We start from the raw sequence: 72,089 nt of genomic DNA, 5'->3' as shown, positions 1-72,089 counted from the left end.
TATTTGAAGTGAGGCTTGACTGGGTTCTGGACAACCTGATGTAGTTGAAGATGTCCCTGCTTGCTGCTGAAGGGGTCGGACTAGATGACCTTCAGAGGTCCCTTCCAACCCAGACCTTTCTATGATTCTATGACAAGCTTTATGCTCTTAATTTACTTGAATTAATATAACATTTCAGATAAAATAGCAGGAGAACCTAATCTGTTAATGGGAAAACTTCTTGTATTGGGGATAGAAACATTAGTATTTTTTAGAGGCATAGGTTTCATTATTTTTTGTAATTTTCCCCAAGCACTGATTTTATTCTAATTCTACTCAATCAACAACAGATTTACTTTAGAATGAAGATCATAGGCATTGAAGTTGTGTTTTAGTTGTTACTGCATTGAAGACAAAGATCCTGGTATCCTGAGGAAATGGTTTGTCTACAATAATGTGTACCTGGAGAGATACTTTAGAGCAAATTTTTTAAAAAGTGTTTGTTTTCCCAGTTTGCCAAAGCACAGCTTGGTGCACTACTATCAGATGATTCCATGGAAGCCTCCTTCAGTACATTTGAATAAAATATAGATATTTTTTCTATTAATAAAAAAAAAATAAATAAAACAATGTATTTGGGAAAATAATTACTCAAAAGCAGAAAGCGGGTGTAAGAGAAAAACAACACAGAAACTAATAGAATAGCATAGCGTAGAGTAGGGTAGAGTAGAGTAGAAGAATAGAATAAACCAGGTTGGAAGAGACCTTCAAGATCATTGTGTCCAACCTATCATCCAACCCACCTAATCAACTAAACCATGCAACCAAGCACCCCATCAAGTCTCCTCCTGAACACCTCCAATGATGGTGACTCCACCACTTCCCTGGGCAGCCCATTCCAATGGGCAGTCACTCTCTCTGTGTAGAACTTCCTCTTAACCTCCAGCCTAAGCTTCCCTGGTGCAGCCTGAGACTGTGTCCTCTTGTTCTGGTACTGGTTGCCTGGGAGAAGAGACCAACCTCTGCCTCACTACAAGCCCCCTTCAGGTAGTTGTAGAGAGCAATAAGGTCACCCCTGAGTCTCCTCTTCTCCAGGCTAAGCAACCCCAGCTCCCTCAGCCTCTCCTCATAGGGCTTGTGTTCCAAGCCCCTCACCAACTTTGTTGCCCTTCTCTGGACACATTTCAGCAAGTCAACATCCTTCCTAAACTGAAGGGCCCAGAACTGGACAGAGTACTCAAGGTGTGGCCTAACCAGTGCTGATTACTGGGGCAGTATGACCTCCCTGCTCCTGCTGGCCACACTGTTCCTGATACAGGACAGGATACCATTGGCCTTCTTGGTCTCCTGGGCACACTGCTGGCTCATGTTCAGTCTACTACCAACCAGTATCTCCCGGTCCCTTTCTGCCTGGCTGCTCTCCAGCCACTCCGACCCCAGGCTGTAGCTCAAGTTCAGTCTTTTCAGAATGGACACATTACCTCCATCAGATTCAAACATAATTACAGAATCACACAGAATCAAGCAGGTTGGAAGAGACTTCCAAGTTCATCAAGTCCAACCAATCACTCAACCCTAACTAATCTACTAGACCATGGTACCAAGTGCCTCATCCAGGATTTTCTTAAACAGGTTTGTTGAACCCACCAATTCCCATCTCAGAAATTGGGAGGAATTTGATAGTTAAGATAGACTGGCTTGGCAGACATGCATTTTTCTTCTCTGTTGTGATGTCATAGAGACAGAAGTGTAATTTCACCTGCTTGTTTTCCCAGGAAGAAGAATATTTTCCTTTGACAACCATGCCTACCAAATTAAAGTTTTAAAGCAGCACTCCTAAAACAACAGAACTTTTACAGTGACTAAGTTGTATCCATTTTTAAATTTTTTGGGGGGGGGTTATTACATCAACTTATCCTTGGTAATTTCAGAATGCAGTGGATAGGGAGGTTGTTTAAAACGATGATAGTACAGGAACTTCCGGGTGAAGTGGTTTGTTTTGGAGTGGTTTGAGTTTTTAGCTTTGGATATTTGGTAAGTTTTGGTTATTGGTATTTCTTAGATATTAGGACAGTGCCTCAAAATATTACAGTCTGCTAGAGTCAGCCATGCAATTTCTTACAGGTAATGGCAGTAGGCACCAGCCAAGCAAGAATTCAATTTGTAAAAGGCTTCACTTTATCACACCACTCTAGAAGGATGATCTATGTAGTAACTACATAAGCCATTCACAATAAATGATCCCAAGGGAACAGTGATTAATCATATTTGCAGTTGATAGTTTAGCAAGGTGAAACACATTCCAGTGGAAGAAGAATCCCTTACTGACACATAGTTAGAAACCCAAATTCAGTGGCCAAAGATGAGCATTAAATCTAGAGCTATGCAATTTATTTCAAGAATAGTTTTTGTTAAAGGTAGGCTGTAGAGATTTCTTTTTAAAACACAATTAAATGAGCATGGGAAAAGAATGATCTCTTCTGGCACATACATGGACTGGTCATATGGTTGATATATGCAACAAGCATAGGATTATGCTAAACAGATGGCACACAAAACACTTCCTTTTTTGCTCTGCTTCCCAAAGGAGAAAACAATTGACACACAAGATACGCCATGACATATTGTCACAGTCTGCTCTGCATTTAGCAGTAACATTTTGTAATACTGTTGTCTTGAAATGGGATGCTATAAACAGTCTTGTTCTCAAAGGTCTCACCACCAAAGTTTCTTTGATTTCTGTTTGTTTTCTGTTGTCTTATAACAATTTAGTAATTTTGGCAAACATTTTTCCATCAGGTCAGCATTGTAATTATGCTTTCTCAGTAGCTTTTTTGCAGTGGTTCATCACCACTCATCTCATGCAGTGGAAGCACATGAGGCACAAATCTGCTACTGTATTTAACTCTAAGTAATTAGTGAGACATACAAGATGTCTGTGGCCAGCCCCTTCCACTATATACAGTCACTGGAACTATTCAGAATGAGATCTCAGTTGTAGAATGGTTTGGATTGAAAGGGACCTTAAAGATCATCTAGTTCCAACCCATCTGCCATGAGCAGGGTCACCTCCTACTAGAGAAGGTTGCTCAATGCCCTCTCCAGCCTGACTTTAAACACTTCAGGGGCTGCAGTCTCCACAGTTTCTCTGAGCAACCTGTTTCAGTGCCTCACCACCCCATAGGAGCACTGTGATAGTCAACCTGTGCTATCAGTCGGAACTGGATTTCCATCTGGTATTTCTGGAAATATCCTATACGTTATTATATAGAGTGAGTGATTGAGGGGAAAGAGTATTGATTTTGTTTCTAATCTAGCATAAGCACCATGAATGGTTAAGTAATATTCATGAGCTCCAATAGTCCATGATAATTTAAGCATTACAGCAAATGTGTTTAATCTTCTGGTGAGATAAGTTTTTGCCAAGGTTCTCATAAGCTTCTAAGAGAAAAACATGCTGATTCTTTTTCCTTTCCAGGGCTATGGAATATCATATAAATTGCCTGACTGTATTAGATAATATACTGAACATTTTCTAGTTATCAAACAGATTTTTTAAAAGCATCCCACAAGCATTTTAGACAATCTAATTGTTCCTCTACTCTCTTTAACAAATGAACAATTTATACAGGTTTACCAAGATGAAAATATGATGACCCTCCAAATCTGTATTTCCTTAAAACTGAACATTTCTGCCTGTGCTAGTTCTGTCCTGGATTCCTATATGCTAAGGCACTGCATTTTGCTGTCCCTTATTGAATAACTCCATCTATGTTCCCAACTCAATGGAACTTTATGTGTTTGTTATTTATAGCTTATGCTTGTTTTACTGCATTATGATATCATCGTTGTTGGTATTAAACCCTTCATCATGTAGCAGGAATATGTGATACATGAAAGTCTTCTGTTACCAGTCTGTAATTGTTACTCCCTAAAGTGCTTCCTTTTGCCACTGATAAAAATGATGCATTAAATTGTATTCCAGTAAGATCTTTTAAACCATTAGTTTGATTAAAGAGTGCTGCAAATTGCCACTGAGATATACTTTTTTTTTCAGTCCCAGTCATCAATCCCTTATCTTTAAGTAGGCAGCTTTTCCATTTTCATTTTAGATGCATTTAAAGTGTTACAAATATACAAGATGAGAACTGACTGGATTCTGTTTTATTTTTCCTTCTTGTTAAAGAATGTGAAATGAGATTATCTGTTAAATTTCTAGCTTTGGAATTTCAGTGGAAGGATGACAATAATAGTAGGAGAATTTCAAGTCACTACCTACATGACTTTAGTCATAGTATTTATTTTCCCTCTCAGGTATTTTCAGGTTTTTTTCCAATTAAAAATGGAGAGCAAAATGGATTTGCTTTTTTTTACCCCAGATTTTGCCTTATTGTTCTCTTTAGGCTAGAAGGTCTTTGTGATTAGGAGCTCATTGTTGCATCTAGATACTTTAGGTGTCTTATCTCTGCTGGGATACTTACAAATCATCTTGACATAAATATATATACATATATATATGGTATTAATAATACAAAATCAAATAGAAAAATGCATCATAGCTTAAAATATAGCACACAACAGTGAAATTGAAGCAGTTCTATCATTATCTGGCTGGTGTCTGTAGAAACTGATGATTAAAGCCAATTAATAGAAATGGTAATCTTCAGTGCCTTTCATGCCATCAAAATAAAATCAGCATAAATAAAGAATAAATTTTAATAATTTTGCAAATAATACATATGAAAGTCATTTGAAATAGCATGAAGACATGGCTAAACAGCATCAAACCAGCTATTTAAACATTATGTTTAGTCTTGCCTTTCTTTTCAAGGTCCTGTAGAATATATTCAGCTTATTACAGAGAAGGCTCAATGTGACCTGATTACTTTGTTGAAGTATATTGATAATAACACCTGTTTTGGGGAAGTTCTGCTGGACAAATGCCTAACAAAACTGAGGTATTTTACCCCCACAAAGTGAAGTTCTGGGAAGTGAGAGAGTTAAAATATTGAATATTTATCCAAGATAATTTGAGACAGAAGCCTCACCTTTTTCTTTTTTTTTCCCCTACAAAAAAAGTAAAGGCAAATGTTGCACCCATCTTTTAAAAAGGTTTCAAAAAACAATGTGGGAAACCACAAACTGGTCAGCCTCAGCCCAGACCCTGGGTAAACCATGGAGGTGAGTCCTTCTGGAATACATTGCTGTGCATGTGAGGGAAGAGGTGATCAGGACCAGTCAGCAAAGAATTGCCAGAGATAACACACAGCTGACCCAATTACTGCCTTCTATGACAAAAAGGGGAGGATTTCTGGATGAGAAGACAATGCTGGTTGTCATTTACTTTTTCTTCATCAACGCTTATAGCCCTATCTTCTTCTTTGGAAACCTTCCAGTCTGTTTCTGAGCACCCTAGTGTGAATTAAGGAATGACCATGCTTTGAAGCAGAGATTGCACTACAGACCTCATGAGCTCCCTTCCAGCCTGAACTATCCCATGATCCTCAGAAAGATTCTATTCCACCAAAGGACAGTGACATAACGGGGTGAACCATCCTTCTTCAGTGCCTGTAAAGACAGTTTCAATTTAAGGGAGGACAATGTGCCTAAAATGATGTGAGAGGTAAATTGAAGCACTGTGTATAGCATTATCTGGAGTCCCTAGGAATGGGTCAGTATGTTATGCTTTTCTCCAGCTACTAGTAAATTTTCTGTATTTACAAGGAGTGAAGCTCAAACTAAACTGTGATGAGTCCTAATGCTGAATTTTGTAATTATAACCACTTTTGTGCATGTCTATGTATGGACCAGCATTTCTTAGTTCTTTTTAAGGCACTGATGCTACTCACAGGGAGGAGAATGACCACAAGAGAAGACTTAAAAATAATCCAGTGAACACCACCAAACCAAACCAAACCCAAAACTAAAAAAAACAACAAAACCAACCCAACCAATCAATCAAATCTTTCCCAGATTTAATTCCATATTAGAGGTATAACACTATGTACTAAACAATTTTAAGTAAAGATAAAATATAACTGATTATTACTGAGATAATATTTTCTGATATGTTATTGTTTTTTTAAACATGAAAGAACATCAGAGTAAAAACACACCAAAATCTTGTAATCAAAATGTCCTGCAGGTGTGTAATTTCCGTTTATCTTTGTTCTTTCATAACACAGGACAATCATATCAGATTAAGATTTGTCATCACAAACACTGTATGAGTTGTACCACAATTACCTTGTTACACAAACATCACAAGGCTTGGTGGTGCCTTAGGCTATGTCATCATGCCTTATCATAAATTATACTCATTAACAGTCTATGACTAATGGTGGCTTGCAGTGATGACAAAAAGACACAGATAATTTAATGTTTCATTTAAAAACTTATTTTGTGGAAACCTATGTCCTGATGGACATTCAAAGTTCTACTGAATCATATTAATTGGTTTATATTTCATTTTGTAGGTGTTTCCAATTCTGATGCCTTCTTTGCAAATAATTCCTTAATGTACTAGAGGGGTAAGTCATGAAACATTATGGTCACACAACTGAAATTAAGGATGCATGGAAGGTAACAGTAGCTGGATCTAGGACTCGGGAGTCTATCTTATCAATCTCAGATAAGTAATTTTATTTTTGTGTTCTCCTTGGTCCTCCCTTCTGGTGAAAAATTAATGAGATATTGGGATCCTAAATTCAGGTAGGAATTCTGAAATGAATATTATGTATGCCTGATTTATAGTTTCCTAGAAAACAAACTTTTTAGGGGGAAATAATGAAAAAGAAAAGAAAAAACTAACCAAATAAACATTCCCCCATCCTCCCCCCTAAAAAAAACCCACCCCACCCAAACAACAAAACCCCCCAAACAAACAAAAAACACAAACCACCTGCTCTGGCATCATTTTAAGTGCTTGTGGAGAGATTGAAGAATTGGGATAATGCACTGTTGCAGATTTCTCTAAATTATGCAGGATGTAGCCAAGGTTAAGAGAGGTGATCTGTGGCATGTAACTTTGGATGCCTTCCTAATCAGGTCCTAGGTGCTGTTCAGCTAGATAGCACAATTAAGCTTTAATGTCCTGACACAATCACCACTTAAACTTTTTATACTCTGGCATTGGCAACATTTTATTTTCTTTCGTAAAGTCATTTGTAAGCGGTTTTCCAGGAGAACAGCTTCCTCATATAAAGGTAACACAGCTACACTAGAACCTGATACCTGCCTATAAAGCAGAGGTGAAGACCATGTAGGCTGGAGAGGCAGAAACCAAGCTAATAAGACTGTGTTATTCACTGCTTGATCTGATTTTTGGTCAGTAGTACGATTTACCCAAAATGAACCGTGACATTTCCTACAGCTGCCTGCTGAGCATATAGAATAAGACTCTGCTAACCTGGGGCTGCCATCAGGGAAGAGGCTTGCCAGCGCAAGCTCTGTATACAATGTAGGGAAAAGAACAAAAACAAACAAAAAACCAGCATTCAACTAGGTGATACAATTCAACCATAATGATTCCCTTTCAGGAAAACAGAATGAACAATACATTTAAAAACGCATGGTGAGGACCCATTCTTATCATTTAATGAATCAATATAAACATAATCCTTTCTCAATATGATTTTAAGATTGCAGTCTTATTTTGTACAGGTGCTGAACTTAATAGAAAAAAAGGTTAAAGCCAATATCTTCCTGATGACATTTATGTATGTGTTTTAATAGGGCCACCTGTGTTACCTTCATATTCACTTTAGTTTGTTTTTAACATGCATGTTATTGTATTCCTTTAACTCAGTACCTGGCTTCATCAATAATTTCACTAGTAAAACAGCCATAAAAAGATAAACAAAACAATATAAATTTCAACTAAAGATGCTCCCTAATTGAGGCAATTTTACAGAAGCAGAGCTATGATTTTTGTATAGTGTGTTGCACCTGTTTTGTCTCTGACATTCATTTATTATGAAAAATATGTTTCACAGCAAAGTCACATAACACCATTTTATGCAAATATTTTGTCAAGAATCGATAGGAAAGATGATTTCTTCACTTCTCTCCTTACATAATATGTTAAATTCTTTTGAATTAACATCTTGTGATGACAGATACCTCAAGTGATAGGTGCAAGAACAGCTTAAAATAACTGATTTTGTACTCTGGTATGGTAGCATGCAGAATTGCAGATCAAACTGCAGAAACAACTTGGTGAATTCCTATGTGCTTTCTCATTTATTCCTAATTATTTCATTTCCTAGGCTTAACAAAAAATCTTTCTGTCAAATAATAACAACCTGGCAGTCCGTATTTTAGTTTCCCATTACATCACCATATGACAAGCCAGAACAAAATCAATATAATACCAAATTGCTAAAATCCTCAGTGGATACAGTAGTAATAATTTCAATATACAGTAAAACATACATTAAAACCTGCAAATTTTGTGTCAACGTTTAAAAAATAATAACCCAGCTACCACTTCTGTGGACAGAAATCTTTTCTTTGAGTTGGCTAGAAGAAAACCTGCTCCTGAAAAACACTCTGACACCTCAACAGCATCTCTGAAAAACATCGGATTTGGAATTCTGTGTATGTGCCGTAGCACTGACACCACATATATTTCTGCCAGTACAGAATATGAGTTTCAGGAATGACAGATGAACTGCACTGCTGAGAGAAGTTATGCAGCCTCATTTCCAACAAGTTCAGAGACACGTTCCATTGATCTAAACCAGAGGTATGTTGCAAAAGAAGGTAAAATCTAAAACATCTCCCTGTAGTGTAGACATCAGTTTTCAAGGGCAAAGATTTGCTTCTGCATGTTAATACTGATTTTACAATGGCATGAATTGATTCTTGAATTAAATTGAATATCATGATGGTATTAAAAGAACAATCCAAGAAAACCATTCAGACATAACAAGTTGAAAATATGAAACTATAATATCTTAAAACAAAAGAACTTACCGATCTGTCAGTAATGTTTTAATGCCAGTGTTCTTAACAGCGATTGGAATCTGGAGGGAAAAAACAAAAAGAAGCAAAAAAGATTTATCTCAGTTGCTTTATGCAATAAGGTAGAAGTCCATTCAGTCAGATACCTCGTATCAGTGAAGTTACCTCTGGCACATCAATTCAGCTTCCTGAGACCTCTGTGATGACACAGAGTTACATCAGAAGGGTATCCAAGAGCAGGTATTAGCGCAGATAATAAATATTTGCACAATCTTATCTTTTTGACAAATGTCTTCATGATATTATTATAAAATTAAACTACATTTTAAAAACTAGAATTATTATGTTTCTATGGGATAGTATAAAAATAGTTGCTTAATTTCCTATAATCATAGTACACATAGAAACAAATCAGGTATCTTAATTCAAGTTCTGTTGTTTGCCTTTTGTTTGTCAAACTGTGGTGAAGGCACATTTTGCGCAGATATTGAAACTTGTCCCTGCATGTGGACAAATTCCCTCTCTTTCATGAGGGAAACAAAGGCCAAGGCATTAGCCAGGTGGCACAGACCTATCACATGGGATGCTTGTGCTAATACCAAAAATGGGCATAATTCTAGCTTCACACTTTCTATAGGCTGAAGCCTGTTGCTTATGAGAGTGCCCACTGGTCAAATCTATAAGGAAACCTATAAGGATTACCTGAGTTTGTAAAGACGTTGCCCCCTCTTTCACTTTGTTCTGTTTGTTTGCCTGTGCCTAAGCTCGTGCCTTAGCCTCTGCCATTGAGCTCATTGCTATTAAGTCTTCTCTCTCATATATGCAAGCAAACTAGTAGCCTCTGCACGGCAAGGAGAAGCCAGCATCTAGGCAGGCCTGTTGAGCCTCAGCCCTGAGAGTATCTCCAGAGGAGGGACCTGCGCTGAGCCTGAGAAGCTCCAGCGTCGCATTGCCAGTTTCACTGTTTGGAAGAGCCCACTGGGTCTCACGAGGACTGGACCCCCGAGGGTAAGATCTGCCCAGTTTGCCGGGGAAAGGGACTTGGCCAAGTCTGCCGGGCTGCGTCTGCGTTAGCCTTAAGCAGCAGACAGACGAGCGGGCGCAACCCTGTGTGTGTCAGATTGGAAAGCAGAATCATCACTAAATTGAACACCTGTGTAACCCTGCTATCACGGGAGAAGAGTCACTACTTCTGCCTCTTCGTGCCCTGTGAACCTCAGGGAAACCTAGAGCACTGTCTGTACCTGTGCTCCAAAGCCAGGACTGCTCTGAGAGGGTCCCGCCGCTCCTTCGAGCCAAATAAAGGGGAAGCCGCCGCTCCTTCGAGCCAAGTAAAGGGGAAGCCGCCGCTCCTTCGAGCCAAGTGAAGGGGAAGCCGCCGCTCCGCGCAGCTCCGCTTCGTCCCTGTCGCCGTCCATGCCAGCCCTGAATCCCGTCGCAGCAGGGCCAACCCCGTCGGGTCCAGCCCCGCCTGCAATTGCGCGAGATCGGAAACCTTCGAGTCCGCCTACCGGGAGCCCTTGCCCCGCCCTACCATGCAGGCCGATTCTGTGAGGTCCAACCCCCGTCCCGGGACCAGCCCTACTGGCCCTGCTGGGCCAACCTTGCAGGAATGCGCCCTGTCTTCTGGAGCGAACTGCATGAGGTCTGCGAAAGGCACCTGCCTACCAGTTAGCCTAGGTTCCATCTCCTCCCCACTGCTGTGGAGAGAGGATTGCCACCCACCATCACCAAGTGGACCAGCCTAGGAATCAGCCCGGTGACAATAGTCTGCTGGAGCCCAACCTCGCTACAAACAAAGGACACAGTGTATCTTCCACGTGCTTTCCACTCACTAGCATTCAGTTCAAAGCACCCGAGTATACCAGCATAATCTTTCCAGTCCAATCCTCTGATACACATTGTAATAGCTCAGTATATAGTTAAGCGATTCCCCCAGCATCCTGTTGAGTCGCCATCTGGTAGACAAACAGCAGAATTTCACCCTTCGTTATATAAATAGAAAGTAATTTTGTAAATATTTCAGTTGAGTCCTAATTATAAATGCTAAACCACTTATGGGATGTATTTCACAATCATGCACTAGAACATGCATATAAAGTAGTGATTCATCAGATATTAATAATTTTAATAATATTTACATAATTCATATTTCATATTAATTAATAACCTCTTCCTTACACAAACAAATTTACCATAAACTTGGTAACTCTTACAGTCTTGGTCAGTATCAACTTGTTCATCAGCACTACCATGAACATAAAGACCACTTGAATTTGTCCCTTGATGCCATACAATAAAACAAACTGGCATGTAAAGAGAGAAATTCATATAAATCACATATATATATGCATCCATATATACTCACATATGTATTTGTTTATATATAGATGTAAATGTACTTTACCCAATATGAAGTGTTAGCCTTAAAAAGCACATTACAAAGATTCAAATTCTGACTTGAAGCTTAATTTCTGTGTTTGAAAACATACTGAGAACACACCATCAGAGTAGAAGAAACATTTCAGTATATCTTGCAGCTTTAAACTTGTAAGCGAATTGCAAAACAATAAGTCAACTCACATGGTGCCAAATAAAAGTCAACAAATTGATACAAAAATTTAATTTGAAAAAAAAATCCCACTGTCTTCAAGAGTTGAAGACCCAAGTCCTGGTTTTAGGATCAATAAACAATATTTAAACTGCAGGCATTTTAGGGAGAAAAAAAAAAAATATTTTTACTCAAGGCAGAATTTTGTCATATGTAATGAGTCAGAATATTTCCACAAATGTCACACTGTATCCAGTATTGTAGATATTTCAATCTTCTCTGAAATGTGGCCTATTTGGTCATGATTAAATTCTGACCAAAAATAACATGTGTTAGTAGTAACTGAGTGAGACATTCCTGGCCTATAGGATATATGCAAAGCTATTGGGTTTAATCTCTCATTCTCATTTCTATAGGCTTCATCCCACTTTCCAAAAAGCTATTAAGAGTCTGGTAATAGTCTCTGTTGGAAAATAATAATAATAATAATAATAATAATAATAATAATAATAATAATAATAATAATAATAATAATAATAATAATAATAATAATAATAATAATAATAATAATAATTTAATATTATAGATAATATTATAGATAATATTATATATATTATATAATATATATAATATAATTATATATAACATATATAATTATATTATTATAATATTTATTATTATAATTATATTATTATATTATGTTTTATTTCATTACTATTATTATATTATTATAATATATAATAATATTTTATATAATATTTTATATAATATTTTATATAATATTATATATATTATATAATGTATAATATTCTTATATATAACATTTATTATTATTATTATTATTATTATTATTATTATTATTATTATTATTATTATTATTATTATTGTTGTTGTTGTTGTTGTTGTTGTTATTGTTGTTATTATTGTTGTTGTTGTTGTTATTATTGTTAATAATAATAATAATAATAATAATAATAATAATAACAACTATTCCAAGATGTTGGGAGGTGTTAGTGCATTAGTAGTGCATAGACATTCCAGAGAGAATCGAACTGTTTCTCTGTTTTCTCAGAAGAATTTCTATTCAGGAACTGATCAGCTTAATCAAAATTGATGTGTCAAATAAGAAACCACAGCTACACTCAAAATGGCTTCAGGCTGCACTGAAATACTTAACTAAAACAAAATTAATGATGCCATCAAAGATTCATTTGTAAATGCTATGGTCAAAAACCTTCAAACCCATTCTTTCAGAATATAATAAAAGCTGTTATCACCAAATCACAGATATGTCAGGGTTGGAAGGAACCTCAAGAATCATCTAGTTAAAATCCCCCTGCCATGGGCAGGGATACCGTCCACTGGATCAGGCTGCCTAGAGCCATATTCAGCCTGACCTTAAAAACATCCAGGGATGGGGTTTCCACCACCTCCCTGGGCAATCTGTTCCAGTGTCTCAGCACCCTTGTGGTGAAGAACTTCTTCCTAATGTCTAATCTAAATCTACCTGATTTAGATTAGACATCTAATCTATATGAGAAGATGAAATTTTCTATATGTGGGAGATTAAGCAACTGCCATCAAAATCTTTATGATACTTTAAATAGTGACAAAGGTAAAAAATGGCACTCCACAAAGTGTAGTATCAGCTCTGTTTTCCTTTAATACCACTCACTGCATAAGGCCTGTATTCTGTGTAGAGAGGCTTAATACTTTATCTGAAGAAATCCCACTCACTCTCCTTCATAAGCAGATAATGACAGGAAATATCTCTAACAGCATTAGTCATTCACAAACACTGGTTAAGTACTATGGGATTTTATTCCAACATCATTTTATGCTTCTATGGTTCAGAACTTTAATGAATTACATTGCATTTCTAGTAGGAGACACTATGGGTTAAGAATGTCAAATATCTGCTTAAATTCTATGTTTTCAAGCTTTTTACAATTTCCTTCAAACAAGCTGTTCACATCATAAAAACAGATAGATAAACATAACAGTTTAATGTAAATAATATCTGGATACTTACCAACATAAGAGCTAAACTTTGATTAATTATTGCTGTGATGGTGTATTCTAATTAGGATTAGAGACACCAAATTCAAGGACATCAGTCTGAGGAGATTTTTTGTTTGATGTTTGGTTTATTCCTACTCTCCATTATATTTTGATATTAAAACTTATTCTGAAGCTGCATTGGCTTACAAGATGATTATAGATGTATGTTGTTACTAGTCTGAATGTCTCTGCAGCTCACACCAAGAAAATCTGTTTTTTACCCACACTACAATTACTTACAAAGAAAAATGCTTCATATTTTCAGCATGGCTAACCACACAATGAAACTAATGGTTTAAGAGTAGCATCAAACAGAGGGAAGAACCATCAAGTATAACAGAACAGATACAAATGGAAGCAAGAGAGGCAGAAAGAGAGAATTTAACAAGAATTAAGTAAACAGCACTGATGCACAGCTGATTTAATTTACTGTCTTTTTCCTAGAAGGCAGCTGACCAGCCACATGGAGCTTTTGAAAATAGTGCAGAAAAAACAATATAAGCTTTTATGGAACAGCCTCGTTCCCCAGAAAGTAGCCTGAATGTCCAAATGTCAAAAATATTTTATGAAGAAGGTCCAATAGAGGATGTGAATTTGTCACTTTGCAATGATGGCGAAACAAACAGCTGTTTGGAGTGAGCACACTTAAGATTAATAAATCACAAAGGACATTTTAGGAGAGTTTCTCTGAAGAAATTCAAATCCCACCTGGATGCGTTCCTGTGTGATTTGGTATAGGTGATCCTGCTGTGGCAGGGGGGTTGGACTAGATCATCTTTTGAGGTCCCTTCCAGCCCCTAATACTGATTCTGAGATTGCCATGTACAAGAGCATGTTGAAAAGGCAGGACTGCAACACTGACTCCAAGTGCTGCATCAGAGTTATGCAGCAATACTGGTATTGCTTCAAAAGCTGTATTGTTGTATCAGCAGCATCACAGCTTCTGTTAATTAGCCACACATAATAAACATTCAAATTGAGATAGTGTGGATTTAGAATAGAATAAAATAGAATAGAATAGAATGGAATAGTATAGAATAAACCAGGTTGAAAGAGACCTTCAAGATCATCGTGTCCAACCTATCATCCCACACCACCTAATCAACTAAACCATGCAACCAAGCACCCTATCAAGTCTTCTCCTGAACACCTCCACTGATGGCGACTCCACCACTTCCTTGGGCAGCCCATTCCAATGGGCAATCACTCTCTCTCTGTAGAACTTTCTCCTAACCTCCAGCCTAAACCTCCCCTGGTGCAGCCTGAGACTGTGTCCTCTTGTTCTGCTGCTGATTGCCTGGGAGAAGAGACCAACCTCTGCCTGTCTACAACCTCCCTTCAGGTAGTTGTAGAGAGCAATAAAGTCTCCTCTGAGCCTCCTCTTCTCCAGGCTAAGCAGCCCCAGTTCCTTCAGTCTGTCCTCATAGGGCTTGGGCTCCAAACCCCTCACCAACTTTGTTGCCCTTCTCTGGACATGCTCCAGCAAGTCAACATCCTTCCTAAACTGAGGGGCCCAGAACTGGACACAGTACTTGAGGTGCAGCCTAACCAGTGCAGTGTACAGGGGCAGAATGACCTCCCTGCTCCTGCTAGCCACACTGTTCCTGATGCAGGCAAGGATGCCATTGGCTCTCCTGGCTGCCTGGGCACACTGCAGGCTCATGTTCAGCCTACCATCAACCAGTACCCCAGTTAGTATTTGGTATATTTCTGTTTGCCAATGCAATCTTGAATAAGTCTCCTTGTGTATACATCTTGCAAAAGTTACACTACCTGAACCTCATTCTGTTCACAGAATAGAACAACAAAGGTAAAGAATTGTCCTGGTTTTGCTGGGACAGAATCTTAGGCCAGTCATGGGCTGCAGTTGGATTCAGCCTAAACAGAATACTTGAGTTGACTGTGGGTGTATACCAGATCATAAATGCCATGCAGAGCGCATTCTGATTCTGCACCTTCTCCTTCTGTTCCTTCCGTTCCTTCTGCTCCTTCTGAGAACTGCTTTCCTATTTTGCAGACTGACATGTATTTTCTGGGATAAATTTAGCTTTGTATACTTTATATTGGCATTGGCACTAGTTTGGATGTTCCATTAAACCTGTTTCATTTCAACCCATGAGTCTTCTTTTCCTGATCCCCTTTCTTGTCTAGGGTGATGTCATCAGGTGATAGAGTAGCTACCATAGTTTAGCTCCAGGTATGAGCTAAGCATAGAAAAGAAGTGCAATTACTTTTGTGCAAGTAGTTTTTTTCTGCCCAAACTAGTTCTTGATGTTTTCAGAACACACTCCAGTCTGCTTTGCAGACACAAGAGTACATGATCTGTTTGCTTATTCCGAAATTCCAAGAAATTTTGGTGCTGGCAGAAATGCTCTATGTAGTAACTCACTTAAACTGTTGTAATTATTAGTTTATGAATATGAAAATATGAAATATGACAATTAATTTTAATTAATATTTTAAAATAACAACCATATACCAATATTTATATGCAGATTCTAGTGCATGGTTGTAAGAATACTGTCCATAAACTGGCACAGTAACAATCTGAACCCAATTAGAAAATTTTGGAAATAGTTACTCAATTAAGAACTCAGCAGTGCAATTCTGCCACTTGTCCACCAGATGGTGACTCAAAAAGGTGCTTGGTGGCTGCTAGTAGCTAGAAGACACAAAATGTCAGGTCAATGCAACTTAAAGGAATCTTTCAGAGACTTAATCAATTAAGATCACAAGTAAGGACTCCGGGCATTGCCAGGGAACTGCTTATAAGGCTTAATTGTAGCAGTTTGGGCCAGGTGCCCCCTGTTGTGCCCACATGAGAAACATCTCCCATGTCGCGAAGGGGTCCATCCCAGTGAGTGGACACAGGAAGATAGGTATTTCATCCCATAATATCCTGCTCCCTACAAAAGCCACATGTGGGGTCTGGCACTTCCTCTTTCTTCCCTCACCACTACCTGGGAATGGGGGAAGCTGTCTCCCAGCCTCTTGGGTCTGGCTAGGCCCAAGGCCAGGGGGAAGGGCAGTCTCAGATCTGGCCAGCTGAGATTAGCGTAACAGTGGATGGGAGGAGGGGGGAAAGAAAGAGCCCTGGGGGTTTTGGGTGTACCCTCAGGTGGGGATGGGATGTTTCTGGGTGTGTTTTGGGATCTCTTTTGTCACTGTGCTTGTGGTTCTGTGTAAAACACTCACTGCTTTCCATTTAAACTTTCCACCACTTTTTTTGCAATCTGTTTGTCCCAGTTTCATTTTTGCCCGTGGTGGGGGAGGAGTTGGGCTCAACCCATCACATTAATTCACACCACCACCTGAGCTAAGGTGTTGAACATGTGCAACTGAAAAGATACACTGTATCGCTTACTAGCTAGTTGCTAGTTTCCTAGGCTACACAAGCTGGCTGCCCAGCTGGCTCGGTCAGGGCACTGGCTGGGTCTGTTGTGGCTGGTCACTGCCTAGACTCAGAGGCTTGCAGGGCTGGCACTGGCTCCTGGGGCGGTCCCTCTGGATGGCGGCAGTGGGGGCAGCCTTCTTCTCCCACAACTGAAGGAAGGATGAGATGTAAACTTCTGCTGGTAGGCAGGTCCCCTTTGGCAGGGCTCGGGTGGCTCCCTCGATGCGGCAGTCCCTCCTGGAGCTGCTAGTGAGCGGGGTGGTGAGGGGGGGTAGGGGTGTCATGAACTGGCTTTACCCTGGCTTAGCTAAAAATGAGCAAGCAGACAATCCTTCTCAGCAGGGACTGATTCTAAGGTTACAGGGCAGTCCTTTATATGGGACAATCACAGTATGATGAGTTACGCGCATCCTGAAAGCAGAGGGGGAGGGCTTGTGAGAGCATTGCCCTCCCTGGAGGAGACTTTCCCCCTGTGAAACTGAGTTAGTCTGTTCCACTCCCCCTCCCTGTTCAGCAAGCCTATAGAAAGGAGGAGACTGCAGCCATTTCTGTCTTGTCCCCTGCCTTTGCCTGGACAAGAGGACTGCTGCTGGCTCCCTGCTTCTCTGCCATGTGGTCAGGCCCGATCCTTCTCCCAGCTACATCCACCTCTTCAAAGAGACTGGATTTGTATTCTTATTGTATTCTTCCCCATCCATCCTTGTTCCTTACCCTTGTGAACTCCTCCTGTTATTTTTTTTTTATATGTATACATATATATGAATTTTTTTTTACCTCTCTACTTCCAGACTGACTCCAAATTATTTCTCTGTGGTTTTGCCCCCTTCCCTTTTTTTCTGTCTATTGGGAAAGAGGAGGGAATGGAGGAGGGATTCTCCGCCTTGCCCCCATCTGAGCCCTTAGATCCCAGTTAAGGCTCAAACCACCACACACAGGTAGTCCTGGCACTGAATCACGGGCATGGATGATGCTCTGAATTTCCTTGCCACACCCAGGGCTGCAGAGCAGGCATGAGCAGGTGGCTTCTCTTCTCCTGTGACTGCGGGGTCAGGCAGTATGTGGCCGATTGCAGTTCCTGTTTTGTGAGCTAGTACACAAAGGATTGTGGCTTGCCAGTCTGAAGCTCATAGCTGTAACAGACATTTGGACTTGCTGAGATTCAAGCAAGTCCTCCCCCCTCCTGGGCAAACTTATCCTTGGGGGTTCGGTCCCCTTTGAGACACAGTGTCTGTTTTCCAACTGGTGGTACTGGCATATTAAGGGGCTGGGCTGGGGTGAAGCAAAGCAAAGGACTCTTTGCAGGCTCACAGGTAAACTGAGGCATGGTGGCTTTTCCCAGGTTGCTTCTCTCTGGGCTGCACAGGTTGTTAGTATGCCTGCGAGTGAGCGGAGCTTAGTAGGTGGAATAGCAGGGAGCTTAGTAGCAAGGAGCAACAGCACTTAGGCAAAGAGCTCAGGCAAAGCACTTGGTAGCACAAAGAAAAGAGTAACTTGTTTACAATTCAGGGTGTACTTATGCATTACTCAAGCCATGAATTTGGACCAATAGTCAACTTTACAAGACCTTTTTAGTCTATGACCTAGAATTGTGCTAGATGGGCCAGACTTGTGCCCAAACTTGGAATGAGCACAGACTAAGCATGAGTATCCCATATGGTGGGTGCGTGATGTTATTTACCCCAAAGAAGGCAGGTTGGGTTGTTTGCTGAGGCTGATTGGTGCCCTGGTCTTTTGTCTTCCCAGCTCTGTGTTAAGCACCCACTCTAGAAAGGAGGGGAAAGGGAGGGGTGTGAACCAAAACATGTTTGGACAAGTTTGGCAATATCTGGGGCATAATTCTGGGCATAGGATGCCTTCACAACAACTATGTCATCTAGAGATTATCCATTTACAACTTGAAGACCACAGGAGTGTGAATCATTTCACTACCCTTACCCACCTAAAATTTAGGCTTGTAGTATAAATCAGGCTTCTAATTTCTGTCTATAAGCAATGAATAAAAACAACCACTACCAGATTCATTCAGTCCTGAAACAGAAAACTAAGATAAATGAAGGACTGTCTGAACAATCCTGTCTCACTTAACTGGTGTCATGAGTGGCTTAGACATTTATATGGTTAATAAGACATGATTGATTCTACTTCAAAATACACAGATCTCAGTTTCTTTCCATGTTCTACCATGTGTTTGCAAAGGAGCATTAAGTGTCCCGATGAAAATAAATTGCAGGCATTTCTATAAGCATAGTGCAATAGATGTGCTCATAAAACCATGCAGGAAAAGTGAGGAAGTCCTGGTCCATCTGTCAGTGACATAGCTGTTCTGCTATAGCAGTTATTTGGTGTTAGCATTAAGAGAGAGTAATCATATATGCTGAATGGAATATATAAAAATTACTAATCAGACAGTCAATGATCCTTATGTAAGCCTATTGTAGGTGCTCAGCAATATAGCAGCACACATATGTAAAGCTAAAATGTCACTATATCAATTCATAATAAATAAAATAAGGCTTTCTGCATATAAATGATAATATACATAAGTAATTGGCAGTCCATTACTAACTAATTAGGAATAATGATTAACAAAAACAAACCTCATATTTCAGAGAGGGGAAAAAAAAGGTCTAGATGTGAATTTTGCTAAAATCTTCGTTTATTGCCAAAGATACAGATCAAAAATAATGCAGATTAAATCAGCCTGCTTATGTATAACCTCAGTCATATGCCACTAAACTGCTTCACTGACACTGGAATTGACAGCTGTGGCTGTGCCACCATCCAGTAGCCCTCAAGAGAGACCAGTATAGCTGTAGGGACAGGCCTCTAACATGTTGTCACATTCCAGAAGGTAACACATACACCTTCAGCATGAAGTTTTTGACAAAACTGCACTAGGGCAAAGCAGAAGCTAAATCTGAGACATCTGAGGTCTATATACTGGCAATATATCAAAGTGGCATTTGAGAAACTTTATAAGGAAAAGTTATGCAGTGTGGGGGTGTATCTGACCAAACCCAGATATTACATTAAATTTATGATATGCCATAGACAGTGGAGGTTTTCAGTCTTTTGTAGTATGTCATAAGATTTGTTGTGAATCATTTCACAGAATCACAGAAGCATTCAAGTTGGAAAAGACCCTCAGGATCAGCAAGTCCAATGTATAACCCTACTCTACAAGCTTCATCCCTAAACCATATCCTCAAGCACCACATTCAAATAACCAATGGTGACTCAAATGCTGGTGACTCAATCACCTCCCTGGGCAGCACATTCCAATGTCTGACAACTCTTACTACGAAAAAAGTTTTCCTAATGTCCAGTCTAAACCTACCCAGTCACAGCTTGAGGCCATTACCTCTTGTTCTATCACTAATTACCTGTGAGAAGAGACCAGCACCAGCCTCTCTACAATGACCTTTCAGGTAGTTGTAGACGGCAATGAGGTCTCACCTCAATATGAGGAAGAACTTCTTTACTGTAAGGGTCACAGAGCACTAGAACAGGCTCTGCAGGAGTGGTTGTGGAATTTCCTTCTCTGGAGACTTTCAAGACAAATCTGGATTCATTCCTGTGTGACCTACACTAGCAGCAGACAGGAAATGATGTGGACTGCCAAAAGGTTCCTACTGTATTTTTTCCCCCCTTAAAATTCCCTTTTGGTTTTACATAGAAACATTGTCAAGGTTTTTTGTAGCTCTTAATTCTGTAATCAACTATGGTCCCGCAGTAGGCACTTTTGTGTTTTTTATGTGACAGTCTTTACAGTAAAAGTAACTCTTAGTATGAAAAAGATTTTTAAAGGACTTGAAATAGAGCTACATATTGAATTTTTATCCTTCTGCTGCTTGTTTCATTAGACTCCTATTTCTTTCATACACTAAATCTGGTTTTGTGCCTTGAAGCGGTGATGTTATCTTGCCAATGGCAGTGTTGCTTACACCTTTTTCCTTCATTGTTTTTTCTGGGTTTTTTTGCAAGCATTCAAGGAAAAGGCAAAAATAGATGAAAAAGAAAGTATTTACTCATCAGTAAGTCCTTGTTCATGGAGTAGGGTTTTATTCTGAGTTAGATTAATTCTCCAGCCTAGGTGTTTCTGAAGGTTGCTTCTGTATAAAATTTTTAACATCCATTTACTGCTGTGATTTTTTTTTTTAAGATTTTTCTATTACCATTTCAATTTTTTAGCTGATGCTTTGGGATATACATCTAATTGATATTTTTATTTGTTTGGGTTTTTTTGTTTGTTTTTCATACAGGCATGTCAGTGCTGCTGGGTGTACTATGTCCTTGTCTCTAGGGGTGGATAACTCATTGAAGGGCTCTGACAACCCCAAGTTTGTCCCACTCTGTAAGTCCTCATTCATCTCTGGAGCCTACCTATTTTGTTGTAAGAAACAGAAAATAATTTGTCCCTTTTGATATTTTCCCCACACCAGGAAATATACATAACCATCTTCTGTCTTTTAGAGGATTATTTATTGTTATTGACCTAACCATCCTTCTCTTCATTATTATCACAGTAGCTGAAGGTGATTGCTGAAATGTGTGTGCATAGCCTGTTTACAGACAGAAGGTAAAAGTAAAAATCTTAGCTTGAATACTCTGAAGTGTTTCTAAGAAAGAGTAGGGCCAGGGAATCAGAGGGGACAGGCGGCATGAGGCATGTTATGGGTGCAGATACAGTGTAGCCTAGGAAGATGAGTGTGCTTTAAACAAGCTGTCTCAGACACCAGAGCAGTGTGGCCACAAGCGCCCAGAGAAGACCCTGTGCTAGGTGTCTCCACTAAGAAGCAAAGCATCAGTTGCTCACTGCATCCTTGGCTCAACTGCTTCCAGTACATGAGCTGGAGACAGGTATGGATGTGCAATATTTCAGCTCTGACCAAGCTTACTGTCAATAGAAAATTGCATATATGTCAGCACAGCAAGGAATAAAACCTAACACTATACCTGCTTCCTTAGTGGCAAATGTTCAAAAAGAACCATCAGGCTGCAGGGATCTGAAGAACAAATTAACTTAGTGTGTTAAATTAATGTTTTTTTTCTTTAGGGCTCTCTAGTACTTGACCCTTCAGTGAGCTCCATGCAGTAGTTCCTTCCTTGCCTTGTTAAAGGACCCAAGTCAAGACAGAGTGTTTCCAGCAGGAAAGGCACAGGTGCATCATGAATTTATACAACAGGTACCCATCTGCCAAGCAGCTGTTTGAAGATGAAAAACCTGGGAGAAAGCCAGGCAGTTTTTGCCAGTCATTAGTGTTGCAGTTTTAAGAATTAGCTAAAAGAGTCTTTGGGCAGCTCTGTAACTACACTCAGCTGATGTTTTTGCTCTAAGCTGCTGCAACTGATAAGCCTCCCTATTATCTTCGGATGTTTTGCTATAACTTCTTGATTAACAAAAAAATGAGTAAAAGAAGAAAAAAGTATATTCTATTTCAAGGTTAAAGTCAATTTAATATGTTTAAGTAGTAAGCTGTGAAATATGTTCAACATCACTGCTTAGCTGTCCTCTCAGAAAATGGCCCCTAACTTATCAGTGCATGACCATAATAATATAGTTCTTTCACACTTGTCTTTCAAGGGAATATTTAAACAATAATTGTCTGTCCTAAAGGATTCATAAATTTTAAGGCTGAAAGAAACCATTAAACCATGACATCTAAATGCCAGTTTCACCCAGTAAGCTTGTGTGTAACCCCATTAATTGTGTTTAAGTAAAACATTATATACAAAAGGCACCCATTTTTGATTCAAAAACAGTCTGACACAGGGAATTTACCACATATCTCAACAATATTTTTTTAGTGTTCTATGGGAAGTCGTTTGTAAATGTGTACAATTTAATTATAATTCTACCTTGTGCAGCATTCATTGTTTTATTTTCTTCTTCATTCAATCTCAAGTGTATTGCATTGCCAGTTAAGCAAACTTTAATGTGAAAACTATAAACAATTTTCCTGTCCCCAGTCTCAAACACAGTAAAAAGGGATGAGAGAAATGTTGATGAGTCTTCTGTGTAACACTTGAAGTTATTCCTAGTTGATTTTTTTGTGTATGGATTTTTGTTTTGTTGTTGTTTTTTTCTCCAAGACTTGTTCAAAATTTCCCCTTTTTCTTTTCCAACTTTCACTTTTCAGAAAGCAAGAGCTGTTGATAGCAGTTCTTATACAAAAGCCAGACAGAGGAAAAGTCTTATGAGATTCCTGAAGCATTATTAACAGAACCAATGGAAAGTCTTTCTTATCTCTCTGAATTCTTATTCAGGCTTAGGAAAACAAAAAGATCTCTTAAACCCAATCTTCTTTACTTATGTAAACTCAACAGCCTATATTCTGATAATGTGAACACATTTTCTCATTGATTATTTACAGTACTCATGAACAGACCCCAGGGGCCACTTTTGAGAACAGTGATACAGTATATTTCATTTACTATCACACATGTCAAGAAGCTTCTCTTGCTAGAGTCTTTATCTAGACGTTCCAGACAAAACTGAAAGAGGTGTGTGTCATCTATTTTTTGGAAAAGTGGACAAGGGGGGAATGAAGTAACTCACCCACTTCACAATGAAGCAGAGCAAGTCACCTTTTTATTGTGCTGTAGCATTTGAGCACTTTACAGTTTTCAGATATGATGATCCATCTACTCAATTCTTGTGCTTGGGGGAGATGTCCAATTGCCTTCCTTTTTACAGAGAAAGAAAAGAACAAGAATAAAAACAAGTGATTGAAATTCTATTTAAGACCAGTTGTCTGAACAAGAAGCTACTATATGAGCTGTGGATTTTTGGCAAGTTTCTATAATGACCCTAAAATACCCCAACCAACTGAAAACAAGCAAGCAAACAAACAAAGAAGTTATGTTGGGCTGCTGCAGGGTATTAGCTATTACTGTATGCAATACACCTCACAAAGCTGGAACAAATGTCTTTTTCATTTTCTTTACATTATACCCACTGTTAGAAATTAGCAGTACTATTGAAAATATTTTTTAGTTTCTTCATTTGTAGCTAAATTCATAAATCTTAGTAAGTATAAGTGTATCTCAAGGTCAGAGTTACTACAATAACCCATTCATTTTGTTTTTCTTTCACTAAATCCATTATCTGAACAAATCATTAGGTGACCTTTTTAGTTACAGCAATTCAATAAAACTTACATTAGATGGAGTTTCAGGAACATTAGTCTAATGTGCTTTAAAAGATCACCTTCTCTGAGCAATATAAGAAGTTTGTGTGAAAAGCATAAAGCATGTAATATGTAATAAAATCTGGCCTTTAATGAACCATCTAGAAAAACTGACTTGTGCTATAATTCAACAGAAGGTCTCCCTTAATGAATGGGTAAGAAGCCAACAGTAGCTGCTGATTGTTAGTTTTTGATTATACATTCAGCTTGTTTTTCTTTTTTAAATATATACTCCTGATTTATGTTGCTTAGGAAAATATGGTTTAAATGACTTTGGTTACAGGAGTAATATGCTATGAAAATCCATACTTACTGCTAATTAAAAGGGCTCTGATTACTAGTTACTACCAATTGCACTGAGATACTGAATAATTTTCCAAAGTGGTGGTCAGTCAGGATAGTAAATTTAATAAACTGTTTTATATGTTTGATGGACATTGATTTTCTTCAACAGATACAAGTCTAGAAAATACCTTGTGGCCAGGCATATAAACAATAAATAAAACATAGCTCCAACTAGCAATCAGGAAAGTTGTATCAGAGGAGATTGCATAGGCTCACTACAATCCATGATTTGCATTAAGAATATAGACATTAATCTGTTTCTCCTTGAATTTAAGGCAAGAATAATCACTTAAAAGCCAGCTGGAATTATCTATCTATTGTAATTCCAGACTGCTGTTGAGAAGAAAGCTAGTTTAAGTTTCATTTCTAATCAGTGTAGAGAGATCTGTATGCAGAAAGAAAATATCTTTTCACAAGTCCAGCATCAGCAATCAGTCATTTCTTCTACAGATACATACACTCAGGAATATGAGCCAACTTGAGTAAAGGTCAGGGCACATCAAAATATCACACTAAGTTAGTTCCTATTGTTACTAGGGTTTATTGAGCAGACTTGCATTCAGTTAGGCTATAGGCATCTCATTTAGCATCATAATATTTTTCCATGTATTTATATGTCTGTGTGGCAGGTACAACTGCCCCTCCACAAGCACCAAGGGCTGAGGCTTGGTAGGAGCTGATAAAGATCGGCTCAATGCCCCCAGATATCATCTGGTGCCTCGGAGCCCAGAAGGCCTTTCATTGCTTTGAGGACTCAGCCTTCAAAGTAAGCAAGAAATTCACCACTGGCAGAGTCAGACAAGGTATAAATGGAGTCCTGCTATGGAGAGAGTTAAGTGCTCTTCCCACAAAAGCAGCCTGGCAGTCACATCTTCTCCCCTTGGAACAGAACCTCATCTAAGGAGTCCTCATCCCCTCTTGGTGAGTATATGTTTCTTTGGGTACCCATGAGGAGATTTTCCTTTTCTGAATGAGCGTGAGTACATTTTGGTTCATCTCTCCCAAACAGTTTAACTAGTTGTGCAGCAGTATATTCCCAATTGACATATGAATCTGTAATTTTATTGTGTTGGAAGAAGAGCAGATTAAATGTAATAAATCCACAGTTTTCAGGTGGCTGGTGCTGTCTGTTTTGTGCGTGCCTCCATCACAGTCTCTTATCCACTGAGCCAACTGGATGACTATAAACCTCTCAGGATTTTTTCTTGATTCCTCACCCACAGAAGAACAGTGCTGATTATTTCCATTTCTCAGTCAATACCTCTGCCACTCACCTAAAACAGATGCTATGAAAATATATGCAGAATTATAGGATATGTTGAAGAATTGGTATGGTGAAGGCACATTATGCCCAGAATTATGTCCCGGATACTGAAACTTGTCCCAGCCTGTGTGGACACACCCCTCTCTTTTCCTGTCTCTTTCCACCTCTTTCAGTAGCCAGTAGATATTAATTAATCTTGGAGGGTTATTTGTTAACATGCAAATATTTAAAATATGTTAAATGATCTGTTAATCTTGCCTTGCTCTTCTGTGTAATTTAAGAGATTTTAAAAATTGATTACTAGAGAACTGCTTAAAATATGTCACACTGCTTGTTGTCAAAGATCAGCCAGTGATGTATTGTTACTTTTCTAGAGTGAAAAATTACCAAGCCACATATTTAATACAAGAAGCATTTGCTTTAACAGATGCTTCCTAACTGTTTTAGCAGATGATAGACAACACAGCATAAGATTTATTCCCAATGTCTTATTATCTAAGCTATCTTTATTTTTCATTAACATCTAAAATATTTATATTCATTAAATTAATTAAAATTAAAACATGATAGTTAAAAATTCTGGATTGGGGCTGATTTTGAGGTGGTTTTGGTTTTGTTTTTTGTTCATTTGTTTGTAGGTTTCTCAGGGGTTTTTGGTTTTTATTGTGGTTTTTTTATTGGTTGGTTTGTTGTGGGGGTTTTTTTGCCTTTTTTTTTTTTTTTCCTTGTTCCTAATAATAGCAATTTAAATTAGAAAAATAATGGTCTCCTCTATTTTCTAAGTCAACTATTTTTCCCTTGCTAGGTATTTTCTTGAAGATTATTAATTTGCACAGACAACAATAATGAAAAGCGGCACCGTTTTAATTATATTTATTCTCCCTACACAACTAGGCAGTTAATTGTTTGAATTACTAAGTTGAAAGGAAATGTTAAGTAACATGAGCACCAGCATTGCCAATGACTTCAGTGGGAGCAGTTCTGAGTTCATAATTGGCTCTTTAATTGCAAAATTCACTCACAGGGCCTGAGGGCTTTTTTAATTTCACTTAAGTCTTTAAGAATGTTTAATGGATCTTATGCATTACACAGGCTTTGAGGTAGCCTTCCATATTTCCCCCACATAAGGTGCATTTGACATGGTTAAAAAAAAAATTAAATGCTGCTTTTGGTGGAAGAGATGTTTTCCTGCTGCATTTCTAAAAGCTGAGAAACACAGTCCAGCATTTGTAAGCACTGCAGTGTGTTACAGAATGGTGATGGTAATAGGATGGGTAGAAGTAACTTTCCAGTCTTCATGTCACTGTGACAGACTGAAATACAACAAAAGCTTTTGTACTCTGCTATCTCATAGAATCATAGAATCAACCAGGTTGGAAAAGACCTCAGAGACCATCAAATCGAACCTATTGCCTAATACTTAACACCTCATGACTAACTAAACCATGGATCAAGTGCCATGTCCAAACCTTTTTTGAATACCTCCAGGGATGGTCACTCCACCACCTCCTCGGGCATCCCGTTCCAATGGGCAATTACTCTTTCTGAAGAATTTTCTCCTCACCTTGAGCCTAAACCTCCCCTGGCACAGCTTGAGACTGTGTCCTCTTGTTCTGGTGCTGGTTGCCTGGGAGAAGAGACCAACCCCCTCCTGGCTACAACCTCCTTTCAGGTAGTTGTAGAGAGCAATAAGGTCTCCCCTGAGCTTCCTCTTCTCCAGGCTAAACAACCCCAGCTCCCTCAGCCTCTCCTCATAGAAATCTCCTCATCTTGTAATATTCGAGGCAACTGCCACACAACAAGGATTCAGTGTCAGTTTTGAAATTATTTATATATATATATATATATTTTAACTCTTCTCCCATATTTTCTCAGAAAACTGGCAATTTCATTTACAGAAATAAATGAAATTTCTTTACTGGTATCATTGAATAATTACTGAGATAATTCACAGTGGTACTTGTTTCCAATTATCATCTGTGTTTGCTTGTCCACAGGTTGGAGTGGCCATTTGATTTAAAAAGCATCACTGCTTTTACACATGGGTCAACCCATGGGTATTTTTCTGTTGAGTGGTTTGTAGGAGCTTGTTGGAAATTCTTTGCTATCAATCCCTCCTTTAGACAACTCTGATTATCAAAATGAACATTTTGCAGCTGCATTTCTATCCTTTTTGGTTTAATATTATTTTTTGAACAGGAATTTTCTCTGAAATTTCTATTAAAGATGAAAGCCAGATAATAATATCCCAGTTTCCCAATAATTTAGTAATAAGAAATAGATTTTACAAACTGGACTTCTGATATCCTAGGCAAGTGTTGTGGACAAGAGGTTGCTGAGAAAGAATTTTTCTTTTTTGTTTTTTCCAGAAAAAGAAGCAATAATAAAGGTTTTAAATGTTTCACTCTGGAACGTAAGAACAATTATAAAATTTCAATGACGATTGCAATAAAAAAATCAGATAATTGAACTTCCATTTCAATTGAAATAGTGTCATAGCTTGACTGAAACGAATCAAGATTAATATAGTATGAATCATCAACAACAACCATGACTTTAGCAACTAACTTTGAGGGTTGTATCTCTTAATATTCTTGTAGGAAACATTCAGATATTTGTTTTTAAGTGCCACCAAACTCCCCAGGAAGAACTGTAATATTTTTCCAATATGAGAAAAACCTGCTAAAAATTTCTAAAATATTTTTCACTCAAACCTCATTTTTGTGATTGGAAGAAGATGAGACACACATATGTTTTTAGGAACACACTGATAATTTGAGTGCTACAAATAGTTGCTTATACCACACAGATGTCAAGGAAGCAAATGTTACGGTCCTCAAAGACTTTGCAATTGTAGATCCAAAATGCAAAAGACTTGGCAACTTAAAGAATGAAGCTGCATTTACTAATTTTCTAGCTGGGAGGTTAAATAGCTAGGAATCAGCTCTGAAACATATGTGAGCAGTCTGGCTTACCTGCTTTTGTAAGTCCCCAAACAGCTGGTGAGGAGAAAACTGTTGTATGTTGCTGAGCCACTGAAGGGGATGAGGAGAAACAAAGTCAGTGATAGTTTTCAAAGACCTCTCTTGTAATGGTAAAAATCAGGCTGTTTTGGGGAAAAATCTCCATGTGGTCTGGCCTTTTACTAGACTCAAGAATGATTAGGATTTTTAACAGATGCCATAGTGACTAAATATCCATATAGGCTGATAGAAAATAATTTCTGAAGTCCATATCAATAAGTGAAAACCCACATCTACAGATATCAAGGAAACAAAAAAGCCTGATGTAATTGGTAGAGAAAAAAATAAGCATGATATGACCATTGTGATGGACATGCAGGGATACTACATAGAATTTAAAGATTTGAAAGAAAACAAGAGCAGCTGGGATTTGATACATATCCCAACTGTATATTTAGAGACATGGACCTGGAAGGAACAGCAGGCATCACAGTGAGGTGATGATCATCTGACTGATCTAGTCAGGGTCAAGCCAGTATCAAAGGATATAGGATTGACAGAGAGGAGGCAGGAGATAAGAATATGCAGTAGAGATACGGTCTTTCTCTATGTAGCAGCATGGAGGTTTACTTTAGAAAAAATAGATCTTATCACATGCTTGTTTAGCTTGTGAGAAACCATTTGTCAAAGATCAGTGCAGAGAAGGCAAGCCCCTGAATGCTTTGAGTCATCTGTGTTTTCACAGATTCACAGAATCATTTTGGTTGGAAAAGGACCTTCAAGATCATCAAACACTATCTTATGCAACCAATTCTGCTGTGAAACCATGTCCCTAATACTACATCTGTGTGTCTTTTAAGCACCTCCATGGAAGGGGACTCGATCGTCAGAGAATCACAGAATGTTAGGGGTTAGAAGGGACTTCAGAAGATCATCTAGTCCAACCCCCGTGCCAAAGCAGGATCATCTATAGCAGATCACACAAGAAAACATCCAGGCAGGTTTTGAATATCTCCAGAGAGGAAAGCTCCACAACTCTTGGGCCAGTGTTCTATCATCCTCACAGTGAAAATTTTTTTTCTCCATGTTTACATATTCATACAGACCATATTCCAGTGTTTGAGAACCCTCTCAGTGAGGAATTTTCTTTTAATACTCAACCTGAACCTCCTCTGGTGCAATTTGCAGTCATATCCACTTATCCTATCACTTAATACTAGGGAGAAGAGGTCAACACTCACCTTATTACAACATCCTTTCAGGTAGTTGTAGAGAACAAGAAGGCCTTACCCTTATCCTCCTTTTCTCTAAAGTAAACAAAACTAGTTCCCTCAGAAGGTCCTCACAAGACCTGTTCTCCAGACTTTCCATCAGCTTTGTTGTCCTTCTCCGGACACACTCCAGCACCTCAACGTCTCTCTTGTAATGAGGGGCCCAAAGCTGAACACAGTACTCAGGGTGTGGCCTCACCAATGCTGAGTAGAGGGGGACAATCACTTCCCTGGTCCTTCTTGTCACAATATTCCTGATACAGGCCAGGATGTTGTTGGCCGCCTTTGCCACCTGAGCATGCTGCTGGCTCCTATCCAGCCAGCTGTCAACCAGCAACCCCAGTTCTTTCTCTGCTGAGCCCTCACACAATTGACCTCAGCCCATCAATACAGCCTGTCCAGTCCCCTCTGTAGAAACTTACTACCATCAAGGTCAACACTCCCTCCCAACACAGCATCATTCTGTAAACTTTCAGAAGGTTCACTTAATCCCCTTGTCCAGACAACTGATAAAGATGTTAAAGAGAACTGGCCTCAATATTGTGCCTCAGGGCTTTTGTTACTCAGTCTAATGAAGAAAAATACAACTATAGTTTATGCACCGACCAATTGCACATATGGTTTGGTTTAGTTTGGTTTGTCTTGGTTTAGTTGTTACTGTTGTGGGAATTCTTTTGTCAAAAAAGACCAAAAAAAAACCACCAAAAAAAAACCCCAACCCAAAACCACAAAAAAAAAAAAAAGCTGCAAAGTAGCAATTTCACTTCTGTGACCTCCATTCCAGACCCTCTGGCTAAAGTTATACCACACAGAACAAAAGTGCAACTCCTGCAATTTGTTTCCCACCTAAATGCTCAGTGCATTCTGCATCATGCAACACTGAAAATATTTTGTTATGTAACACTCTGTTACGTTCAAGCCTCCTTATTTATTTCTGCCAAATGGTACATTCTTCCTTCTTGCTTCTTTCTCTCAAGATATTGCTCTCTACCTTCATGTCTCACAGTTTGCCTTACATGTATGCTTTGATTATGATGATTCCAACATTTTTTTTCCATCTTTTTCACATTAGCTACTGACAACTAGTGCAAGGTCACTAGTGTTACCTCATAATAGGAATATATGTCCAAACCTTGCTGATCTACACCTTCTCTAACTCCTGCAGTTTTCTGAAAACAGAATTAAACAAGAAATACCAGAGTCAAGAAGTTTAGAGGCTATTTTTCCCACTTGAGGTATAATTCATGGCTTTGCTCTTCAATTATCACTATCTAGGGAATCATGTCTTCCCATATTCTATTGCTCAAGTACAAATACCAATAATTCTAAAATGTCAGGGCAAGACAGTTGTTCTATTACTGTCAGCACATAAGCGCTTATGTCTTAGCTTATAGCAATACTTCCACACCAGAGTTTAATACTGATGGCAAACCCAGCAACACAGCCTTTAGTTCACAACTTTCAAAATACCATTTGAACAAAGTGTGTCTGAATTAAGTAGACTTTAGTAAGAAATTATAATGTCAGCTAGTCCAACCTTTGCTCAAATTAAAGCTGACTTCAGCTTTAGAAGGATTTGCTCAAAGCCTTTTCCACATCAGTTCTGAAATATCTGCGGGTAACTTCTCTTTTCTTTTTCCCTTGCTGCCATTTGCACCTCTTGTTTCCTATCCTATCACTGTGTCTTCCTCAGAGACTGTATCTGTTTTATCTCTGACTCTCTATTAGATATCTGAAGACAATGATAAAACTTCCTTACCATCTGTTTTTCAAACTGAACTAACCTGGCTTTCTCAGCCACTCCTTGTACATCAAGTAGTCCAGCCCTCCAGCTAATCTCTCTCTTATGCTGGGAAGTCCCAACATGGACAGTCCTCCAGATGCAGCCTCATAAAGATCAAGAAAAGAAAAATAACAATTTTTCTGCGAACAGCTGGCTATACCTTTGCTAAAAATAAAATTACCAGACCAGCTCAGTTGGAAGAAAATGAAGATGTATTTATAAGCAAAACTACAATAGAAAATTAAATGCAATGAATATGTACAAAACATAAAATATTTACAGGTGTTTGAATTTATAAGCAGCACAAGAACCCACCTGGACAAAAATCAGGGGTCTACTAATAGTTTTCCCTCTCCCTGCTCCCTAGCCCCCCATACAAGATAGAGGAGAGAGTTGTTTGTTAGTACTTAGCCACAACAAAGCAATGCAGCCAAGGTCATCAGAAACCAGCAGAAGCAGCAGCCAGAGCAGTTAGTCTACAGATCTAACTTTTATGTTTGCTATCTGTCCAATGGTATTATTTAGAACTTACCATAATTTTCCTCTTCACATCCAATAGTGATCTGTTTACATTCTACTACTTTCTGTTCAACATGTATGCAAACATTTCAAGGCACAGCTTGAAATTACCACATACATACCACTATGGAGTAAACTTTCACCACCGAGGGCCCATTGTGAGTTGTCCACCAAAGTTCACAGGACCTTTTATCACAACTACTTATTATGCCAGTTGTCCCCCAATTTGTTTTGTTACATGGGCTTAACTCCATGCAAGATACAGAAATTCACATTCACTTTTGTTAAATTTCATGGGGTTTCTGCCAGTCTATTCCTAAAGTTTATCAAGATCTCTCTGAAAAGCAGCCCTGCCCACTACTGAATTAATTATCCTTACCATGAGCTTGTTGCAGCTAGTCTCTGTTGCAAAGCCTAGGACACTGATCCAAAGCAACACTTTGAATCCCTAATTCCTACCCTCTATCCAACTTGTTCTTCATCACATACTCATTTACTCATCAATGCAAAAAGCCTCTGATTTGCTGTAGTTGCTCGTGGGAGTGTCACCATGTTGATCTCGATTTGTAACTGGATTGCTGTATACCTAGGTAATAATTCTGACTTCTAACTTCAGTTTAAAATTCCTGACACATATTTAAACATTTATAATTCTATGAGATAGATATATGTAAAAAAAAATTACAAAAAAAAAAAAAAAAAAAAAAAGAAAGACAAAGTTCCATCTCACTAATTGGCTCCTGAAGGTAAATGAGAGAACAAACATCACTTTGCACTTTCCTCTTTAACACTCTCTAATACAAATATATTGTCCCTAAGAGTTTCCGCAGTTTCCTTCGCAGTTCTAGCAATGCCTTGTTTACTCGCTTCCATAATGATTACGTGCTGCTTTTTTTTATGAAGTTGTCTCATCTGGAACAGAGCGCATATACTGCTTATTTTAGTTAAGGATAACTGAAGCACTGTGCATCTTCTATTTGATCTAGTCCGGTAACAATCAGTGCAATTGACCTCATGATTGTGTATCTGGTGTGGTACTACTTCACAGGACAGAACATCTGCCTCCAAATTTGAACTGAAAGACACTATCTGCCTAGGCAGCCTATTCCAATGCCTGACCAGTTCAGTAAGGAAAGTTTTCCTAATACCCAATCCAAACCTCCCTTGGCACAACTTGGGGCAATTTTCTTTCATCCTATTGCTAGTTGCTTGAGAGAAGACACCAGCAAGGGACTGGATAAACAGAGTCACACTCGAGCACCACAGCTTTACATTCACAGCCAGGTGTTAATGTTTTGCTTCAAAAGATGGTGCGTTACAGCTCCTAAGCTTAGTTGTGAATAACTCTTTTACCCAAATAGACAATGGTTTTCTTTTCCTTATTTTTAACTTCATCCAGAGAGATTCAAGGTCCATTTCTTGAACTGCAGCATGAAGGACACTAAATTATCAAAGAGAACAGTCTGTGCACTGGAAGTTACATTTTGCAGGAAGGGATATTACATGAGGTAATAAATTTATCTTAATGCTCTTTTATACTGGCCAATGAAATTTTCTTTGTCCACAATGGGCTTTACATAGCTGGTAACTGGTAAACAAAATAAAATCAGACAAATGTTGTGTCCCATAGGTATGTAGCACAGGCTAATGACAGCTCTCACTCACAGAAGGGAAAAAACATACCAGTCCTTTGTGAAGATTTTCTTTCCACATTATCCTAAAATAACCCTGTGCAAGTAAAAGTGTTGGCAGAGGTGGAACAATGAACTGCTGGATATTCCATGGGATGGAGATACGTGCATGGTACTACTGGTACAATTTTGTGGAGAAATATGGCAACACAGTATTTTGTGAGACAGCCATGTCAGACAGTCTTAAACCTTGAAAATACATTTTGACCTTAGTTCCCATTTTTCTTAATACAGGAATATTTTGGGGGGGGGGGAGGGAATTTGCATCTGTTCACCAAATGATCCCATTACAGTGATGTCATACATACTGAATGCACCCATGGCTGTCTTCTGCCTGATCCCTGTCTGATCCGGTTTATTAATATTGAACTCTTCTCTAGATAACTCTACAAGGATTATCACAGAATCACAGAATGTTAGAGGTTTGAAGAGTCCTCCAGACATCATTGAGTCCAACCCCCTGGCAAAAGTAGGATCACTTAGGGTAGTCTGCACAGGAATGCATCCATGTAGGTTTTGAAAGTCTCCAGAGAAGGAGACTCCACAATCTCTCCGGGCAGCCTGTTCCAATGTTGCTGCAATGATGGAACTAAAGTTTCTGTTTGTGAGTTGGATGTTGCTGTCTGCAGAAACTTTTTCTGCAGTCTAGGGTTACACAGTGAAGAACACAAACATGGTTCTAGGGTAATTGGAAGAACAAGTCTCCACATCTTTCACTGCGTAGGATGAAGTAGCAGGGGATAGGATTGATAGCCTGTTCTGAACATCCTTACCATAGAATTCACCACAGATGTAAATATAAATAAATAACAATAAAAATAAAACTAAATATAAATAAATATAAAACAGTAGGGGGGAAATTTAGGTCCTTCTATGTATGAAAAGAAGACAATCATAGAAAACATAAAAATTTGATTTTTGTTTCTGAAGAGAAATTATAGGACCACTACAAGAATCCTGAATCCAGAACAAACATGATCCCTGGAAGATAAATACATCAGTGTTAAGAGGAAGTCAAAGGAGAGCCACAAAAACTGACTCAGAAATTGGAAGAGAGCCACTTAGAAAATGAAATTTCAGGAGTGTGTTGTATTAAAGTAGGAAGCGAATTAGTCATTGTATAGTGTGAAAGATATCTGAAAATGGTGACAGGTCTTTCAGTCATGCCAACAAAACTGTAATAAAGGTCAATAGCTAAAATATGCAACTTTTCTAGAAGTAAAAATACTTAGATCAGGTTAGCAGGAAATCAGTAGCTTTGGCTTTTCTTGGAATTATTGAAGTCAAATGAATTAAATTACTGAAGGAAATATAAAGATTATTGAAACTGAATTAAAACATACAGGCTGTGTAAATGACAGATGAATGATATCTTCATTAAAGGTCATACCTGATCTTGAATATATGAATCATAAGGGTCTTGTTCCTTTGTTGCACTTGATCTTTTTTATTTCCTGTTTTCTATAGGATGTATGCAACAATTTAGTCTGCAGAGGGCAGACATGGTTTTATCTGACCCTAGTTACTGTATGTTATGCAGTTTAAATTAGATTAAGTGAAATATGGATTACATCTGAACCATGAAATTAATAAATATCTGATATTTAGAAGAGCATTTAACCAAGGGGTATATTTAAGAGTTTGGAATTACTGTGGAGGTAATAATTAGAAAATTCACAGATAATCAAGCTCTTGGCTTAAATATGACACTGACTGAATGACATTTCAGTTTGAGACATTAGCCAGTCTTGGACAATGGAAAATCAAACCCCAAACAAACTTAAATCAGAAATACATAGGCCTTTACCTTCTTCATAAGAAACAATTTCAATACAAAATAAAAATAAAAGTAAGCCACTCATATCCAGGCTAAAGTGACAGTACTTTTTCCCTAGTCTAAGAATGCAAACAAAAAAAGTGATCTGTAGTCTGATACTTTATCAACCAGACATACTAGAAGATATTGGTCTTATTTTATTACTATTTTCCCTTTCCTATATTTTTTCAGTCAATTATTGCCCCTGAAGGTTTCGCTAAGGCATAATCACATAACCATTTTGGACACAACATAAGATGACATCAAGCTGTACTGTTTGTCAGCATCTGTCAGGGATGATAAATAATCTAGCTATAGTTCCAAAGGGAATTTCTCCATTTGAAAAAAAAAAATAATAATTATTATTCACACTCGAATTTGGCAGGACATTAGAGTTAATCACTGATATTCTTCATATAATCTTTAATGATCACAGTCAGGACCTCCAATTTACATCCTATTTACAAGGTGTCATCTTGTAGCAGCATGGGACTTCCTAACACACTCTCAACTACTAAATGATTAAAGACTTTTCTTGCAGTACCTAGGTTTTCTCAATCTAACCTTGCTCACATCTGCTGCAATTACAGCATGAAGACGCTTAGCCTATACTTACAGAAAAACAAGGATGTGTTTACATTTCTTGTGTTTTTTTTCCTTTAAGAGGCTAAAACTGAGCCTTATGTGGGAGAAGAGCATCCTCTGATTTTCTTCTAGTAAAATATGACAAAACCAACTGTGCTAGTCTCTGTCTATGAAGTGCTCTTCAAAGAAGCAGACGAATAGAGCAGATGTACACAGTTTGTCTGATACCTTGCTGCTTCAATAATTTTCATTACAGTAATTGTTGCTTAATGCTGGTACAATTTGTTGCTCAAAGGAAATTATTTTTGTTTCCTTTAATGATGCCTGCCCTTTTCCTGAAAGACCCAGGACTTTCCTACCCACTGAACAGCTTAGAGGTGAGGCTGCCTTTACAATCCTGAAAAGAAAGCAGAAGGCCAGAGACATCTGAACATGGGGGCACTGTGAAAAGCCATGAAAACATGGATAGATGTAAGCCTGCACAGCTCATGCTGCATGTCAGCAAACATCAACTGGCAACTGTTGGAGTAGGAGTTGTATATTAACATGGTGTGTGACTCCTGTACAGTGACAGCTCAATTTGGTTAGCGGTAGCAAGAGGTTAAAATGCTTTTGCATAAAGTACACTTTGCACGAAAATTGATTTTATGTACAAGAAACATGCATACTTAGGAAATACTGTTTGTAGGGCTATTTTTTATTGGGAAACAATACATAAATAAAAGTTAACATATACACATACAGTGTGTGTAGATTTCCTCCCTTTCAATTAAAGTGCTTTTCAGATAAAAGGCTGTCTCATCACTACTGAAGTCTTCCATTTCAGCTCATTGCATGAGGATTTCTGAGAAGATTCTAGTCTGAGCAGTTTAAGGGCCGAGTGATTCAAGGACCAAGTAAGATTTCTCTTCTGCTTTGCACAACTCAACCGCTAGGATCAAGGCTTTATCACTCCACATCTCCTAATGTGTGTCTGTCACAGCATGGAACCAGTTTTTGTTGCAGACAAAAGCTACTGAAACTAGCCCCCCAAATGAAAGAATCCTTCAATATGCGGATGGGACTTATTTTTCTAATAGTCTTTCTTTTCAGTATTTTTAATAGCATCCTTTATACCCTCTATCTATCTGGGATGGAAAATCCTTTTACGAGTAGCAGATTCTCCTCTCAAAACTAAACCTGTACGTTATGCGCATTTACTAAATACACAAATATACTGCATTTATTAATATACATATTTACTATATATAGCAAACTTGTATGTTATACCTATTTATAGCCCAGCACAATGGGCTTTCCTTCTCTTACCAATAAGCTCCTGTAATGCATCATAGCAGAGGTGGTAAAGGTGCATGGGTGTGGAAACATTTAGTTAACAAGGGAAAGCTTTTTTCATGGAATCACAGAATTGTCAGGTTTGGGAGGGACCTTAAGGATCACCTAGTTCCAACCTCTCTGTCAGGGGCAGAGACAACTCACACTAGATCACATTGCTCAGAGCCCAGTCCAACCTGACCTTAAAAACCTCCAGGGATGGAACTTCCACCATCTCCCTGGGCAACCTGTTCCAGTGCCTTACCACCTTTATGGTGAAGAACTTCTTCCTGGTGTCTAATCTAAATCTCCCCTCCGCTAGCCTGGATCCATTTCCCCTAGACCTATCACTACCTGACACCCTAAAAAGTCCCTCACCAGCTCTCTTGTAGGCCCCCTTCTTCCTGATATCTGACCTAAATCTGCCCATCTCTAGTTTGAAGCCATTGCCCCTTGTCCTGTCACTGCAGGCCTTTGTAAACAGTCTCTCTCCATCCTTCCTGTAGGTCCCCTTCAGATATTGGAAGGCCACAATAAGGTCTCTTCAGAGCTTCTCTTCTCCAAAGTGAACAACCCCAACTCTCTCAGCCTGTCCTGACAGTGAAAGGTGCTCCAGCCCTCTGATCATCCTCATGGCCCTTCTCTGGACACATTTTGCTATTTGCACCAAATAGGCAGTGGTCCATAAGGCAAAAGGGAAATCTGATTTTATAAGGTGAGAAAAATGGACACAGGAGGAAAAAAAGAGAAAGAATCATTGTCTGAGACAACAGCTTCTGGGATGCCACTCAGAAGTGTAACATGATTCCTATTAATGAGTAGTTTTTATCTCTTTTTCTTTAAGTTCAGGAAGTTTTTAAATGCTTTAGTGGCAGAAAGGTCCACCAGCAACTGTTAAATGTGATGGTCTTGATACAGTTTCTAGTGCCTTGTTCACTGACAAAGAGTATGAAGACAAGAAGGACCTTTGATCATTTTAGTGCATGACTGTGTAGGAAATTGTATGTTCTCACTAGGAAGGAAAACATCTCAAATTTGGAGATAAACACATGGACAATTCATTTAATCTTCATTAAGAAATTGACTGCAAAACACCAGTTTCACTAAAGTGATAACCTTGTCAAGCGCTGTTCACAAACAATGTAAAGCCTCACAGCTTCTCAAATGCAGCCAGGGCCTTTATGCACTATCAGAATTCAGAATAAATGAAATCTAATAAACCAGATAAAACTGAATTAAACTATTGCTGCCACATGAATGAACACTGTCCTATGTATACAAGCTCAAATAGTGCCATTCAGGTCATTTGAGATCTCATGGGAGATACTTTTTCGACTGTTTACCCAGATTTGTGTTTACTTTAGGGCTTTCTTGTGCACCAGATTAACTATAGGAGAAAGATAAACGTTATTTTAAAGATTAATCTCTTCAACCTATAAAAGCCATGAACTTCAAAGTTAATACAGATTTGACAATCTGTCCCTTACAGGCTTGCCCTTTCCTCCATTCCTAAAACAAAAGTGCTGTCTCATATTTAAATATGGGATTTATCTGGCTTTCTTAAAGTGTTGAGAGAATATTTCCATCACATAAATAACGTTTTTTTCTATATAAATATTGGTCATTCCTTGGTTCAGTGCCCAGAGGAGAGATCCCCTGCAGCTGTCTGATTTGCCGAACAGGTGCTCTTTTAGCATACTGCCCTCTTTCCTCACTCAGTAACCTTCAGTAAATCAGGATAATTTACAATATAAGTTCTGCTCTCAGAAACCTGTTGCTATAATAGAAAAATTCCAACACAATGTGGCAAAATTCTGTTAACTGCAGTGCAACAATGTGAATCACCAAATTTGAAATGAATGAGCCTTGTAATGCCTCAGGCATATCATTTTAGTGGCTGAAGAATTTGACATTACGTACATTTTGAATACCTATAATCCTGCAGTTATCCTGAAAGTAGAGAATCTCAGCTCAATAACAATGTGTACACAGAGGAAACTATTAAAATGCCCTGCACAGAGCAACAAAACTAAGCTTCACAGCTGAAACTCTATTGCATACCTGTAACATGTAACTGATGGAATCAGTTTTTAGGTGACTTGTTTATTTTGTATTTTCTTGCTAATACCTCCAACAGCTTTCAAATTTAAGTATCTCATTTTGTCAAGAAATGGGAAGGTTTCCATGAGCTTGAGTTTTCTTTCAGACATGCAAATTAATGGAAGGAGCAGGTACACTGAAGACATCAGAGCTTCAGTTGGAATAAATGCAAATATCATTATTAAAAAATTAATTCCATAAATAATGCTGAGTATTTTGTCTGAAGGACAACTGGGGAATTTCTGTTGGTTCCATCAATTCCATCAATTTTGCAAAATTCACTGTTTGCCTGTTGTTCTGTGGAATAACTTTAGCCAACAGTTTATCAGGGGAGTATCTTCACATTGATGTGAAGTTTATATTTAAGCACAAAATAGAATTCACAGAATAGAATATGTCTAATTGAAAGAGATCTTAAAAATCATTCAGTCCAACCCTCAACCCAGCACTGAAGGGTCAACAATAAACCATGTCCCTTAAGTGCCAGGTCCATATACCACTTGAACACCTCAAGGGATGGCGACTCCACTACTCCCCTGGGCAGACCATTCCAGTGTTTGATAGCCCTTAGGAGATGCCCAAGATACAGTTAAAATTATTAACATTTGTACCTTCAGAACAAGTGTGGAGTAACAGAAACACTTTTATGCCCATACATAGTGTTTGGATTTGGAGTCTTAATACCAAAATTTCAGCTAAATTAAAGGAACTGTCTGAAGAATCTAAGGTGACCAAACTACAGTCAGAGTAGAGAATCAGGCACAATCAAAGGGATGTCTGAACACCACACTATGCAGTAGCTATGTAATAATGGCAACATCTAGAACAGGTGAGAAACTTTCTTTAGGTCAAATTAAGGTGAACAGGGAAGAAGAAAGAGCAGCTGTGCTCCAACTTGCACAACATTCCTCTTTTGCATTCTTTTTAATTTTTTTTATCCTGTAGTCTTGAAAGAGATAAAGTAAAGTAAATGGCAAGAAAAAAAGTGTGTTTAGATCTGTATTAGTTCTCAGCAGTATGCCTCTTTTGCATAACAGTATATTAATAGGGATGTCTCAATGTAACTTTATTTCCCCAATTAAATTTAATCTTGCTTCTTCTTAAAACACAGATGGGTTTATTGGACTATGGCAGCACTGGAAATGAGGACATTCTGGACTCAGGGCTGTCCCTGTTGATATCATAGGGGTTTACTGAGCAGCCTATTCAGTTGTGTTTCAGATGTCCAAAGAGATTCATCAAAACAGTATTTCAGTCAGGTCCCAGTACTAACCATAAAATATCAATTATTACAGCAGAATAAATCCTTAGGAAACAAGTGAATAAATTATAGAAGATAGCCTATGCCATCTAAATCACTGGAATCTCTTGCTATAAGCAGTGGGCATTTGATCAGAACAATTAATGCAACAGCTCCCAAATCAGCTTAGAATCTTCCCAGAAGAAAACACACAGTAAGTGATATTTGTGTCAGTCATCTTTAATCACGTGCAGATTCTTCTTAGCTCTACTGGTTTTCATATGTGATTTTCATTAAGTCACATCATTGGAAACTGATCAGGTTGGTGTATTTTCACCTTAAATTCCCTCTTTCTTCAAAAACCCTGCACTGAACACAAAGACCTACTAGCCTACTAGCCATCCCAGTGGCAGCAATAAAGACAGACTTCTATACTCCTGACTAGGGCATGTCTCTGACCCAAGTTCTTGGTTCCACAGCCTTTAGTGTGGATAATTGCTTTTTATCTGATGATTTTTCTGAAAGTCTTCTTTGATTCTGACAGACTAAGCTGATGGGCACTGACCTGAGATCCTTGCTTATTGGCAAACTTCTTTTGTCTTTTATAGAGGTTACAGTTGCACACGGAGATTTACCAGGAAAGCCAGTCCCCACACACTCTTCCCTCCTCCTTCTCACCACACCCCCTTGGAGGGTTCAATCAGAATAGTCATCCCAAAGCATAGCAGTAAACTAATTTGGAGACCTTGTACAGATCAGAGATGAGGCTCTAAAAGCACATGCTGGCTTTGCTTGCTGAAACAATGTTGTGGCTTCAGCTGTGGCAGTGCTTTAAAACTATTTTATTTAATTCTTATCTACTAAATCCTTACAACTATGAGAGGCAAGATGTCAATACCCTGTTGTCCTTCATCATAAGCCAAGACACAAACACAGATTTGAGGACTAATATATTTTAACATTGGTCATCTGAAAATGTACAAATATTTACAGTTATTTATCAACTTCTGTGACTAATTAAAACAAACAAACAAACAAACAAGCACAAAAAATAAACACATTGAGTTGTGTGGCTTGGGGTTTTTATGTGTTTTGATTTGTTTTCTGTTTCTCTAGGATAAGATCACATTTGATTGGTGTTATGCCGCTAGTGACTTACTGAACAAGAGAGCTAGATGGTGCTAAAACATACTTGTTGCAATATAGGTTTACTGCTAATTACATGTTTTGAAATAGGGTGCTTTACATCTATGATTGCCTGTAACTACAATATTTATACATATTTTCATCCAGCATCTTCCTGGGGAAAAAAATAAGTAAAAAAATCCAATAACTGTGGAAATTTTTATTCCTATACTAAAAATTAGACATTTGAGATGAAAAATAAATGAATTGTGATCAATCAAATTTCTTCAAAAATAGATGAGTATATTAGTGACAGAACTGTATGTCCTTTCTTAAGTTTGCCCAGCACTGAAATTTACCCATGGATCATGCTAAACAGAAATGTTGATCAGAACAAAATAGAAATTTAGGAATAAAATTGACTGGTTGACAGTGGATAATTTTATGTATTCATGTGAAGATGCTAGTGTGGTATAAAATCATGAACCTTCTCCCACTTGTAACAGCATGTGTTATGTTTCATAGATTCATAGATTCATGGAATGGTTCAGGTTGGAAGAGACCTTAAAGATCGTCTGGTTCCAAATCCCCTTCCATGATCTGGGGCACCTTCCACTACAACAAGTTGCTGGTCTTGAACAGCACCAGACAGGGAGCATACACAACCTCCATGAGCAATCTGTTCCAGTGTCATTACCCCCTTCCTGTAAAGAATTTCTTCCTAATATCTAGTCTAAATCTACCCTTCACAAGCTTTCTTCTTTGGTTTAATTTGGTTTTGTAGGGTTTTTTTGGTTGTTGGTGGTTTTTTTGGTTCATTTGGAGGGTTTTGTACATTCATTTGTTTTTCCTTCATTTTAAGTCCTTGTTTCATTTCCACACAAAGATGTCTAAATCTTTACAGTAGGTAATTAAATTATTCAGGTCTCTTGACATGTTCCTACAGCCAGGTACAGACAGCTGTTTCCCAGGCTCACCTATGCTCCTTGCCATAGTTTTATGAACTAAATCCAACCCAGAGACCTTTCAAACATGCTTAATGACCTTTCCCTCTCAGCAAGACTAATTAGCATGAGTACAACCTGGCTGCTGGACCAGAATGACCTCATGCCTGGATTTGACCAAAATGACGCATAAAGGTGCCTGGACTCTCCCCTGTGGAGCAGGCATTTTCTTTCATAGGTGCTAAGTAATGCCACCTTCAGGGCACAAAGCAAGACTGACTAATAACACACAAAGTATTTTTCAATGAGGGTATCCACTCAGTCACCTGAATTTTGAACAGAAGGGACTGGAAATACAGATGGTAATTTCTCCTTTCGGTTCCTGCAGAGATTTAGGCTCCAGGCTATAGTTTTCAGATGGTAATTTCCACAGGTGATAAAATGTTCTCCTTGTCAAAACAAGACTGTTTTGTTTTTGTTTTTTTCACAGATGATTAGCTGGCAATTTGGTTAGCAGATGCTATGTGATAGGTTCTTACAAATCAGCAAATCCTGCCTTTACCCCAGTCCACACCTGTTTTACTATCACCATGAAGAGTGCTGAACCTGGATGTGATTAAATTTAAATACCTCCCTCAGGTGCTTAGGAAAAGAAGAAAAATCAAAATAACACAGTTTTGCAGAAGTAATGCTCTAGCTCAGAAAGGGGCAAATTGAGCAATAGGAAAACAACATCTTGGCTTTTTAAAAGTTCATTTGATCCTACTGTTTATACTCTACCTGAAGCTACATCACTCTAGGTTTCTGACATCTCAGCTGGTTATTTTTTAAAAGATTATGATGTTGAATTGAATATGAGCTGCAATTTTTGTGTTTTCATGTAAGCTTGTCCCTAGCAAGAAAGGAAGGACACAAGCCCTCTTGCCCTTTAGAAAATAAGCAGCAAATAGGACTCCTGTTTTCCAAACATTTGCAAAGTTACCAAGTTGTTAATATATTAAAGGCTTATTTTGGAAAGAATAAAGTTCAGATATTTTTTCCACAAATACTACACAAATGTTTGTTGTTCAATACTGTACAAGCTAAAATTTATTAGTGCAGCTTTCTCCATACTTATTTCAGAAAAATATATGGATTTGGAAACCACATCTTAGGTCCTAAATCCTAGGAGCATACTAAGCAAAAGTATCGCAGTTCCTTTACATGCTGCTAACTTGGTATACCTTATTACTAAAATAACTTCAAGCTATTCTGTGTTTGTTATAAAATAAATAAATAAAGAATGTGTATTTACCAAGAACACTACCCACAGTACCCTTGCAGAACAGGTATGAGGCGCTGCAGGAGGAGCAGGTTGTGAGCAAGGATGAGGGCTCACAAGGGCCAAAAGTGCCACAAAGGCCAGAAGTGAAGCCTCCAGTCAGCCATAAAAACTGACCTTGAAAAGAAAACTCGAAGGGTCATTGTTGTAGATGACTCACTGCTGAGGGCAGCAGAAGGCCCAATATGCTGATTGGACCCATTTCATAGAGAGGTCTGCTGTCTCACTGGTACCTGGGTAAAGGATGTTGTAAAGAAACATCCCACACTTGCAAGTCCTTCAGACTATTACCCACTGCTGGATTTTCAGGTGGGTAGTGATGATGCAGCAGTCAGAGGCTCATAATCAAGTAAAAGAGACTTCAGGACCTTGGGGCAACTGCTAAATGGATCAGGAGCTCAAGTTGTGTTCTCCTCCATCCTTCTGACATTGGCTATGGAGGAGGAAACATATAGGAAGAGCCAACAGGTCAATTCATGGCCCCAGGACTGATGTTGGGATTTTATGATCACAGCTCAGTTTACAGGACACCATAACTGCAAGCAACCAATGGGATGCACCTGTCCCAGAGGGCAAAAGGATTCTAGGGCAGAAGTTGGCAGGCCTCATTGATAAAGCTTTTAAATAGAATAAAAGGTGGAAGGGGATTTTAATTTCATGCTTGCCTGTGACAAACATCGGGGCAGCTCACCAGAGGCAGAGGGGTGGAGTGCTATCAAGAGCTCTCCACTTTCTGCCCTGAGGCAAGCCAAGGACAAAGCACTGGGACAACCCAAGGGAATCAAGGGGGATTCACCTAACAGGGTGGCATGGCCAGCACAGCTGAAGTGCTTCTATACAAATGCAAGCAGCTTGAGCAACAAACAAGATGGATTAAGGGCCACTGTGCTGCTAGGATGCTATGACATAGTGGCTATCGCTGAAACTTGGTGGGATGATTTCCACAACTGGAATGTAGGGATAGATGGGTACAAGCTCTTTAGGAAGGACAGGCAGGGGAGGAGGTGTTGCTCTCTATATCAGTGACCAGCTGGAATCAGTGGAGCTCCACCTGGGCAAGGATGATGAGTTGGTTGAGACCATATGGGTGAAGATTAAAGGGAAGACAGGGGAAGGTGATGTTACTGTAGGGGTCTGCTACAGGCCACCTGACCAGCAGAACCAAGCAGATGAGGCCCTCCAATGGCAACTAGAAGTGGCTTCACATTCACAGGCCCTGGTCCTAGTGGGGGATTTCAACCACCCTGACGTCTGCTGGAGGGACAACACAGCTAGGTACCAGCATTCCAGGGTGTTCCTGGAATGCATAGATGACAACTTCTTCCTCCAAATGGTAGAGGAACCAAAGAGAAAAGGTGCTATGCTGGACCTTGTTCTCACCAATAGGGAAGGGCTGGTCACCAATGTGGGACTCCGGGATAACCTTGGCTGCAGTGACCATGAAGCAGCAGAATTTAAGATCCTCAGGGCAACTACGAGGATGCATCCCAAGCTTGCCACCCTGGACTTAGGCATGCAGACTTCAATGACTTCAGAGATCTGCTGGACAAAGTGTCATGGGGCAAAGCGCTGGAGGAAAGAAGGGCCCAGGACAGCTGGTTAGTATCCAAGGATCACCTTCTCCGTGCCCAGGAGCAAATCATATCCTCACAGAGGAAAGCAGAAAAGAATGCTAGGAGACCAGCCTGGATGAGCAAGGAGCTCCTGGACGTGCTGGCACACAAAAAGAAACTCTGCAAGGAGTGGAAGAAAGGACAGCTGGAATGGGGGGCATCTAAGAAGCTGCCTGAGCAGCAAGAGATGTGGTTAGAAAAGCTACAACTCAGTTAGAATTAAATCTAGGCAGGGAGATCAAGTGGAACAGTAAACATTTCTATAGGTATGTTAATGGTAAAAAGAAGGCTAGGGAAGGTGTGGGCCCCCTTAGAAAAGAAACAGGTGAACTGGTGACAAGTGATATGGAGAAGGCTGAGGTTCTCAATGACTTCTTTACCTCAGTCTACACTGGCAAGGGCTCCAGCCACACTCCCAGAATAATGGAAGATAATGGCAGGGACTGGAAGAAGGAGCTGCCCATGGATAGTGAACCATCTGAAGAGGCTGAAAGTGTTCAAGTCCATGGGACCCTATAGGATATGCCCAGAGGTGCTGAGGGAACTGGAGGATGAGGTTGCTAAATGCTCTCTATTATCTTCCAAAAGTCATGGCAGTCCAGGGAGATCCCCACTGACTGGAAAAGGGGAAATATGACCCACACTTTCAAGAAGGGAAAGAGGGATGACCCAGGGAACTATAGGCTGGGCAGGGACTGGCTTGAGAGCAGCCCTGAAGAGGTTATCTACCTGGACTTGTGCAAAGCATTCTACACCGTCTGCATGGCATCCTTGTCTCTAAGATGGAGAGACATGGACTTGATGGATGGGCCTATGGATGGATAAGGAACTGGCTAGATGGTTGCACTCAAAGAGTTGTGATCAACAACTTGATGCCCAGGTGGGGAACGCTGGCAAGCAGATTTCCTCAAGGGTCTGTTCTGGGTCCCATTCTCTTTAACATCTTTGTCAGTGAAATGAACAGTTGCATTGAGTGCAAACTCAGCAAGTTTGCCAATGACACCAGGATGTGTGGCACAGTGGACACACTTAAGGGAAGGGATGCCATCTAGAAGGATTTTGACGGGTTTGAGACGTGGGCCAGTGCAAAATTCATGAGGTTCCACAAGCCAAAATGCAAGGTTCTGCATCTGGACCAGACCTCTCCTATGAGGACAGACTGAGGGAGTTGGGGCTATTCAGTCTGGAGAAGAGAAGGCTCCAAGGAGACCTAATTGTGGCCTTCCAGTATCTTAGGGGGGCCTACAAGAAAGCTGGTGAGGGACTTTTTAGGGGATCAAGTAATGATAGGACTATAAGGAATGGGAAAAATATTAGAAATGGTTAGATTCAGATTAGATGTTAGAAAGAAGTTCCTCATCATGAGGGTAGTGAGACACTGGAACAGGTTGCCCAGGGAGGTGGTGGAAGCCCCATCCCTGGAGGTTTTTAAGGCCAGGTTGGAGGTGGCTCTGGGCAACCTGATCTAGGGTGAGGTGTCCCTTGCCCATGGCAAGGGGTTGAACTCGATGATCCTGGAGGTCCCTTCCAACCCTAAGAATTCTATGTTTCTATGTTTCAGTCTGGATATATTTCATTTTTCCTGGAATGTTTATGTGCATGATATGAAAAGGATTGGGGAAATGTAGAGATACTGCATCTGGACCAGACCAGTACCAGGCACAAATATAGGCTGGGTTGTAGGCTGGGTTGAGTGTAGTCCCAAAGAAAAAGACTTAATGAGGTGATAATGAGAAGCTCAACATGAACTGGTAGTGCACTCATGCAGCCCAGAAGGCAAACTGCATCCTAGGCTGCATCAAGAGGAGTGTGGCCAGCAGGTCAAGACAGGTCATTCTCGTCCTTTACTCTGCTCTTGTGTGGCTCCACTTCAAATACTGCATCTACTTCTGGTGTCCCCATCATGAGAAGGACATTGAACTGTTGGAGGGGGTCCAACGCAGGGCCACAAAGGTGATCCAAGGTCTGGAGCATCTTTGCTATAAGGATAGTCTGAGGGAGTTGGGTTTGTTCAGTCTGGAGAAGAGACAACTCCAGGGGGATCTTATAGCTGCCTTCTAGTACCAAAAGGAAACCTACAAGCAGGCTGGAGAGGGACTTTTCGTGAGGGTGTCTAGCAATAGGACAAGGCAAAATGGTTTTAAGCTTAGGGAGAGTAGATTTAAACCGGATTTCAGTGCAAGGGTGATGAGACTGTGGAATAGGTTGCCCCGAGTATTTGGGGATGTCCCCTCCCTGGAGGCGTGGAAGGCCAGGTTGGATGAGGCCTTGAGCAACTATGTCTCGTAAGGAAGCATGCCTGCTCATGGTGGGGAGGTTGGAGTAGATATCTCTGAAGTCGCTTCCAGCCTAAGCCATTCTACTAGTCTTCAATTCTTTTAGAGTCTGATATTTCTTCCCTACCCAGGTTCATCTAGTGGCTACTGAACTATCATTTCTTTTCCACCTGACTGAAGATACATCTAACTTCTCCAAGAAATGTCAACAGCCTTGAGGAGCAATAGTTTCTTGAAATTACATTATAAAGGGAAGGAAAGGAAAGGGAAAAGTGAAAAATCTTTACATGTCATCATATATTAACCTGTCAGTCTGTAAAATATTATTTGGCAGATTTTCTTTTCTGGTCTGTTTCATATGCATTTATTTTAAACTCAAAAAGCATGTGACTCTGTTGAATGAATTAATTGAATACAACATGATCATGGAAAGGTAAACCTTTACTTGAAATTGAACACAGATATAATGAAACAAATGTCATTTCAACAAGGTTCGTTTCCTTCCTGAAGTAAAGTTTGGAGCAAGAGGTGGTATGATACCTGCCTATTACCTCAAAATCTTCAGGAAAAGCAGTAAGCATAAAGACTGAGTTTTGATCTGAGGAAAGTGCTACTTCTGCTGCAAGGACTGGGTGTCTGACTTTGCCAGGGCATTGTCAAGAGTTGTACGGCATGGGAGGCACAGGTCAAATCAGAATATCCTTCAAATAATCAGGTCTTCTGGGGGGGCACAGTGTAATAAAGTGTGTGACACCACTCTAAGGACAGGAGCATAACCAGGATTTGCTGGCTGCAAATTCCTTCCTTTTTGTTTTTGCAGCTGTTTGAGGAGCTGTTAGTTTCCTTGTTACGGTGAGTAAAGTTTCTACGATCCATTTGTCCAGGAGCAGCAATTGCAGCTGCCAGTGAAGGGTCAGGATGTTTGATAGTGTGTTTTGTATCCATGCTCTTTTTAATCTTATCATAGTGACCAGAAAAAAAAAAAAAAAAAAAGAGAAAAAAAAAACCCAATAAACAAACCCAAGGCATTCTTATCTTAAAGTGACTGATTATTTCCTAGTTATTTGCATATATCCTTCATGTAAGCAAGGATATGTACAATAAAACCCAAACCCTGCTGCACTGTGGTATAATTAGGAAAGGAAATTGGACAGTAGTGGGGAAAGCAGAAAGGAACAATTTGTACTTGTTTCCATTTAACAATAAAATTACTTTAGCAATCATAACAAATCTATGTGTGAATATTACATATAGGCTGTCCTGTGTCTCTAATGTTACCAGCAGCGCCTATCCTCCTTACCATGTTCCCTTTCCTCCATTCTACTATTTTCTTTTTTTTTTCCTTCTTAGAGTATATTCAGTTCAGACTAAAACAAACTCCAAACAATCAAAACAACAATTAAAACCCCCATCTTTGTAACTTCAGTTAGATTTGGGGCTTTGAGCTTTAATTCTGTTAATTTTCTTTCAGATTAATTTCTAGCCTCAGACCACAGGGTCTGATAACACAATCATCTTGGGATCTCTCAGGAAATACTCAAAGGAAGTACTTTTCTCTCCCATCTCAATGCACAGGAGCCTTTTCCAGTTGAATCACAAAAGGAACAGGGAGGAAATGTGTTTCTCTATGATTTAAGAGGCTATAATAAAGAAACATAGGGCTGACAAGAAATTAATGAATTGGTATCTTATTCCCTGCCATCTCATACTGTGTGATGCTCCATGCTGGAGGGCCAAGCCCAGAGAGTGGTGGTGAATGGTGCCACATCCAGCTGGCGGCCAGTCACTAGTGGTGTGCCCCAAGGATCAGTGCTGGGCCCCATGCTCTTTAACATCTTTATTGATGATCTGGATGAGGGCATTGAGTCCATCATCAGTAAATTTGCTGATGACACCAAGCTGGGGGCAGGAGTTGATCTGCTGGAGGGTAGAGAGGCTCTGCAGAGGGACCTCAATAGGCTGCACAGATGGGCAGAGTCCAAGGGCATGAGATTTAACACATCCAAGTGCCGGGTTCTGCACATTGGCCACAACAATCCCACGCAGAGCTACAGGCTGGGGTCAGAGTGGCTGGAGAGCAGCCAGGTGGAGAGGGATCTGGGGGTACTGATCAATGGTAGGCTGAACATGAGCCTGCAGTGTGCCCAGGCAGCCAAGAGGGCCAATGGCATCCTGGCCTGCATCAGGAACAGTGTGGCCAGCAGGAGCAGGGAGGTCATTCTGCCCCTGTACACTGCACTGGTTATGCCACACCTTGAGTACTGTGTCCAGTTCTGGGCCCCTCAGTTTAGGAAGGATGTTGACTTGCTGGAACGAGTCCAGAGAAGGGCAACAAAGTTGGTGAAGGGTTTGGAACACAAGCCCTACGAGGAGAGGCTGAGGGAGCTGGGGTTGCTTAGCCTGGAGAAGAGGAGTCTCAGGGGTGACCTTATCACTCTCTACAACTACCTGAAGGGAGGTTGTAGACAGACGGATGATGGTCTCTTCTCCCAGGCAACCAGTACCAGAACAAGAGGACACAGTCTCAGGCTGCGCCAGGGGAGGTTTAGGCTGGATGTTAGGAAGAAGTTCTGTACAGAGAGAGTGATTGCCCATTGGAATGGGCTGCCTGGGAAGGTGGTGGAGTCGCCGTTATTGGAGGTTTTCAGGAGGAGACTTGATGGGGTGCTTGGTGCCATGGATTAGTTGTTTAGGTGGGTTGGATTGGTTGATGGGTTGGACACAATGATCTTGAATGTCTCTTCCAACCTGGTCTATTCTGTTCTATTCTATTCTATTCTAATTCTATCCTATTCTATAAATTAATGGAGCTTCATTTTAAACCTTAGAAGCATTATTTTTACTTCTAATACTGTAACTGGAATCTTGTTATACAATCACAGTCTTCCAATGTATAGACTTGTCCTGAAGGGACAAAGCCTCAAATATGCTCTGAATCAGACAGTGGGGCAGGAGCCAGCAGGTCTGCTTTTTCAGGAAAATGTCCATGTTGTCCAGGCTTGTCTGAACATGCCCTGGAGTCCAAGTGGGCCAGGTGTGTGTGCCTTTGGCCACATTTGGAGAAAACTCATTCTATAGGTTGAAGTGTCAGTTTTTTTCTCTTAATCTTTTTTATCATTGGCCATCATTGTCTCAGGAAATCTATAAATACCAGCCCCAAGAGCCAGTGCTTTGCCTTGCAATTGTCCAAGCTCTAGGAGAAGTCACAAGCCTTGCTTGGAATCCGAGCTGTGCTTCAGTTTACCCAAACAAGACTGCAAGACCCTTCACTGTATAGTGTTGTAAAGCCCAGGAGCAGAATGGATGTGTCTCACTGGGCTGACAGACAAAACCCAGGAGGAGCTGAGAGTCCCTGGGACAGTTTAATTTTATTGGAAGAAGCAACAAGCACCACTGCAAAGATTGCAGTGGAAGAACCTCTCCAAATAGGCAAAGGTACAAATCCAACAAGCCCTGCAAGCTTTAGCAACAACCTCTTTTCTACAAAGCTTTCAGCTACAAAGCCTTTGGAGATAAACACTCTATATGCCTTCGCAACAAGCTGCAGAAGCCAACGGAAAGTGAAACTGTGTTCCTGCAGCTTTCACGTGGTAGATGCCATTTTGGTTTTGTTTAAATCCCCACATGTGCTGCAGGGTACCACAATCAGTGAGTAATTACAAAATCTGATTTTTTATAAGCATCTGTTAAAGGTCTGTTGTCATAGAGAATTCTAGAGTGTCCCCCCCCACCTCCCCTTGTGGGCAATCTCTGGCATATTGCAGATGTTCTCTTTTTTCTTTACAGTTTAAATTGCTGTTTGTTTCTGGATTTTTGCTCATACTGTTAACATTGTTGCATGTCCCTGCTGGTGAGGTATCTGTTCCACAACTGAATATTTCGAACCAGTAAATAGGTTTCATTAATATTTTCTGTGTGATTAATAAAGTTATTAATATTTTTATTGACCATTCCACCTATTAAATATTAATAACCTCCTTATGATCATAACAATACTACCTAATTTTCAACCTATATTTGTAGTGATTTTATGACAATCTGTTCTTACATCAATTTTTCTCTTTCATTTCATAGTTTATTTCCCTCTCTGTGGTTTGTCCCATTGATATATCTACAGACCTACACTTTGCCTTTCTTTCTTTTCTTTTTTTCTAAACAAAATAAACTCTTTTACTAATATTCAAAAGGCTTCCCAACCCCAGCCTGTGCTGTGTTCAATGTCAGGAACAGCTTCTTCAACATGAGTGCAGTGGATCACTGGAACAGGCTGCCCAGTGAGATGGTTAGGGCCCTATCCCTGGAGATATTCAAGGTGAGGCTTGACAGGATTCTGGGCCACCTGATCTAGCTGCGGATGCTCCTGCTTACTGCAGAAAGGTTTGGACTACATGGCCTTTGGAGGTCCTTTCAACTCAGACCATTCTGTGATTCTGTGATTTATCTCTTTGTACATGGTTTTTTGCAAGATGATGATCAGGATCTTGTCTATGAGAATAACAGCTATGATAAACAGCTTGTTTAATTTGTCTTGTCTTGCTGTCTAGTATGACCAGAAAGAAAACCAGATAAGCAAAATAAAATATATTTTGCATTAACAGACCACGCTTGGAAATGGCACTGTCAATTTTTAACCATTGTTATCAATCTAATCCTCAAATTGTGACCTAGACAATGGGACAGAATACACCTTTTGCATGTTTGCAGATGATGCACATCATCTATAAAGTTACCGCTCTTTGGATTTGTGATATCACACAATATTTTGTGGAGCAAAAACCAATGGCTTTTTTAGCACTCTTCCACTCTGGTCTAAACTATTTTTACCTAAAATAAAAATTAACACATATGACTGAAAGTTTGGAGTCTGTTTAATCCATAAAATAAAATTAAAAAAAAAAAAAAGATTATTAATTTTTTTCCCTATGGCTTTTGTGTCACCCCTTTGTTTTCTAAATAGTAGTCACAGCTTTGCAGTTAAGAATGAGAGTATGTTGATCTTCAGCTGCTCTTCTACTAACTCCTCTCCAGCCACCTATATATATCTTATATGTAAGCTTATATGGATTGGACTGTAGCCAAGTAGTCTTCATCCAAAGCCTACCTAGACTGAGTTGATCAATTGACTTCACCAGCAAAGTCAAATACAACAAAGCTTTATATGCACCTATTTGATGCCTGGGCTTGTGCTAAATTCTCAGTTGTGATAACAACCATCCATTTTGAGATGAACTAATCATTTATAAAGCTATCTAGAGATTATCTTTATTAGTTAGAAGTATAAATCTGGCAGCTTCTGACAGCCTGTCAGGCTGTTATGTACAACTCAGCTGGAATCTGCTTTACTTCCATATTTTGCCATCAGTTCATTCATTATCTCTGAAATGTTAACGCTGGCTTCCAGCTGACTGTAGAAGGCAATAATCAAGTTAAACTAATTAAAGGTGATAGTATAGACCACCTGTTATTAAACAACATTATTATAGTAAAGTTTGAAAGGTTTTTATTCTGTAGTTTTCCTTCAGGTAGTCCAGATCGTGAAAAATATATCACTATATGAGTAGTACAAAATATTGAATATTGTTGTTAGACAATAATGCTAGAAGAAATAGGATCATTACAGCTGGGACTTTAACACATGCTATCATCCAGCAAGACTTGTTTTACTTTTAGCTTATTTGAACAACTAACATAATGGTAACAATAATAGTAATAAATGTATTCCTGATGAATCAAGAGATATGAATATAAAGTTTCAATGTAAAAAAAGTCAACTCCCCAAAAAACCCAATTTATCAACAACAACATAAAAATCAAAACCAAACAAACAAACAAAAACACAAACAAACAAAAACCCCATAACTAAAATACTGTGTTATTTTAAACTATGAAATACTAGTTCACACTTGTATGCCTTCTCATGTTTGGTCATGCATGTTTTCTTTTTTTTTTTTTTACAAGCAATCACAAAACCTATGCAAAAGGAATGTCAAATTAATTCCTATAAAAAGCATGACATTTTTGCATATGTTTAAAGAGAAGGTAACTTGGTCTGTGAAATATGGCAATCTGGGCAATATCTATTGCCTGGGCAATATTTATTCAAAAGACTTGAGCTTGCTGATTTAAGAATAAGTGGCTACAGTTCACTGAAGTTCCAAAGAGATACCCCAAACTGGTTTTGTGTTGAGAGTGCTCTCTTTATTCATGGAGATCTTAAGTAAGTCTCCTGACTTGCTACAACGTGCTACCACAGAGGCTTAGAATATGACTTAAGAAAGAGTAAAATGTGGAACTAGTCCTGACAATGCTGTAAAGCTGCAACAATACAGAACATAGCTATCTACTCATGTCCATTTATTCTTGTTGGGAGATAATTGAGCCTTAGGTACAGTTTTACTTGTGTAGAAATGTCTTTCATTTTTTCCTCTTATCCTTTGTCATTTGCTGTGTTGATTTAGCAATGCAAAGGGGATTCAAACCGCCTGGGTATTTATTAATGCTGGGTAAATAGAAGTTGGAAGTGTTTATTAATGTGCTATCTCCCCTCATTTATTGTCATTATGCTATCTTTCTGGTGAAAATATCTTTATTGGCAAGATCTGCAGAAAACTCAAGCTCTGTAAATAACAATAGGAATAGATTTTCCTGAGATAATTAACTCTGGGAATTCTGCCCCAACCATATAGAAAAAAATATCTGCATAGCACATTTTGGTGGAAAATTGTTAATTTCAGTACAATTGGAACATTGTGCTGTGACAGTCACAGTTCTCTGAGGAATGATTTGCTGAGTCCAAGTTCTGCCCTGTCTCTTCCATATATATCTATTAGTGTACTAAAAGATATTACCCCTCGCTGTAAAACTTATCCTGCAGATATAATATAACTGGAGTTTCTACTTTTAGAAAAGACAAATATTTTATATTCCTCTGAAGCCATAGTTCACATGAAAAGAAGATTTTAGGATTAGCTAACAAAAAATATATAGTAAGACAAATAATGGTGACAAAATTCTAAAATAATGTTGAAGAATCAGCATTTGTAGAGATGGGTAAATTGTCCAAACAGGGAAGCCTGAAAAGATTCTAACTGATAATAAATAAATAAATATTAAACAAACAAATAAATAATTCACTGCATCAAATAACTGAGAAAGTTTAAAAGGATTTTGCACTGAACAGCAGTTTGGTAAGAGTTACATGAAATTTTTGGTAAAGAAAACCTTGATTTTCCTGGAAAAACAAAGGCATCACCCAGAAGTTTTCCTTCAAAATAATCAATATAATTTGAAGTCAATTTCAACTGTAATAATGAAATAATATATATATAATGAGAAATAGTTTAAAGAGGTGAAATTTATATGGCATTATGATCATTATATCATATCAAAAAGAGAAAAAGAAGACTGTACACTGAAGCTACTTGGGTGAAATATGTAGAGATGCTTAATGTATTTGCATAGATTTTTTGTACTTCTGAGTAGTTAACTATTATCCTAAGTACTGGGAGGGAATGACACTGCAATGAAGTAGAGTCAAATCACCCAATACATTTATTTAAGTCTGAAGTGGTCAGAAGGGAATATTTGTTGTCACAATTAAACTTTTCACTCTGTCCTAGCAAGCAATATTTAAGACATCTCTGCATTTTTAAGAGTAGATGAGATGAATCTTTTGACTATTTTAAGTATATTCCTTCCCTTCCCAGAAAGTCTTTCGTGTTACAAAGGTCAAAGGTAAGATCAGAAATGGAAAACTGAGAATTTTGGTTACGAGCACATTACTACTCTAAGCAGCATAATGTTCTGCAACATCCTCAGGATTTGAGGCTGGCTGTGGTTTATATTTTTATAAAGATGAAGCAAATTCTGAGGTAGCACGACTTATGATCCATTTATTTTAAGGTTTTGTAGAAACTCTTGGGAGAAGGTGTTTTTTTTTTTTTTGTGGTGGTGGTTGAGGTGTGGGGTTTGTTTTTTTTGGTTGGTTGGGATTTTTTGTTTAGTTGGTTGGGGTTTTTGGTTGGTTTGTTGTTTTTTTTTCCTCTCTCTTCCTTCTGCAAATTCTGCAGACCAGCAGGATAATTTTGTTGTGACAGTTTATCTAGACTCAGCAAATGCAGCCTAATTTACTAATTAATTTGCATAGTTTCAGCATAATGTACCAACATCTGCCTGTAAATTTATAGGTGAAAACAAGTGGGAGAAAAGAAAGAAAGGAATTCAGATGGAAAAGTGGAAGCTGATGTGATAAAATTTGGAGATTGGTTTAAATCTGAATAAATGCATTAGTGAAGTCATGTATGAAGAACTGCATCCAGTTCTAGACTCCCCAGTTCAAGAGAGATGTGGAACTACTGGAAACAGTGCATTGGAGGGCTACTAAGACGATGAGAGGACTGAAGCACCTCTCTTACAAGGAAAGGCTGAGAGAGTTGGGGCTGTTTTTAGCCTAGAGAAGACTGAGAGGGGATTTACCAATACCTGTAAGTGTTTAAAGGGTAGATGTCAAGATGATGGGGCCAATCTCTTGTCATCAGCACCCAGTGGCAGGATAAGGGGCAACAAGCACAAACTGAAACACTGGAGATTCCACCTAGACATAAACACTGGAACAGGCTGTCCAGAGAGGTTGTAGAGTCTCCTCTGAAGACTTTGAAAACACATCTGGACGTGTTCCTGTGAAATCTGCTCCAGGTGACCCAGCTTTGGCAGGGATGTTCAACTAAATAATCCCCAGAAGTCCCTTCCAAACACTACCATTCTGTGATTTTGTGAAATCTGCAGAATACCTAAAACAGAGAGGTATTTAAGATACTATTTCAGTTCCAGTTTCTAGTCCGTGTAGGGGAATCCCGTCTGTAGTAATGTAAGGTAACAGAAATGTCAACTATCAGAGATAAATATACCAAGCTGGCAAGACCCACAATACCAGAGGCTTATGAAAGAGTATCATGTGAAAGAGTATGATACTCTTATGAAAGAGTATCAGTAACTTCTTCCATCAAAGACTGAATCAAGCTGAATTGTTTTGTTGGGATTTTTTTGGTTTGTTTTTTTTTAAAGCTTGGCTTTGGCATCCATATAATCCTCAAGCTGGTCTTTAAGAACAGTCATTTATTCAAGAGGAGACACAACATAACCTAAATATTTAGTTTCCACACTGCTTTTATATTTAAGTCTTATCATTAACTATGACATTAACCACTATCGTTTGGGAGGGCAGTTTAACAACTGTTCTACTCCTTTCTTAGAAAGCAGTGATTTTCCAACTCACATCATGTACTGAGGAAATAACATAGAAGTCTGTGTCCCTACTGAAATAATAATAATCTGTTAGGGTTCCAAAAAGACCCTGATCTGCTCTGTGGCACCATTCACTAATGTTGTATTTCCAAGGTCTTGAAAGCCAAAGGCCCTTATTCAACAGAATGGAAACCAATGCACCTTCTGGGATGCTGTTTTGTGTAATCAGATGTCTATCCAATGAGCTTCCTGAGTTGATTTTTTTCCCCAGTATTATTGGTTATGAAACTATGTAATCACGATTTCATTTAAAATGTCATCACAGTCCTCCGAGATTTTGAGTGAAAAATTGTGCAAATGGAGGAAGATAGAAAGAATTGATAATCTTTAGGATAGCTAAATACACCCCTGAAATTACAACAGTTGGAAGTTAATCTTGAGAATTTGGGTGTTAATGGAGTGATGCTGTAGGTGGCAAGAGTATTTAATTGTCTTTCTACAGTTTACAGACAACATTCATGAAAATTACATGTGGTTTTGTGTATATTTTGTAGATGCATTTAGAACTTCCTTTAATTATAAATAAATAAATATGTAAGTAGTTTCCCTAGTATACCCCCATACTGTTTACTCCAATATTAATGTCCAGACTAACCCCCAAATGTCCAAGTATCGTCATAGTTTATTGGTTATGAGGTGGGGTTTTTTTGTTGATTGTTTGTTTGTTTGTTTTGTTTTCCCTCCAGCAACTGGAGAATGATGAAGGAATTACAGGTCTTGTGAATCAGAAGCCCTGATCTCTTGATCACACATCCCTTATCCCTTCATTTTATGAAAAACTTCTTTCATATCAGAGAACCACTGGGTCATCACTTTGTTTTATGAAACATTTCTTTTATATCAGAATACTACTTGAACATGGCTTCCTTTCTAGATGAGTAATTCTGTAATGGTTCTGAAGCCCTAGGCCCTTACCTGTCTTGTTGGGAATACAGAGTAGTTGGGAAACAAAATCTGATATTGCTATATATAATATTTAGTACAGTACAGGTTAGGGGCTGCCCTGCTGGAAAGACCTCTGAGAAAGACCTTGGAGTCCTAGTGGACAGCAAGTTCTCCATGGAACAGCAATGTGCCCTTGTGGCCAAGAGAGACAATGGTGTCCAGGGATGCATCAAGAAGGGTGTGTACAGCAGGTCTAGGGAAGTTCTTCTACCTCTCTACCCTGCCCTGGTGAGACCACACCTGGAATACTGAATCCAGTTTTGGGCTCCTCAGTTCAAGAAAGACAGAGAACTGCTGGAGAGAATCCAATGGAGATCCATAAGGATTATTAAGGGACTCCAGTATCTCCTCTATGAAGAGAGACTGAGAGACCTGGGGCTTTTTAGTTTTGAGAAAAGAAGACTGAGACAGAATCTGATCAATGTGCATAAATATCTGAAGGGTGGGTGTCAGGTGGAGGTGCCAAGATCTTTTTGGTGTTGCACATTAATAAGGCAAGGAACAACAGGTTCAAATTTGAACATAGAAGATTTCACCTCAACATGAGGAGAGTGAGGGTGACAGAGCACTGGAACAGGCTGCCCATGGAGGTTGTGGAGTCTCCTTCTCTGGAGACGTTCAAAACCCACTTGGATGTATTCATGTGCAGACTACCATAAATGATCATCCTTTGGCAGGAGGGTTGGACCCTGTAATCTCTTGAGGTCCCTTCTGACCTCTAATATACTGTGATACAGATCTAGAGGAAAAAGCATAATTGCCGAATCCTCCAACATTCCCAGGTGAGACTCCCTAGAGGCTAAGAGGAGCTTAGTGTTGGAGTAGGGTTCCTCTTATGAGTTAGGTTTTTTCAAATAGTGATGTGCATTCACTCATAACTAGCAGAAGATAATACACCTGATTACTTCTTTATACATAGGCTTTGAATAGTGAGTGAGGATAAATAATTTTACTTATGAATCCTACTATTGAAGTGGGGCAGCAGAGCTGGAGATGTTTGGGACAGCATCAGTGCTCTGAAGAAAAGAGTTGCTTTCCCATTTTCAGTTTCCCTTGGAAACTGACATCTAATGAATACTTTGATATATTCCCTGAAAGGATTTATTAGAATCCAAATTACAGAAGCATAAAATGCCTTGACTCTAATGTATTTCTATGAGTTTTTTAGATGCAAGTCTCCAGCAAAGCATAGAGAACATGTTCTCCTTTCTAACACTGTCAACCTTCACTATCACAAGCATCCAAAATTAATAATTATTTAGCTACTGAACAATTATGACAGGTGATTAATTGATCAAAAGTAGCTAGCTCTCATGGTGCTATTAATCAATATGTCATCAAGCAGCAAGAGAAGGTAAGCAATCTATATCTGTTACAAACCATGTAAGGGACATATTACCCAGTCAGCATGAAAAGGTCATTGTACAGCTGAAAGCAGGATGAGCAGACTTAGCTGGATTGATGAGAGAGTGTTACTTTGTGCATTTATTATCAAGGAATAAAACCCATTCTGTCTATACAAACATTGTAAATAACTGGTTTACTGAAACGAAGTGATACAGAAAAGAGCAAGCTGCTGAGCTATCAACAATTTTTAGTCTTCTGTTGTTCAAAGATTAACAAATGTGTTACAGAGTAAAGGAAGAGAATTTCCCCTCCCACATCTTTGTTTTTTCTTCAAAGAAGAATATTTCATCCTTGTGGCCTCTGGACATGACAAGCCTCCAACACCTCCTCTCCTGTTGATTACCATGCAACTCATTAAACACAGCTCATTACTGTCTACTGTAGGGGAAGTCTGTTTGGTAAAGTAGTGCAGGAAGAGGAGTAGGATACGAAGGAAAGAGAAAAGGCAATTATGTATGTACTGCAATGTGCTGGAGTTGTATGCTGATGGAAGAAAGCATGTATGGCATTGACTGTAGGACTGTTAGGACTGTTTCCTTTCCTCACTCTTTGGAGCTTCTTAGGTATGTTAGTGCAGAACAGCTTAGAGGTTTGCCTACAGAGTTAAAAGCAGGCAGATGTGATCCCTTTTCTGCCTGTGTTTCAAGAAAACCAGAAGCTATACTGCTAATTGCATGGTAATTAACAATAACCTTGAAGCAAGAGTTTAGAAATGTAATGAATCTTTACAAAATATTAGAGCAGGCTTTATATATCTGTCGGGCACTGACTGCTGTAGTGTGATCACCAGGGTCAGGCCCAATATATAACATGTTCTTGTGTGTTCTTCCTAGTCCAGTGTGCTGGGTAGCCAGGCTCAGTGTTGGTATGCGCACTGCTGAAGCTTTATGCTGGAAGGAAAAAGCTCTCAGAATGTTTTCCCCAGTGGTGTAGGTGTTAAATTTCAGGTGGGCAAGGTTACCATTGTCTCCATGGTAAAAACTTACTTTGTTTACAAGTTTCATTCACCAGGGAACAGTAGTTTAAGACAGGGGAATCCACAATAACAATTAGCTATATTTTGACCTATGCTTTCCCTGCAGATGAATCCAGTTCAGCCATGTTGTACACATGTATTAGAGGACCATTTTTTAGCTTCTTGATGAGAAAACTCAAGCACAACTTTATACTGATACAGGAGTGGTTTCTAGATTTGGCTTCCACCCAGCTGGCTTGGAACAATGGCAGAAAGAGACTAAGTAGGTCAACCAAAAATTGCAAAACTTCTTTAACTACTCCATCAATATTTTTCTTAATTTGTTTTTGTACCCCAGTGTGACAATGTGAAAAAGTATGGGCAGTACATAGTTGTTCTAAGTTACAGAAAATTCTGGTTAAAGGTTTCCAGGTGTGATGTTATTTACAAGCTGCAAAGGTTTTTTTTCTAGATTTCTAGACAAAGTAGAAAGATGTAAAAGAAGGAACAGGAAAGTACAGACCCAGTTGTTGTGCCTTGATTAGATATCTCAGCCCAGCAATTCTTTCAAATATTTTTTGCTCACCACTCCTTGCCTCTTTTAGGCATTAGATTATGTATATGTACATATACATATTATATACATAAAGCATTATCTTTACTGTACTGATTACCTCACCTTGAACTTCACATCAGTAGGCCATGACAGTAGCAGATACCTATCTAGATAATCCATTTATATACTGATTCAAAATTACTTCGGTCTGTTTAATAAAAGTACTTCAGATTTTTTCCTAATGGAAAATGTCAGTTGTGTAGAATTTTTTTTTTCCCATAGAAAATAGTTATTATCTAGAAACTAAATTTTCACTCATGGAAAATTTCCAAGCAGCTCTGTTATTTGCTTTGTTTGTATTAGACAATTTGTTTACTGGGCATTTTGACAATATTTAGATAGAGATTTATAAACACAATAATATAACAATTCTAAGCATTCTTTCACTATCAAAAGTTTTTACTTATCTACCACCTCCAGATGATTAACTCTCACATAGTCAAACTCTTAGTCTTAGTCATTGCTTTTTATCTTAACCTTCTCCTGTGGCTGGAGTCACAAAATTTTGAAGAAATTTCAGACTGAGAAAATGCAGCCACTTGCCTCATGGAGTTCACACATCAGACTCCACCAGGAGTATATGAACAAATTAGAAAGACCTTGGCATAGAAATTACTAATGAAAATTGTGAAGATACAAAATACAGTCAAAATTGCAACATACAGGAAAGCACAGGACTAAAAGAGATAATAATGATGAAGAACCTAAAGTCAGGAGGTCACAGAATCACAGACACATTCAGGTTGGAAAAGACCTTCAGGATCACCAAGTCCAATCAAAAACCCTACTCTAAAAGGTTCACCCCTAAACCATATGCCCAAGCACCACATCCAAACAACCTTTAAACACATCACATACAGGGTTGGTGACTAAACCACCTCCCTGGGCAGCACGTTCCAGTGCCTGACCACTCCTTCAGTGAATATTTTTTTGCCTAACGTCCAATCTAAACCTACCAAATCACATTTTGAGGCTGTTGCTTCTTGTTCTATCACTAATTACCTGTGAGAAGAGACCAGCACCAGCCTCTCCAGACCAGAATGATGTAAGCTGTTACAAAATAACAGGGCATGCATTAATGGCAGGGCATGTATTTCAATCCACAGAACCCAAAAGATAGTTGGCAGGAAAGACAGATAAATATTAAGTTCATGGTCTGCGATTTGACAAGTGAGGGGCTTCATTGGTTGTTTGTCATATGAGTTTATATGTGATTCCTGATAAAATAGGAGAAGAATTCATATGCATATGTGGACAAATTTGAAGGTGCAACTGAATGTGCACAAAAAATATGAGTCCAGCAGTGAGCTGACCTTGAATCTTAGCAAATTCTTCCAGTTTAAGCATATTTTATGGTGTGCTGCAACCTAGTACAGTACAGTGCCATCTGGAAATACCATGAGGAGTTGAAATTATCCCTCAAGTAATTTGGAGAACTACCCCCAAAAATAAAATTGCCAGACCAGCTCAATTAGATGGAAGCAAATGAAACAGTATTTAAAAGCAAAGCTACAATCTAGAAGTATGAAATATAATGAATATGTACAAAATATACAATATTTACATATATTTACAAATTATAAACAACACAAGAACCCCCATGGACAAAACTAGGGGCTTATCAATAGCTTCCCCCTCTCTGCCTCCTTTTTCGCCCATACAAGGAAAAAGAGGAAGAGAAGAGCAGAGAGTAGCTTGTTCGTGCTTAGCCAGAACAAGAATGCAGCCAAGGTCAGCAACAGCCAACAAAAGCTACCAGCTGGTGTCAACAACAGCAAAGAAGCCAAGAAAGAGAACTGAATTGTTTGTACAACTAACTTCATGTTATTTAGCAGACCAATGGGATTATTTAGACCATATAATTACTTTTCTTTTTCATCCAATGGTAATTTATTTACATATAACCACTTTCAACTCAAGATCTGTGGAAAATTTCCTAAGCATCAGCCTAAAACTGCCACAGATACATATCACACAATAGAGTGAGCTTATTGTGATGGCATCATTACAAATTTTCTTTCTTAGATATGAAGTGTATATAGATGCCACTGAGGGGAAACAAATACAGAACTACTTTCTCTAGTTACATATTTTTAAACAACCGCTATGAATTTTCTCTTTCAATGATCATGTTATCAAAAAAACATGTGAGGATCACATTTGTTTTATGCTGCTGTAATGAAAAGTACAGGGCCTAGTTCACCACTTGGTTACTTCAGTCAAATACCAATAATATCAGTAATTTCATTGATATATCTGTAATGAAATCAGGAGGGTAGAGGATAAAAAACTTGTTATGTTTGCTTAGGACAAGGGGGAAAAAAAGGATATTTATGTGTTTTTATGAGCTTTTTAACTCAAACTTCTCCAAGTTACCCCAATCCTTTTCATATCATGCACATAAACATTCCAGGAAAAATGAAATATATCCAGACTGAAACATAGAAACATAGAATCATAGAATTGTTAGGGTTGGAAGGGACCTCCAGGGTCATTGAGTTCCAAACCCCTGCCATGGGCAGGGACACCTCACACTGGATCAGGTTGCCCGGAGCCACCTCCAGCCTGGCCTTAAAAACCTCCAGGGATGGGGCTTCAACCACCTCCCTGGGCAACCTGTTCCAGTGTCTCACTACCCTCATGATGAGGAACATCTTCCAAAGATCTAATCTGAATCTAACCATTTCTAATATTTTTCCCATTCCTTATAGTCCTATCATTACCTGACACCCTAGTCCCTCACCAGCTTTCTTGTAGGCCCCCCTAAGATACTGGAAGGCCACAATTAGGTCTCCTTGGAGCCTTCTCTTCTCCAGACTGAATAGCCCCAACTCCTTCAGTCTGTCCTCATAGGAGAGGTCTGGTCCAGATGCAGAACCTTGCATTTTGGCTTGTGGAACCTCATGAATTTTGCACTGGCCCACGTCTCAAACCCGTCAAAATCCTTCTGGATGGCATCCCTTCCCTTAAGTGTGTCCACTGTGCCACACATCCTGGTGTCATTAGCAAACTTGCTGAGTTTGCACTCAATGCAACGGTTCATTTCACTGACAAAGATGTTAAAGAGAATGGGACCCAGAACAGACCCTTGAGGAAATCTGCTTGCCAGTGTTCCCCACCTGGGCATCAAGTTGTTGATCACAACTCTTTGAGTGCAACCATCTAGCCAGTTCCTTATCCATCCATAGGTCCATCCATCAAGTCCATGTCTCTACATCTTAGAGACAAGGATGCCATGCAGATGGTGTAGAATGCTTTGCACAAGTCCAGGTAGATAACCTCTTCAGGGCTGCTCTCAAGCCAGTCCCTGTCCAGCCTATAGTTCCCTGGGTCATCCCTCTTTCCCTTCTTGAAAGTGTGGGTCATATTTCCCCTTTTCCAGTCAGTGGGGACCTCCCTGGACTGCCATGACTTTTGGAAGATAATAGAGAGCATTTTAGCAACCTCATCCTCCAGTTCCCTCAGCACCTCTGGGCGTATCCTATTAGGTCCCATGGACTTGAACACTTTCAGCCTCTACAGATGGTTCACTCACCATGGGCAGCTCCTTCTTCCAGTCCCTGCCATTATCTTCCATTATTCTGGGAGTGTGGCTGGAGCCCTTGCCAGTGTAGACTGAGGTAAAGAAGTCATTGAGAACCTCAGCCTTCTCCATATCACTTGTCACCAGTTCACCTGTTTCTTTTCTAAGGGGGCCCACACCTTCCCTAACCTTCTTTTTACCATTAACATACCTATAGAAATGTTTACTGTTCCCCTTGATCTCCCTGCCTAGATTTAATTCTAACTGAGTTGTAGCTTTTCTAACCAGATCTCTTGCTGCTCAGGCAGCTTCTTAGATGCCCCCCATTCCAGCTGTCCTTTCTTCCACTCCTTGCAGAGTTTCTTTTTGTGTGCCAGCACGTCCAGGAGCTCCTTGCTCATCCAGGCTGGTCTCCTAGCATTCTTTTCTGCTTTCCTCTGTGTGGATATGATTTTCTCCTGGGCACGGAGAAGGTGATCCTTGGATACTAACCAGCTGTCCTGGGCCCTTCTTTCCTCCAGCGCTTTGCCCCATGACACTTTGTCCAGCAGATCTCTGAAGTCATTGAAGTCTGCATGCCTAAAGTCCAGGGTGGCAAGCTTGGGATGCATCCTCGTAGTTGCCCTGAGGATCTTAAATTCTGCTGCTTCATGGTCACTGCAGCCAAGGTTATCCCGGAGTCCCACATTGGTGACCAGCCCTTCCCTATTGGTGAGAACAAGGTCCAGCATAGCACCTTTTCTCTTTGGTTCCTCTACCATTTGGAGGAAGAAGTTGTCATCTATGCATTCCAGGAACACCCTGGAATGCTGGTACCTAGCTGTGTTGTCCCTCCAGCAGACGTCAGGGTGGTTGAAATCCCCCACTAGGACCAGGGCCTGTGAATGTGAAGCCACTTCTAGTTGCCATTGGAGGGCCTCATCTGCTTGGTTCTGCTGGCCAGGTGGCCTGTAGCAGACCCCTACAGTAACATCACCTTCCCCTGTCTTCCCTTTAATCTTCACCCATATGGTCTCAACCAACTCATCATCCTTGCCCAGGTGGAGCTCCACTGATTCCAGCTGGTCACTGATATAGAGAGCAACACCTCCTCCCCTGCCTGTCCTTCCTAAAGAGCTTGTACCCATCCATCCCTACATTCCAGTTGTGGAAATCATCCCACCAAGTTTCAGCGATAGCCACTATGTCATAGCATCCTAGAAGCACAGTGGCCCTTAATCCATCTTGTTTGTTGCTCAAGCTGCTTGCATTTGTATAGAAGCACTTCAGCTGTGCTGGCCATGCCACCCTGTTAGGTGAATCCCCCTTGATTCCCTTGGGTTGTCCCAGTGCTTTGTCCTTGGCTTGCCTCAGGGCAGAAAGTGGAGAGCTCTTGATAGCACTCCACCCCTCTGCCTCTGGTGAGCTGCCCCGATGTTTGTCACAGGCAAGCATGAAATTAAAATCCCCTTCCACCTTCGAAGATGTTCCTGGGTGGTACTGCACTTCTCCAGCACTACTTCTTGGAGTGGGAGGAAATAAGAAATATTCATTTGTGTTAGGGCAGCAGGTACTGAGCCTCTAAAGTCCTCTTATTCATTGTTGTTTAATAATTCTCTGCAGTAAAATCGTAGTCCAAGTCCTTGACGTGACCCATGATTTACAATGCGGTGTGAGTTTTTGGACTGTCCTCAGGGAGTGCATGGCTTTTAATTGAGTCATGGCAGATTTATAATAGACTTAAATGTCTTTTCTAGTTTGTTCTTTTTGCTGTGATAGTGGCTGAGTTTGATAAAGCAATTTCAGAGCATTATTTAAGTCTGTTTCATATGAATTAGCAAATTGTATAACAACAGAGAAAGAAAACTAACGCATGTGCTAGACATCTTTTTTAATAAGCATCTACATCTTTTCACCACAAAATGACATCAGTGACCTTTCTCTTCCCTTTTCAGTATGATCAGTCAGCATGTTCAGCTCTTCACTACTGTTAAAAATAGGTGACCCCTGCCTATTAAATGTTGTTCAGCAGAACATGTCATCCTTGCAGCCAAATAAAAAAGATAAAGTAACAGTAGTCAATTTATTTGCATTTCTGTTTTGTTCAAAATAGGTACAGAATTACACAGACAGATACATTTCTGTGTTCATGTTTGTCTGGTTAGCTTATCACTGTGGATCTGTGCAGTGCCATAGCACGCACAGTAGCTCTATTTCCTCCATTTCTGAACCTTGCACTTGACTGCCTTTGTCAAATTAGCAGCCGGTACAGGATTTATGTCACCTTTATGTTGGTTGAAAGACAACAGGGAATATTTGATACAGTAAGAAGCTGCATGGTTGAAGTTATCCTGCAGGTATTATTTTAAGAGGCAGACTGAGTTTAATCCAGAGCTGCAGTGGATGATCCATGAGGGGCTGCTTTTAAGTCTGCCAGGTTTCCTGTTTTGTTCAGTGAGCAAATGATGCATTCACCTATCCTCAAGTGACCTTTAAAGATGCTTTTGCCAGTTTGACCTATGAGCTAGGTCATCTGCAATTTCTTAAAGTTCTTCAAGAATCATCTGTGGCAGGGACAGGAAAATAGCTATCAAAGGTACTCAGGTGCCCTGAGCATCTTCCTCTCTGTTCAGAGAAACAAAATCTAATATACTCCAAATGGGCACGTGTTGAAGCCTAAAGTCATAGCTAGGCTGACATAAAAATTAACCTGTTGGGGAAGAGTAAATCTAATTCTTTTTCACGAGAAATGAGCCATATTCAGCTCTCACACTTGCCTCTGAGTACATACACATTTATTTTAAGCATGTCACACTAATTAATCAATAAGCCATTTTATAAATATATCTAAAGATTTTTTTCATCCTCTATGTCTTTTAACAAGACACTGTAGTTATGAAAATTTTCACTTAGAGATGTGAAAATTTCTCAGAGAAGGACACCTCCTTAGGTGCTGACAATATTACTGTATTAGTTATTTAATTAGATTAATTACTAAATTCATTACTAATTCAATTCACTGAGTACTTTTGACTAGTAGACATCTTTCAAGGATTTGTCTACATGTTTAATTTCTGATTCAGTGTGATGTTTGTCATGTATGTCATATAGTTTGGCTAAAGGCTATTGACAGACTGTCAGTTACTGTGATTTGTCACAGCTCCAGTAGTTTGCATGGACTTGTTTGCACAGAATTTAAGTGACACTAATTGAGTTTGTGATATGCTCACAGGTGTAAAAATAATGGTAATTTATAAAGAAAAATATGGGTTATTTGGTAATGGTCACACAATGTAGAGAGCAATGTCTTGGCTTTGCTAAAGCTTAGGGCAAAAATACCACTTTTTTCACCAATGTCAAGGTTTTTTTTCCTCTGTGTTGAATCTAGTAAGTAGTAAATTATCTCATCATAGTGTTGATCACTGAAACATGCATCAAACTGTACAAAAAATAGAAAAGCAACAGTAACTGTCAGAAATAGATTCAAGCCACATGACAAGCAGAGCAAGAAAATAAAAAGACTTTAAAAAAAAAAAAAAGCTAATTATCTAGTGTGCACTAGAACAAAGAGAAAGAATGAATCAGATATTTTCCTAAGTGGTTGTTCATTCATAAAGAACAAAACTTTTCTGTACTTCACCAGGCATTACCAGTTTTTCTCTTCCTTCACCTTTAAGGGCAAGTGCCCAGTGTTGCTATACAGCTGTGAGCGTTGATATCATAACACAGCACACTGTGCTTTTGGTTCATTTTCTAAACAAATCAAGCAGGGGCATCAGCACTGCATTGGTTGGATGTGTCTGAGCAAATATAAGAAAATATTAACCTCGGGTCAAGAAAACTGAGTAGATGATTTCTGTCCCTGCAGGATCTGACTCTGCCCCATGGACTCCATCCAAAAGTAGAGAAATACTATAGTATTTTACAGATGAAAAAATAAAATCAAGAGAAATATTTCTGTGTTTTTATATTGCCAAGATACTACTGGATGATCATTTGCATATAGGTAACAATAAAAAAGGATTGTTCATAGGCCACTGAAATGTGAGAATTCTATGACAGAGGCACACTGAAATTCAGTAACTTAACCACACATCTTTCCTCTCTGAAAGTATAGGCCTCATTTTCAAACTGTAGCCACAACCACTAAACCCCTCGCACCAATCTCTACTATGGGCAGAGCTGAAGACCTTAAATCACCTGAATGATACTGAAAATACATGTTTAATCCTTGGAGAGCAAGGTTTATCCACACAGGCTTTATTTACATTTGGCTCTCAAAGATAGGGAATGAAGGAATTAACTTGAGGGATAAAACACAAATACACTGTATGCCATGATCACTAAATACCTATCTATATGCATAAGGAAACTAACTATAAGGAGAGTCTACCTGTGATGCTGTTGAGAAAGCCTGAATTTCTGAAGATGTAAGCTGGCTGTTACTTATTTTCCTTGTTCTGTTTTCACTGAACTAAAAGCAGGCAAAGTGCAGATCAGGAATGGGTTTTGTAATAAGCCCTTAACAATAGAGGTACTTCTTTTCATGTCTTCCTTGGAGAAACTGGCAATCAAATAATGGTATTATGAAATATTAAACTGATTTAAGTAGCTTCTGAAGCTAAGCAGTAGAGTTTTGCCTTACGAATCTGTTGTGTAGAGGGAGCTGAGACTAAGAGATTGTAAACACCAGCTAGCTAAATGAATCTGTCCCTTGGCAAGAAGGTGAGTTTGTGCTGGAGGCTGGAGCCTCTCTGAATGTCAGTGACCTGGCTTATCTGCACAATATGGAAAGCAAAGCCATTATGTAAAAGCCAAACACGTGTACAAGGCAATAGGAAATCTAAATTATTAACAAAACTGGGTTTGGTCATATGTTTTCCTTATCACGTATTTCCTCTTCTGCATTTGAATATATGATGGTTGCATGTAATGAGTGAGTAAAAAAACTCCACAAACAAACAAAAACCCCTAACAAAACCTCCCAAACCAAACAGAAATAAACCAACCAGCAAAACCCAACCAACCAAAGGAAAAATAAACCAACTTCTAGAAGACAAATTTGTAGTTTGAAGATTCTTGTGGGTTTTACTCACTTTTGGTTTAGTCTGAAAAACAAATAGGAGCTCAAAACTTCCTCACAGGGCTAATACATAGGTATCCCTAGGATAGCACTTTTCTTCAAGGCTTTACTAAAAGCTTATATTTGCAGACTCATGGAAAATTTCACCCTGTATTAATTGACATAAAGTCTATATATTTTCAACTTCTTTTTTGGTAATAGTGACAGATAACTTTTGTGGATAAACTGAAAATGTAACTTCAGAATCACCAGAGCAAATTGTCCACCACCCCCTCCACCCCCCTCAAAAAAGCCAACCAATCACAAACAACAAGCAAACAAGGTAAAATTCACATGGAAAGAAAGATTTCTGTGTCCTTTTATCTCTATCTATTAGTGAAGAAATATTTTTTGATATCCAGCCTAAACCTCTCCTGTTGTATCTTGAAACATTTCCTCTAGTGCTGTTGTTTGTCATCAGAGGGAAGAGGCTGGTCCCCTCCTTTCTCCAACTTCCCTTTGGGCAGTTTTAGACCTCCCTCTTGCAAAATTACCTATAACTCCACTGACTAAACACAGCCCAAAAAAATCTACCTCAGAGTATGAGATGGATGGATGCTGCTCATCAAGAAAGAAATTAGCTGCGTGCATTTATGATTTTTGGCCATATAGTGTCACACATAATGTGCATGTTGACTTTAACTTTGGGGAGCAATAATTTATTTTTCAGAGGCTGAGAGCTCAAATGGAGAGTGGAGTTTTCATCAGTGTATGTGGCTATAATGACAGATTAGTCTGTTCCTCTCCATATCGCTTGGAGCAGAATTCAGTAAGAACACCTGTATCAAAAACACAACCTCATGATGAGGTATAGCATAGCTCAAAAAAACTCAGATGGTAGTTAATTCATCATAATTTAATGTACTTTGCTCCAGGGCATTAATTACATCTGCAGATAAAATAAGAACCTTGTTCCTCGTATAATTGTGTCTTTCTTTACCTCCCTGGTACTGTATCTTACACCACTTCTATCTACTAGTTTAAAAGAATATTTTTCTGCTAAAAAATATTTCCCTATGCATAGGATGATCTGGACTTGACTTTGTCTTCGATAACATTCATAATTTGAGTTATTTCAATCTTTGTCTTCTGCTGAATTGTTCTTGTAAGGTGCTCCTGATGTTTAGTTAATTAGCTTTCTTTAGGAATATTTCCTTTCCACAGTCCTTCAACTTAACAGCAATTATGCAGACATTTTCAGAGCACAGAGAAGATATCAGAGAATGATGAGGAATAGGAATTTATCACCACAATTCTAAAATTCATCTGTTTACCATACTCTTGTCTCAGTTCTCCTGGTTTTGAATATCAAAAATTTGAATTTTCCTCTGCATGCTTTCATCACAAAGTTATCATATGAAAATACACAACTCATCCAGGATGTAATATACAACTGAATTGTATAGGGCTTATTTGTTTGGTGGGTGTTGGTGGTTTGTTTTTGGGTGTTTTTTAGTTTGTGTTTTTTTGTTGTTGTTGTTGTTGTTGTTTTTTGGTGTGTTTTTTTTTCAGTGTGCTTGACTTAAGTAGAAAATATTCAAAAGAAATTTCTCTCTCAAGGCTCTTTGGGGACTTTGTTGGAAGGCAAGAAAATCAATTGTTTAAATAGCAACATCACTTTGTTCCAGGCATGTGCTGAAACATGCACTTGTTTAGCAATAAATCTTGCTTCTATGAAATTCAGGTGAACACAACAAAAATAAGCAATAAAATATTCAACATCTATGCAGCAAATTCTACACACTGCTTTCAAACAACTTTAGAGTGGTGGATAAGATATTTTTATTTCTGCAGAATGATGAAGCACAGAGATTATTAATGAATTATCAGTAGCCCCACAGATAAAAGACCAAAGATGAGATGAGCCTAAGGTATGAGTCCCTCTTGCCCTATTTGCAATGCTTTTTCACAGAATCTCCTAAACTTTGTG

The sequence above is a fragment of the Dryobates pubescens genome, chromosome 10, assembly GCF_014839835.1.
Source record: "Dryobates pubescens isolate bDryPub1 chromosome 10, bDryPub1.pri, whole genome shotgun sequence".
NCBI classification, from domain to species: domain Eukaryota; kingdom Metazoa; phylum Chordata; class Aves; order Piciformes; family Picidae; genus Dryobates; species Dryobates pubescens.
The sequence above is the reverse complement of the archived record's forward strand: the minus strand, read 5'-3'. Positions refer to the sequence as shown.